Below are 72,089 nucleotides of genomic sequence, written 5' to 3' on the forward strand. Positions count from 1 at the left end.
CTTTAGCAGGGACTCTGGCATTTGGGGCAGTAGCCGGCTCAGGGTAAGCACCTGATGTGTATTTCTTGGAAGGAAGGAGGGGGAGAAGGAAAGGAACAAAGGAAAGAAGGATGAAGGTAGGAAGGGAGGAGATGAGGGAGGAAAAGGAAGGAAGGCAGACAGAGAGGAAGAGGAATGCACTATGTCGTCACCACAGGGTTCTAGAGAGAAGCAGAAATGCATATGAGTTACTGAAGAGAAGGGGCAATGTTTTTTTGTTACCAGTACACTCCTTGTGTCCAGCACATAGCTAAACATTCAGAGATATTTACAAGAGAGCAGTAACTTAACAAATGCGTCACTTACAGTCCAGTTGGGGTTAATCAAAAAAGTAATCTTGCGGTATTAACTCTACGGCGTGGTCCTGCTCTGAGTTCTTTGCAAATGTAGTGCTGTACTAATATTTGCAACAAGCCAACAAGAGGCGCTGTGACTGTTAGCCCCACTTAGAGTTGTGCAACTGAAAACACAACTCCCGGGGAAGTTATTTATCCCAGGGCATAAGCCAGTGACTGGCGGGGCTGGGGTCTGAGGACAGGCCACCCACCTCCCGCGTCCGCTCTCATGACCTCGTGCGATCTAGTCACCCAGGGGGTGGGAATCCCCCAGGGAGACAAGGAGGCTCATAGGGTGGGGGGTGGAGAACAGTCCAGACAGCAAGTGTGCGTGGCACAGCCACGAAGGGGGGGGCGTGAGACAGGTGGGGGTGAAGAGTTCTCAGACCATGCTCCCGCTTTCTAGGGAGGAGCCTCTCCTGACTTTCTGCTTCTCTGCGTGCCCAAAATGCAGGGCTCATCCAAAGAATGTCTCTTGTCCTGATTAGTAGGGTGACTGGGGGACCACCACGGAAAGTAGGGAGATGAGGCAAAACGGGTGTGGGGCCCTGGTTCCTGAGGGGCAAGGATTTGGGAGATATAGGAGGAAGAATAGTTATTAGAAATTTTAGGTAAGTTACCCAGATGGTACGTAGGATGGATTGAAAAGAGAAGAATTTTAAGGCAAACTAGGAAATCAAGGAAATCAGTGTCGAGCAATGGCGTGATAATAAAATAGTAATTGATGAGATTAATCAACTATTCGAAATTGGCAGATGGATGGGTGAAACAATACGGCATTTTCATACAATAGAAAAGTATTCAGCCTTTAAAGGGAAGGAGGTTCGGACACAGGCTACAACATGGACGAACTTGGAAGACGTGACACTGAGTGAAATACACCAGACCAAAGACAAATGCGGTACAAACCGGCTTACGTGAGGTGCCCAGAGTAGTCCAATTCACAAAACGGAAAGCCGAATAGAGGTTACCAGCGGCTGGAGGGAGAGGGGAGGGGTGGGGAGTCACTGTTTAGCAGGCACAGAGTTTCTGTTTGGGATGATGAAAAAGTTCTAGACCCGGACGGCGCACAATAATGCGAATTTACTTAATGCCGCGGATCTGGTTGCTTAAAAATGGCTAACGTGGTGACTTTTATGTTGTGTATATCTTGCCTCGATAAAAATAAATTCATAAATAAATGCACTACTAGGTAGGGGACAGAGGAAGGTGGGAGATAGAAGATAGTTCTGCATTTTGGACTCGAAGAAACAGCACGGCAGAAAAGAGCGGTCAGGAGGGTAGCTGAGAGGCAGGGTTTGTTGGGACGCGGGGACTTGAAGGTGCCCATGAACATTCCGGTTGAATCCCTGGCAGGCGCTTCCTTGCCATTGCCTGCCCCTTGGGTGGGCGAGGAGCACTCCTGAGGGGGAGCAATTCAGAGAGGTCAGGCTGGGCCGACGGGGCAACAGACTCACGCCACGGGCACAGCGAAGGGCTCAGTTCATTTCTTCGCCGCCTGCATATTTCTAGGGGAAATAATAGGCTATTAAAATGCTGTCCGGGTTGTAACCTTTCGGGATGTATCTTTAAGGCTGCTTTGAAGGAGTTCATACACGAAGGATTTATTGGTTCTTTCTAAGTGCTGGGCACTGCCCTGGGCTTTTCCTTCTGTGGAGACTCTCCTTCCTGAGGTTGAGTTCTCTCATCCTGCAGCACATGGCCGGAGCGTGGCCCCAACCGGCCTTCACCGTGGCACCACAGGACCCCGCACGACCATGCCCTTGGCACCTCCCAGAGCAGCCGTGATAAAATGGGTGGCTGCCTCATTACTTCTTTGGGCTCCCAGAGAGATTTCCAGATGCCTTATCTAAGCCCTGACTCACCCCCACATTTGCCAACAGATCCTGAAGGCCCACAATGTGAGGAAATAAGCAATACACAATTGGGGAGGTCTTTTGTGTGGCAACCGAGCTTCACTCTTCCTGGCTCTAAATAGCACCTATGCTATGGCAACATGACGTGCAGGGTCACTTCTATTTTCAGGTCTTCAATGCTAACCTTCTACAGTTTTCTGTTAACCTGAATGTCAAGGGGTGTTGCTTTTAATTAACGTTATGGCTTCATCTATAGAGCGATTGGAAACACCCGTTCCGCTCAAGGATTTTCCAAAACTACCTTCCACTTCCGCGTCTTGACGCATTGCCATACAGAAACGTTCACCTTAAATCAAAATAGTTGCAGAGAATGTGAGTTCCAGTGTCTCGGGAATGCCTAACTTCGGCGATAAAACAGCTCACCATCAAATGCATTCAGTGCCGTAGTCATTTGTTAACTACCACTATCTGTTTAAAATTCTAGAACAAGATCCTGAGAAAGTCGGAAGTGTGACATCAAAATCCATTTTCTCCTCAAAAGCTGTCCTTCTGCTCCACATTCCTTTCAGAATTTTGTCCTAATGTAACATATTTGTGCACTCGAGAATTTATTTTGCTGAACACCCCACATAGTGTCCCTAAAAATATTGTACATAAGTGAAAACCTAATACATTTACTGTTTCTTGTGACTCAATGGCTCTCAGTGCCAAAAAAAAAAAAAAAAAAAATTATCCTGGATGGAATACTCACGATATAATCGAGCAAGACAACGCATTTCCCAATTTTGATAAGTGATTGTCAAATATGGAGGCACAATTTTGTTAGACGTATCTCTTCATGAAATGCAAAGGTGAAGGTGTTAGCTTGGTTCAGGGAGACAGTATTTCAAATGTTCTTTTTTTCTTCCGTGCCTAGGAGATTACTGTACCTCAAGGTTATGTGCCACAGGGGAAGGCCCTTCCATTGTCAACTGAGGCGGGGATTCATGTGAAAGCAGAGGTGGGAAAGGACATCAAGCTCTTTTAGGTCAGAGCAAATATTCAAGTTGACCCCTTGGGACCATCCATGCCAAGCATCTCCTGGATACGCTTCGTATACCTGAAGGGAAACATGGACCCCAGTGTAAGGACCGCTCTTCTAGAAAATCAGGTCAGAGCACTGGGAAGAAATATGCAGAACTACATCGTGCATTCTCTTTACTTCCATGGTACGATAAGATATGGGGCAATGAAGGATGAGAGACACACGGGGTCTAAGATGATCCTCATAGCTCAGCTTGGGGCACCAAAAGGGAAGTCAGAAAAATAAGCCAGATCAGCCTCCAAGGAGAGACATGGCGGCCGTTTGGTCCCTGGTCTCTGGGACTGGGACAGCTGGGGGCATTTCAGACAGAGGCAATTGATTCTCTGCATCCGATGACTGACTGGAAGTTGCAACCAATCATAGTTCTTTTTTTTTTTTTTTTTTTAATTGAAATTGAAAGAAGACTCATTGAGCATGCATTTTATACCATGGATTGTGCAAGTTTCAAGGACTTCAAAGATGAAGAGAACTAATCCTTTGCCTCAAAATCTCACAGGCCAATGGACAAGGCAAATATGTAAGAGAATCGAAAAGAGATAAATAGATCCTCAGAGAACAGGTTTGGGTTTGGCTCTTATGCTGGCTTTGGCCTGAATCAACCAACATACTAGAATCATAGAGCTGATAAAGCAGTACAGTTTGTCTAGTTTGATCCTTTAACGTTACAGACAAACTTTGAGGTGTTTTCTCCCAGTGCTGATACACAGGCTCTGCTGATACCCAAGGCTTCTCTCCACATATACTCCTATTTCTCAGCCCCAAACTCCCCTAGAGCCACAGAGAAACACTGATGGTCCTTCAAGAGGCATGCGGCCCCAGAATGGAAGTTACCTCTCATGCAGAGAGGTTTCTGGGGACCCTTCTGCTCCCTACCCACCAATGCAGGTAGAACTTAGGATACTTTCTGGGCAAGTCTTTTAAAGTCACTAGAGTCAAGTCTTCTAAATATTCCCTCTAGCTCAGGGCACCTGGGTGGCTCAGTCAGTTAAGCATCAACTTCAGCTCAGGTCATGATCTCACAGTTTGTGGGTTCAAGCCCCACGTCAGGCTCTGTCCTGACAGCTCAGATCCTGGAGCCTGCTTTGGATTCTGTGTCTGCCTCTCTCCCTGCCCCTCCCATGCTCATGCTCTGTTTTTCTCTGTCTCTCAATAATAAATAAACATTAAAATTTTTTTTAATTAAAAAATAAATAAATAAATAAATGAATGAATGAATAAATAAATAAAATATTCCCTGAATCTCATTCCTTCCCTAAATAATCCCCTCATTCCCTGCAATGAGGGCTCTAATAAGAGAATATTCTTTATTCAAGTGTCTGCAATGTTTTTTCTAACAAGAGACATGGAAACTTTATCTTAAATCTTTACAAAGGATTTTTTAATGTTTATTTATTTGAGAGAGAGAGTGAGTGGGGAAGGGGCAGAGAGAGAGGGAGGCAGAGAATCTGAAGCAGGCTCAGATTGAGGCACAGAGCCTGACGTGGGGATTGAACTCACAGACTGCGAGATCATGATCTGAGCCGAAGTTGGACGCTTAACCAACTGTGTCCCCCCAGGTGCCCCCTGAACAAATCTATCTTTAAAAGAGGTGATGAACAAATGTCCTAATCAAAGACAAAAAGAAAACAAAGAGTCTCAAATGGTCAAGAATGTTCTAGCTGCATCTTTTCAGCCGGCCTGTTTTCTGGTGGTTCTCTTGCTCACCACCGCTAGGAGGTGGGTTATTTATTGTATTCTCCAATTCATGGCATTCCTCCCTTGAACACAAGGGCTCCATGGGACCCAGCAACTACTTCGCCATCAGCCACTCTTCCCTGATTCCCTGCAAAGACCTCATTGGTGCATCACAGCAGATGTGGGTGGGTTGCAGGGGCACAGACACAGGGTGCCTTCTAGAATGGTTTTGTTATGCAGGGAAGATCTGTCAAAGACTCAGCTCAAATAGAATATTTCCTTCTATTCTCCACACGGTTGTTCAGATCTCGAAGCCTAAGGCTGGCCACAGAGCCTGAACTTCCTCCTCTGACAAACAGGTCCCCTTGTAACACATTGTTTTGGATTCCCCAGGGGAATGTGTTAAATCTCTTCATTTTTTTGCATTTGTTTTTAATGATTTAATTTAAAACGAATGTAAACCTGAGTACATGCTTCTTTCATATATACTGAAATAAAATAGTTTTGTTTTGCTTTTTTCTGAGCTTTATATTGTCTTCCTAAGGACCCAGATTGCAGATCAAGAGTCCCATATTAGCAGACCGATCTCCTCCAGTAAATGCAGTCCTCAAAAAGAGAGTGAAGGTAAGGAAGTAGCTTCCAGGAGGTTTGGCAAGACGTATGGATTCTGAGCTTCCAATACTGAGCCACTTCAATGGTGTACTAACCAACCAACAATTGATAACTCTTTTTATGTTCGTTTCATCAGAAATTTTCACAGGATTTGTCCAGTCACGACATGCTAGAAGCTAAAAACCCAAATGTGAAACCATGTTTCCTCGATCACATATTTTCTGTTGATGTGTATCTTACATTAAGATTACTGATGGCAAAAATGTAAAATGGGCCGTCACGATGGAAAATATTATGTGGGTGGTGGTTCTTCAGAAGTTAAACCTAAAATTATCGTACGATCCAGCACTCCCACTTCTGAGTATATCGACCAAAAAACTGAAACCAGAGTCTCGAAGAGGTGTTTGTACACCAGTGATCACTGCAGCATTATTTGCAAGAGCCAAAGGGTAGACGGAACCCACGTGTCCTTAGATGGATCAATAGGTAAACAAAACGCAGTATGTACATACAACAGAATACCATCCAGCCATAGACAGACGTGAAATCTTGACACGGGCTACAGGGATAAACCTTGAAGACATTATGCTGAGTGAAAGGAGACAGTCATGAACAGGACAGACACTGTATGATCCCACTTAGACAAGGTACCTGGAGTAGAGTAGTCCAATTCATAAAGAGCAAAAGTAGAACGCCGGTTGTCAGGGGCTGGGGATGGAGAATTCGTTTTCAAGGGGTTTAGAGTCTCAGTTTGGCAAGAGGAAACAGTTCTGGAGATGGGCTGCACCGTAGTGTGGATGTAGCTGACACTCCTGAATGGTACACTATAAAATGGCTTACATGGTGAGTTTTACGTTACGTGTGTTTTACCGCAACGTTTAAAAATCCGTCATTAGTTCTATGGACATATGAAAAACCATTGGATCGTGCACTTTAAATAGGTCCATTACATGATGCGAATTTATTCTTACAATTTCTGTGGATTAGAAGCTAAGAGAGGGTGGTTGTGACTTGGAGTTTCTCGTGTAGTAGTGGTCAAGAGGTCAGCCAGGCTGAGGCTGGCAGACCCACTAAGGTGTTTCGTTACATGGCAAGTACGTTCCTTCTGGTCATTGGCAGAAGGCCTCAGTTTCTCCCCACATGGGCCTCTCCCCACGGGCTGCTTGAATATCTTTACAACATGATGGCTGCCTTCCCCCCTAAACAAGAGACTCAAAAGAGAGAAACTTCAGGGTGTCTGGGTGGCTCAGTCAGTTAAGCATCCAACCTCGGCTCAGGTTCATGGGTTCGAGCCCTGCATCGGGCTCTGTGCTGACAGCTCAGAGCCTGGAGTCTGCTTTGGATTCTGTGTCTCCCTCTCCGCCCCTCCCTCGCTCATGCTCTGTCTCTCTTTCTCTCAAAAATAAATAAACAAAAAAAAAATTTTTTTAAGAGAAACTTCACTAGTTTGTATTAAATGTACGACAGAAATTTACAAGACTACATAGAGGTGAGTCTGGTATACTCTAAACCTTTTGGCTATACTTTTCAAGTGCTCATGGCTTCCAAAAGACTGATAACTACCTGACAGAGCAAGAAGTCAGAATTGTAGAGAATCCCTAAGAGGTCTGATCTGTCCCTAGAGTATTCACAAAGGCTTTAGAAACCCGATGCTCCCAGGAACACTTGGAATATTGGGTTCAGCTTTCACAACAGCCAAAAAGAAAGCCCATCTCCCAGTTTCAACTCATACAACCAATGGAACTAACATGGTATCCGTACTATTTCAGCCTCAAGGTGCGGCCAAACTTCGTGTCAAATGGCCAGTAAATTACTTACACTACTGTATGTATGCAAACTAGAAGTATAATGGTCTTTCTCCTAGAAATTCTAGAAGCAAACTTTAACCAAGAAGTACATCCCTCGGGGCACCTGGGTGGCTCCGTTGGGGTTGAGTGACCAACTCTTGATTTCCGCTCAGGTCATGAGCAAGGTCAGGTCATGAGGGAGCCCCACATTGGTATTCTCCCTCTCTCTTTCCCTCTGCCCTCCCTCCCTCAAAATGAATAAATAAACTTAAAAAAAAAAAAAAAGTATGTCTCATTTTTCTAACTAGCAAGCTAGTACTGAGATTTAGCGCAACTGACTCTAATTTTCGGTGTTGCCCAGAAGTGAATTTAGCTGAAGTTAATGAAATCAGTTTTAGAATCTCTGCTGATAGGGGTCCCTTCCAAGGCCCCAGGGATGGTCTTATTGTGTTGAATAGGCCTTGTTTTTTGTTTGTTTGTTTGTTTGTTTTTTAATTTGAAAAAATGAGACGTTTCACGGCAATCAGTTAAGATCTCTGTCACTTTCCACGCTGCCTCCCCTCCATCATGTTTCATCAGATGGTGTTGGAGTACATCTGGCTATGGAGCAGCTTACACAAGATACTGGTGTCAATGGAGATGATTTAAAATTCCTAAGGGGCACTTGGATGGCTCAGTGCATTGAGTGCCTGACTCTTGGTTTCAGCTCAGGTCATGATCTCACAGTTTGCGAGCCCCATGGTGGGCTCTGAGCTGACGACTCAGAGCCCCAGCATGCATTCTTTCTTCTCTCAAAAATAAATAAATAAACATTTTATAATGAAAAAATAAAGTAAAATTCCTAAGACCACACCCTGCATGAAGAACATTGGTGACAAAATGCGTGTTTTCGATTCTGAAAACATTTAAAAGCAGTTACTTTCCAAGAAAACTTGAAATGTCCTAAAATCTTACACTCATATGTGAAAGAAATTTGATAAAGGTTTTCCCAAATTTGACAATAATTGTAAATATTTACGTCATATTGTCACTAACAAGTCGTGAAACATAAAGAAATTTGTTCATACTATCAGAACTTAAAAGCAATCTGTCAATCACGCTAAAGGAAAATGGATTTATCTTCATACTCTGTAGAAAATTCTCTTACAGGGGCGCCTGGGTGGCGCAGTCGGTTAAGCGTCCGACTTCAGCCAGGTCACGATCTCGCGGTCCGTGAGTTCGAGCCCCGCGTCGGGCTCTGGGCTGATGGCTCAGAGCCTGGAGCCTGTTTCCCATGCTGTGTCTCCCTCTCTCTCTGCCCCTCCCCCGTTCATGCTCTGTCTCTCTCTGTCCCAAAAATAAATAAACGTTGAAAAAAAAAAAAAAAAGAAAATTCTCTTACAAAACCAATGTTATATAGGGAGGCACTTAAAGAGTTTGTCACCAAAAAATGTAGAGAAAAGTGTTATAGAGTTATGTCAACCAATTAACATAAATAATAAACAATGTTAATACTATATAATAATGTATAATTATTATATCATTATATAATAATATGAAATATATATAATAATATATAACTTAATAGACACAGTTAATAAACTGTGTGGAGATTTTTTGGATTTGGTGATCATTTTGTGATGCTTTGTTAATCTTTTTAAATTTGTAATTTGTAATTTGTGGTGGTTCTTTTCTCATTCAAAATAAACATTTATACACAACACAAAGTACTAAAATACTAAAAGTACAGATGAAATAATATTAGCTATTGATTGGAATACTCAGTAATACTTTACTGTAATTATTTTTCATTTTTAAAATTCTGAGAGATTAAATACAGAAATATTTCATTTTTCTATACTTTGGCTATTCTGTTAATAGATTTGATTTTATAGTTTACAGTTAGATAGCATTTGTCCCCTCTTTTCTTTAGTAAACCATCTTTCTCATTAAAATATAGAAGCATACATTTTTTATTAATGGCTATTTGCTTATCTAATCTAGACACAATATCTAAAATGCCTAACAAAAATTTATGTTCATCAAAACAAAAATATTTCTGTTCATTCTTTTTTTTTAATTTTTTTAAAATATTTATTTATTTTTGAGACAGAGAGAGACAGAGCATGAGTGGAGGAGGGGCAGAGAGAGAGGGAGACACAGAATCCGAAGCAGGCTCCAGGCTCTGAGCTGTCAGCACAGAGCCCCACACGGGGCTCGAACTCACAGACTGTGAGATCATGACCTGAGCCGAAGTCGGATGTTTAACCGACTGAGCCACCCAGGCGCCCCAGAAAATATTTCTGTTCATTCTGAGTATCACAGCATCATAATAGGCTCTTATAATTTCCATAATTTAAGTTTTGGGATTCTCTTTGTACATATAAGTTTTACTGATGGAAAAAGGTGGTTTCGTTTTAAACACACAAATTAAGATGTCAGCCCCAGAGGAATACTGTGGCCTCAAACTATCTCAGAAAGATAACAGACTAATTTTGTCTAAATATCATTGATTAGTCAGGACCTTTCAGTTGTGAGTGAAAGAAAAATCCAACCGAAACTGATTGAAGCAAAAACGAATCTTCATGGTCACGGGTGGGGAAGTGCCAGGAGGGCCACTTGGCAGGGGACCCAAACCTGGACTCCACATCATGTCCCTGCGCACTGCCCTCTGTGATGACTCTGTTCTCAAAAAGGCACTCGCCTCGTGGTGGGAGGGTCATGTGACACAATTCCAAGATTAAGACCCACCACTCCAAACCCGGCTGAAAAAGTGAGTGTGCCTCTCAACAGTCCCAGGAGAAGCTGTCTCCTTAGTTTTGATGAACCTTCCCCCACATCCAGCATCGGGGCCAGAAAGAGGCACTATGTCAATGGGCCAGCACCGAGATGGGATCCTGTTTTATTGAAGACAGGGAAATAGACCATGAGCAGAAAAACCAATTGTTCGGTAGGATTATGAGACATAAGAGTCCATCTGGTGTAAAACTTAGGAGAGTGGTCCTGAAGGTGTTGCCTCTGAGACATTGTCGGGGAGCGGGGACAGGGCGGGGGGGGGGGCCGGCGGAGGGACGCAGGGGATGTGTAGGTGTGTGTGAGGGGACAGTGTGTGTGTGGTATGTGTGTGGTGCATGTGAGTGCGGTGCCTACATGGAAACCAAAATGTCCACAGTAAAACATCCACGGTGCCCGGTGGAATAGAGAGCCCTTCTAGGGTTGTCAGTAAGGAAACTCAAGTGAGGTCACGGTGAAATGTTGAAGCATTACAAATTAGGTTAGAAAAAGCCACCTGCCAAGGCAAACAGTATGGGTGGGAGTAGAGGGAGAGAAATATGGTCCCAAGTGGGCGTGCTGACATTTCATGCGGTTCACTAACTCTATGCTTTGCGGCCTTCATAAATTTCACTCAGAATTACTGTCAATGAAATTAATGAAATCACAGGCTGTCCAACAAAAGAAGTATCAATCTGTAATTTTCCATTGGGTCAGTGAGACCTCAACTTATTATCGTAGGCATGCTTCTTGTCCTCAAGGCTGGGTGTTGACTTTGCTTCAAGTTCCTTTCAGGAATTCCATGAAAATTTTATGCCTTGATGTTTCTCAACAAATTTGGGTAACTTGTGGAGCTGAGAACTCTGCCTTAAGGACCAAAAACCGAACATAAATACGAACGAACAAAATCAAAACACAAAAAAATGAATTTTGAGTGCTGTCAGTTTCGGTCTCTGCCTTTCCAGAATAAGATCTTCCTCCAGCTTTCTTAAAAGATGTTTGTAAATAACATTTATAATTTTAATGTTCCAAGTAGGAAGGGAAAATGGAGAAAACAATGTTTCTCTGAAACACATCACTTCCAAATTTCAAGATGCAAAATAGACATTGTAGGGATGTTGTTCTATGTGTTTCTTTCCTGAGAGTGTATTTGATTGCATCAATAACATGCTTATCTTGAAGAAGTTTTAAGAAAGTTTCTATCGGTACACCATAGCCATTTTCCACAATATTACCTAAGTTAGAAAATAGAGGTTTGTTTTACTTACATAAAGGTATTCATATGTATTATACAAAATATAATGATAGTTGAGTTCTACATTAAAGAAAAACACTACACGCTTGTTCCAGATCAAAGGACAATAGCAAATATGAGAACAAATTTACCCTGGAAACTGAAATTCTCATTTCTTTTGCCAGATCTCCAATTTCCTACTTAGAGGTATAATTCAGATTATTTTATTTCTATTTCTCCATGTGGAGATGTCTGTTCTCTATTAATTATTTTAAGGAATAGAGAACTAGCAATGATCCTAAGAAAGGAAGAATCAACCTTCTGTTCTATTAAAGAATTTTGAGTTTTTTCTCCCCTGGAGTTTATCATAAGGTGTCTTTTCCTGGATCAATTGCCTTGTGCCTCCATGAACTTTTTTCCCCTTCCAAATCCAGGTTCTTCTCCAGATCATCGTAAGTTTTTGTCTTGGCTTCCAAATCATTGTTGTTGAGCAATATTCCACCCATCAAGCTTCCCTAAAGTGTGTTTAGACTATCTGTCTTTAGACTATCTTTTTTTTTAAATTTTTAAAATGTTTATTTATTTGGGGGGGGGGGGGAGAGAGGGAGAATGAGAGGGGGAGGGGCAGAGGGAGAGCAAGACACAGAATCCAAAGCAGGCTCCAGGCTCCGAGCTGTCAGCACAGAGCCCGACGTGGGGCTCGACCTCACGAACTGTGAGATCATGACCTAAACCAAAGTTGGACACTTAACCAACTGAGCCACCTGGGCACCCCTGTCCTTAGACCATCTTAACTTCTTTCGCCTGCAAAGGGATATATAGTGATAGCGGCCTACCTCAAGAAACGGAATAAAATGTTTTGTCTCAAAGCGAAGTGTGGCGTGTTTAGCTTCAGCCATCACCAAAGGCAAAGCCCCTCTCCTGCCACCACTATTCCTAAAATGATCTTAAAGTCCTATAGGTGGGAACACAGGAGCCACAGGCTGACTCAGCTGCCAGTAGAAACCTAAACAAAATTCCAGAGGCGATGACAGAATTTCTCTCTTCAGAGGATGAAAGACACAGGCCAGCATGGAGTATTTCCTGACAAGGACTTTGCTGAAGGAATGGTCCCGGGGCTGACTCTACCTGACACTAATTCTTTCGTGGTATCTTATTTTAAAAAAAATCTAGGGACTAAGGTGGGGGGTGGGGGAAGAGAAAATGGAGGAAAAGCTAATGTGGCTACCATTTGCCAAGAATCGTAAGAATATTTAGTATCTCTCTAAAGCTCCTTTGCCATTGCCAAGCTGTTAAGGAGAAGAACTCAGCAGTACAAGTCTTTGCTAGTGTCCTACAGCCAGTGTGAAATGCAGTATTGAAAATTGAGCATGGATTACGACTTTTTGACCAGTTTTGCGGCCACATGCAGCACCCACAATGTACTGCTTGTTTTGTTCATCCACTCCTTGGAGTACTTAAGCAGCGATACTTGATAGGTAAATTGAGGTCCAGGAAATGAAAGGATCCCAAGGCTCTAGCCAGCCTGTGCTGTTATTTGCCATAGAATCTTCTTCCAGGTCTTCCTCTGCTAGACCCCACCCTCCCGCTGGATTTTCCACTCAGCATCCATCTTCCCACCCCCTCTTCCCACCACTCAAAACAAGAAAAATAGTTTCTTTCAACGTAGCTTCTTTCCAGGACTTACTCTGGTCTTCTATCAACTTCTCATCTTCCAGATCAGATAAAAATTAAATCTTTGAAACGTCTGTATGTATGTGGATAGTTGTAGAATGAAGGAACGTTTCAACAATGGAAATAAATATCTACTAATTGAACTGGCCAAAGGTGTCATTCTTCAATAATCAACATCTTCTTAAGAAGAAAAAAACTCTTTCAAAAAAGGTGCATTTGTTAACTTTTCCATGGGCAGGACTGTGGTAAGTACTTCACAATGGTGACCTCATGTAGGCCCCGTAATGCCCCCATGAGCTAAGTATTGTGATCTTCGGTTTATACTTCAGTAGACAGACAACGACGAGCCAAGTCACATCACTTGTCTGAAGTCACACAGCTGGCAGATGCAAAGCTAGAATTCAAGGAGAGTGTGATTCAATGACAAAGCTCCATTTTGAACCACCATAACCTACTGATTACCATGTTAATCCTTTGATAATTACCACACACTTAGAAGTCAAAAGATTTGTCGCAGTGGTTGGGGAGGAGGTGGAGAAGTTGGAACTCCTGTGAGCTGCTGGTGGGAATGTAAAATGACGCAGTTGTTTGGGGGGAAAATTGGTAATTCCTGAAGAGGTTAAACACAGAATTATCATATAATCCACCAAGTCCACTCCTAGGCATATTCCCAAAGAATTGAAAGCAGGGTCTCAAAGAGACACTTGTACATCGGTGTTCATAGCAGCATGGTTCGCAATAGCCAAAGGGTAGAAGCAACTCAAGTGCCCATCGATGGATCAATGGATAAGTAGAATCTGTTAGGTCCATCAATGGAATGTTTTTCAGCCTTAGGAAGACATGAAATTCTGACACATGTTACAACATGGATGAGCCTTGAAGACATTATGCTAAGTGAAATGAGGTGGTCAAAAAAGGACACACACTGTATGATTCCACTACAGCAGAGAGAGAAAGTAGAACGGTGGTCGCCAGGGGCTCAGGGGAGAAGTGGGAGTTCCTTTTTTAAGGAGTATTAAGAAGTTCAGCTTGGGAAGAGGAAACACTTCTGGCGATGGATGGCGGTGATGGCTGCATGTCAATATGAATGTGCTCCATTGTGTAGGCTAACACTGCCCATAAACTAGGAACAGGAAAGGAGATTCAATTTCAACTGCAAAAATAATGAAGCCAAGTCCTCATTCTAATTATAAAAATCTAAAGCCCCAGACTCATGAACTGAGATTAGTTGCATTTTTTTTTCTTATTTGTAACATGAAATAAACACAGAGAAATATAAGGCAAACTCTTGCATCCATTACCTAGACTGGGCAGCTCTCTCATTGGCTTCAATTAGAAATGGGTATACAACTCTATCTACAGATACTTCATATATAACATGTAGACAGTCCCCTCTGATGAAACATGATGTTGCAGTTCAACGGCATCAGACCATGGGAGGGACAAACAAAAGAGGTGAATTTAGAGTCCCAAAAATAAGATAAAGGGAATTTGAAGAAAAGATCCTTCCACTCAGAAGAGTATGGAAGGAAAGGACAGAAGGGTGATCTATGGATTTTGAAAAGATGATCACTAAGGAAAGCAAGGTTAATTTACAAAGGTACACCCACCATTAGATATCTAATACTCTGTAGAAAACAGGACTTAATGTACATAAAATTTCTCTGTCACTTTGTTAGAGATACTGACTCATGTCACGACTAGAACTCTGTGAGTAGGATATGAAGAAGGAAGGAAGTAGGGAAACCTGGCTGGCTCACTTGGAAAAGCTCATAACTCTTGATCTCGGGGTCATGAATTTGAACCCCATGTTGGGTATAGAGATTACTTAAAAATAAATAAACTTAAAAAAAAGAAGGAAATAAGTGCCGTGTCTGTCGAACGAGATTTTCCTGCTACAAAGCTACTAGTTCATGAGAATGGTCGTAGGGTATGTGCTGATTAGTGACACTTTGGGGCTCTAATAACTTAGAATTTGTCATGACTCACTGAATTTTTTTAATTTTTATTTATTTTTTTAAGTTTTAATTTTAATTCCAGTTAGTTAACATACAGTGTAATATTGGTTTCAGGTGTACAATGTAGTGACTCAACAATTCTATGTTACTCAATGCTCATGATGATAAGTGTCCTCTTAATTCCTGTCACCTATTTCCCCATCCCCCCACCCCTTCTCCTCTAGTAACCATCAGTTTGTTCTCTGAAATTAAGAGTCTGTTTCTTTTTTTTTTTTAAGTTTATTTATTTATTTTGAGAGAATGTGAGCAAGGGAGGGGCAGAGAGAGGAAGACAGAGAATCCCAAGCAGGCTCCACACTGTCAGCACAGAGCCCGAGGTGGAACTTGAACTCATAAACCATGAGATCATGACCTGAGCTGAGATCAAGAGTTGGATGCTTAACCAACCGAGCCACCCAGGCACCACGAGAGTCCGTTTGTTGATTTGTCTCTCTCTCTTTTCCCTTTGCTTGTTGGTTTTGTTTCTTAATTTCCACAAGTTGAGTGAAATCATATGGTACTTGTCTTGCTCTGACTTATTTTGCTCAGCATCGTACCTTCTAGTTCTGTCCATATTGTTGCAAATAGCAAGATTTGATTCTTTTTTATGGCTGAATACTACTCCATATTGTGTGTGTGTGTGTGTGTGTGTGTGTGTGTGTATCACATCTTCTTTTTAATTTATTTTTTTTTATTTTAAATACAATCTATGCCCCAATGTGGGGCTCAAACTCATGACTCCAAAATCAAGAGTCACATGCTCTACCAACTGAACCAGCCAGGTGCCCCATGTCTTCCTTATCCATTTATAAATCACTGGATATGTGGGCTGCTTCCATACCATGGCTATTGTGAGTAATGCTGCAATAAACATAGGGTGTGTGTATCGCTTTGAATTAGTGTTTATGTATTCTTTGGGGAAAAACCCAATAGAGCAATTGCTGGATCTTAGTGTAGTTCTATTTTTAACTTTTTGAGAAAACTCCATACTGTTTTCCACAGAGGATGCACCAGTTTGCATTCCCACCAACAGCACGAGAGCGTTCTCTTTTCTCCACATCCTTGCCAACACCTGTTGTTTCTCGTGTTGTTGCTTTTAGCCATTCTGACAGGTGCGAGGTGATAATCTCATTGTAGTTTTGATTTGCATTTCCCTGATGTGAGTGACGATGAACATTTTTTCATGTGTCTGTTGGCCATCTGTATGTCTTCTTTGTAATATCTGTTCATGTCTTCTGTCCATTTTTTAATTGGATTATTTGTTTTTCAGGTGTTGAGTTGTATCAGTTCTTTATATATTTTGGATACTAAGTCTTTATCGCATCTGTCATTTGCAAATATCTTCTCCCATTCCATAGGTTGCCTTTTAGTTTTGTTGACTGTTTCCTTCAGTGTGCAAAAGCTTTCTATTTTGATGTAATCCCACCAGTTTATTTTTGCTTTTGTTTCCTTTATCTCAGGAGACATATCTAGAAAGATGTTTCTACTTTGGATGTCAAAGAAGTTACTGCCTATGTTCTCTTCTAGAGTTTTTATGGTTTCAGGTCTCACATTCAGGTCTTTAATCCATTTTGAATGTATCTTTGTGTCTGGTGTAAGAAAGTGGTCCAGTTTCATTCTTTTGCATGTTGTTGTCCAGTTTTCCCAACTCCGTTTGTTGAAGAGACTGTTGTTTTTTTTTTTTTTTTCCACTAGATATTCTTTCCTGCTTTGTTGAAGATTAATTGACCCTATAGTTGTGGGTTCACTTCTGGGTTTTCTTTTTTTTTTTTAATTTTTTTTTTAACGTTTATTTATTTTTGAGACAGAGAGAGACAGAGCATGAACGGGGGAGGGTCAGAGAGAGAGGGAGACACAGAATCTGAAACAGGCTCCAGGCTCTGAGCAGTCAGCACAGAGCCCGACGCGGGGCTCAAACTCACGGACTGTGAGATCATGACCTGAGCCGAAGTCGGATGCTCAACCGACTGAGCCACCCAGGCACCCCTTGGGTTTTCTATTCTATTTCCTTGATCTCTGTGTCTATTTTTGTGCAAGTTCCATACCGTTTTGATGATTATAGATATGTAATATAACTTGAAGTCTGAAGTTGTGATGTCTCCAGCTTTGCCTTTCTTTTTCAAGATTGCTTTGGCTATTCAAGGTCTTTTGTGGTTCCACACAAATTTTAGGATTGTTTGTTCTAGCTCTGTGAAAAATGCTGTTGGTATTTTGGTAGAGACTGCATTAAATGTGTAGATTGCTTTGGGTAGTATAGACATTTTAACAATATTTGTTCTTTCAATCCATGAGCATGGAATATCGTTCCATTTATTTGTGTTCTCTTCATTTTCCTTCAGAAGTGTTCTATAATTTTCAGAAAACACCTCTTTGGTTAGATTTATTCTTAGGTATCTTATTATTCGGGATGCAATTGCAACTGGGATTGTTTGTTTAATTTCTCTTTTTGCTGCTTCATTATTGGTGTGTAGAAATGCAACCGATTTTTGTAGATTGATTTTGTATCCTGCAACTTTACAGAATTTGTTTCAGTTTTCGCAGTTTTTTGTGATTCGCTGAAATTGAAATTTGAGTGTCCTGTGAGAATATTTGCTAGAAAATTTTTTTGAAGTAAAGGAAAGAGATAGCTTGTTTAAATTTTTTTTTTTTCAACGTTTATTTATTTTTGGGACAGAGAGAGACAGAGCATGAACGGGGGAGGGGCAGAGAGAGAGGGAGACACAGAATCGGAAACAGGCTCCAGGCTCCGAGCCATCAGCCCAGAGCCCGACGCGGGGCTCGAACTCACGGACCGCGAGATCGTGACCTGGCTGAAGTCGGACGCTTAACCGACTGCGCCACCCAGGCGCCCCAAGAGATAGCTTGTTTAAAAGTAGAATTAATAAGCAAGGAGAGCTCCTAAAAAAAATCATCATATACAAATAGTGCTGTTAAACCATCAATGTGATAATCACTAGTGGTTTTCTATCTTCTTATTATGGGTAATACTAACAAATAATATTACTATAAATCTCTGTCTACCTCTATATCTACATCTTTATATTTGTTAAGCAAAATAATTAAATGTATTCCTACTTGTCCTTTTCTATTAGCAGATACCCTATGAACATAAAAGCAATAAAATTAGATTTCTTTAAAATATTCGGTATGTCAATTTTTTACCTTCCTTCCAACTAAGGAAAATTTTAGTGTAGTCAATAAAATCTATACACTTTTTCACTATATTATTGCAAATATATTTATCCACACAAGTATTTCTCTAATAACTTTTTTTAAGGTTTTATTTTTAAGGAATCCCTACACCCAACACACCGCTCAAACTTATGACCCCGAGATCAAGAATCTCATGCTTCACCAAATGACCAGCCAGGCACCCCAAACATCTCTCTAGTGACTTTTTAAAAATATCTATGTTGGGGCATCTGGATGGCTCAGTTGGTTGGGCATCCGACTTCGGCTCAGGTCATGATCTCACTCACAGTTCATGAGTTCAAGCCCCATGTCGGGCTTTGTGCTGACAGCTCAGAGCTTGGAGCTCATTTCAGATTCTGTGTCTCCCTCTCTCTCTCATTAAAAAAAAAAAAAATTAAAAAAAAAATCTATGTATCTATCAATAACTATACAGTGTTTACTTTGCCAAATCTTTTCATAATGGTCCACGCAAGGAATTTAGTCCCTGTGGGTGGTCAATATATGATACAACAATATAATGATACGGGCGCCTGGGTGGCTCAGTCGGTTGAGCGTCCGGTTTCGGCTCAGGTCATGATCTCGCGGTCCGTGAGTTCGAGCCCCGCGTCAGGCTCTGTGCTGATAGCTCAGAGCCTGGAGCCTGCTTCAGATTCTGTGTCCCCCTCTCTCTCTGCCCCTCCCCCACTCATGTTCTGTCTCTCTCTGTCTCAGAAATAAATAAACATTAAAAAATAATAATAAAAAAATAATATAACGATATTTATGAACTGACTGCCTCAATCACTAGTTGACTGAAATTGTTTCAGTTTATTTATTAGACAGACAGAATCTTAGTGTTTGAAAAAGGAGACAGTGAGTGGAATAACGAAAATGTTCTAGAACTGGATGGTGATGATTGTTGCACAACCTTGTGAATTTACAAAGTGCTATTTTGAAGTAATTGAAATGATGAATTTTTATATTGTGTATGTTACCACAATAAAAAAGAGTGTATTTTATTTTATTTTACTTTATTTTATTTTATAGAGGACACTCTGTTCAGCCTCACAGTCCCTTTTTTTTTTCTTTTTTTCTGGTAATGGTATCTGGTATCTGGTCTGAAGTGAATAACACCTAATGTAAAGCTTAATTATAGAACATTGTTTAGAATATCATCCCAAGAGGGATGGGAAACATGGTAATTGACCAGAACACTGGAAGTAATTTGGCATCTCTCTGTGGAAATTTGGCAAAATATAAATATGAATATATATATTTTTTGAGTATATATATTCACTTTTTTAATAACATTGAGCTCCCACCAGGCCAGCAAATCAAAGAAGGAGACAAGATACGCTCTAGCTTGTACTCCAGGCACACGTCCCCAGGCAAGTTGGCCCGCCCTCTGGGCAGCGGTTGGCTTTCTAGACGACACATAAACAAGTGTCTTTGACAGAAAGACCAAGTGGCTCCAGGTCCTGACGATAGTGCACAGTAACAAAGCAGGGAAGTCAAGACCCCGGTCTATTTACAAAGCCTACGTGCTAGAAAGGACAGAGATAAAGTCGTTCCCAGGAGGAGCGACATCAGCACAGGCCCCGATGCTCTCCTTTCTCCAGCTTCCAAGAGCCTATCCAGGCTGCACAGACTCAGTGCAGAGAAGCCATCAGAAAAGGCCACTGCTTGGCCTTGACCACAGGGCAGGAGAGCTTCCAGCCCACCCAATCCCAAACATTCTTATGTATGCACCTGTTAAAATACAGGAAGCTTAGACTCTGTCAAGCAGGCAAAGAGGAGAACGTTGCTGTGTCCAGGCTGACAATGGAGAGCTATCCAGTAGCCTGATGCTCCTTCCACCATTCTCGAAATGGATATCTGCACAGTTTTATTAAAAAGAACTTGGGAAACTAGCCTGTGGAAGACCAGAGGCCCCATAGTTTACCCTTCCCAACCTGTGCCCAATGCTATGACAAATTCCCCCGAGGCTGGGTCTCCTGTATACACATGTCTGAAGAATAACCCCAGTTCTACCCAGCCCTAGAGTCTCCTCTGGGACACAGAGTAGCAGTAGACTGATCTCCACCGACATCCCTAGCGTGTGTGTGTGTGCGCGCGCGCGCACGCACACACATACACACACTCACATGCTCTTTCCTTTCGGTTACTCACTAGCTGCTTTGTGGCCGCTCTTGTGTCAGGTGCTGGAAAAAAACCATGAATAGAACAAGGTTCCTGCTCTTAAAGTTCAAGGTTTCATATGGGAGAGAGACAAGCAAGGGGGTATATAAATGATCATGTGACTTGAGATGCTAGGATCTCGAAGTGCACAGAGGCCAAATGAGCCTGGGAGCGCTGCCCCAGCCACCTCAAAGCTCGGCATGCCCGGCAGAGGTATGATGTGAGAAGGCACCTTGGCATCTCTCTGCGTGGGTCTACACAAGTCCTCACAGCCGCTCGGGCATGGCTTCTCAAGCAGTAAAAACCGATGACCAAAAACTAGTAAGGAGATTTAGCAACTAGAAACATTCATATCCATTGAGACAAAGGACCAGTTTTGATTTTTTTAAGAGTGATTTGAAATATTAAAACTGAAATGTCTATTTGTTCAGTAAGCTAAATTCTGGACCCACAAATAGAAGTCCAGAAGTGATCAATTTGTCTCTTTTTATTTACAAGAAAACAAGCATCTAGCTTCCCTGAACTGCCAATCTAGCTATGAAAAACCAGAGGAAGAGAAAGGGGAGGGCAGGGAGAAGGACCCAGCCGCCCCCCCCCCCCCAGGATCTGCCTCCATTAGTCAAAATTCTTCTCCGCAAAGGGAACTAACGTGTAGTTACCCCAACCTTTGGGTCATGGCTAGATTACTCACATCAATGATCAGTTGAATTCCCAATTCTGTGAGAGTAGATTTGATCCCAATTTTATAGATAAGGAAATAGAGGATCAGAAAGGGAATGATTTACCCAAGTTGACACAGCTAATAAGTGACAGAAGCAATGTGCTGTGGCTGGTTGGTGAGATGTAATGTTCTAGACAACAAGCTAAACTGGATGATTTTAAGGCGGAATTGCAGTTCTTGGGCAATGATTCCCGAGCCTGTACTAAGCTTCAATTCCCTGAAATGTGTCATCGCTATCTGGCCAGTGCCCCAAAGCTGTAACCACTGGTGTCAGCCCTCAGTTCCTTCCTCTCTTGACCCCATAGCCTGTGACGATATCCTAACCACCGTGCCTCCAATCTGAGTGTGTATCTCCAACCCCCCACCCTGCGTGCACTCTGGGCCCTTGTCTCCTGGGAAATTTCCAAGCCTTTTCCGCCTCTGTATGCCAGCAGCCCATCTCCACACTGCCACCGGGGGGGCTGCATGGCCAGGCTTTCAGACCTCTACTAGGACCTACTGCCTGCAGGAAATACATGTGCGCTTGAACAGGCAGTGCTGGATCACTTTCGGAGCAAGCAGGGTTCGAGTGAGAATTTAACCTAGGAGGTTAATCTAGGAGGTCATTAACAATCTGGCTAGAAGCTGCCTTCAGACCTCATTCCCCACCTGACTTACTCCCCACCTGTCCAGCCTCCCATTTGCCCACTCAGACCCTACCAGATTCACAGCTCACTTTGGGGCCAGCTGTGTTTGCCCACGCAGCTCTCTGCCTGGAATTTTCCTCTCCTTCCCTTGTCTAGTACATGCCCGCTCATCCCTGTGAGTCAGACAAGAACACCCTCTTCTGTTGAAACCTCAGCTCGTGCCCCCAGGCAGAATGGGATGCTCCAGCCCTGGACCCAGCCATGCGGACAAGGGCACATCCCCAAAAGAACGTCTACTGCACTGTAGTTTCAATATAAGCTTCACGTCTGTTTTCCCCATCAAACTGTGAATTTCTGCATCATGCCCAGTTAACTTTGAGCCCCACGTGCCTATACTTAGCACGTAGTACATGCTGGGTAAGTTTGTTGAATGCAGATAACCAGGAATATCTGAGACTCAGAATCCTGCTTCTCCAGAAGTAGAATAGATGCTTCCTATGAGACATACCCGTGCTTTGGGTATAATCTTGCCAGCCTTTTACTTCAAGATAATATTTTCAAAGAGGCCCAGGATTTCAATTTCTAGTACTAGGGAGTCGATTGCTACTCTGTGGGGGCGGGGGTTAATTTTGGACCCTGGTGATGCCTTCTCTAAGAAAAACAAAACCCCTGACTCAGTTGGAGAGAAGCCACCTTTCTTATCCCTTTCCTCACCAGAGCCGCCCCTCCCACTCCCTGTGGACAGTCCGCCCCCTCCCCCACCACTCCTTTGCCCCCCTCCTGTTACAAACCACGTGGATTTGAGTTTCACCTACAGTTCCTTCCCTCTGTTCTCTCTTTTCTACCACTTACTTTTCCTATTCTTTTCCACCTTTGCTGCTAGTCTCACATGTCCATTTGGCCAACACACCCTTTCTTCCCCTTCTCTCAACCCTATCTAGACTGGCAAAACCACTTGGAACTGCACCAGAACTCAGAGACACAGGACTTCCACCCCAGCTCAACTCCTCACCACCCTGGAGAAAGTGCTTAAACTTCTCAGAGTCTTTGAACCATCATCTGCTAAGAGGATGTTGCATCCTTGTTTTGTTCCTCTTTGTATTCTGGGCTTTTCTTTTTCTTGGGACGTCTTTATTTTTCCTGTAATTTTAGGTTATGAATTTATGTAAGCCTCTCAGATACTTTTTTGATGAGATAACAAAAAATATACAAATTAAGTCTCTAAGAGTTAGTTACAAAGATTTAACCAGATAAATCTATAATGAATTTAGCGCAGTACCTGGAAAATGTTAGCTCATTTTCAGTAATCGTTCTCTTCCAAAAGGAACCCCTGTGCACTATTGGTGGGGATATAAATTGGTGCAGCCACTCTGGAAAACAGTATGGAAGTTCCTCAAAAAATTAAAGAGAGAACTACCCTATGATCCAGAAATCACAATTCTAGGTATTTATCCAAAGGAAATGAAATCGGGTTCTCAAGGAGATACATGCACCCCACGTTCATTGGAGCATTACTGACAATAATCAAAATAGGAAAACAACCTAAGTGTTGTCAATTGCTGAATGGTAAAGAAAATGTGGTAAATAGATACAACGGAATATCATTCAATCATTAAAAAGAAGGTAATCCTACCATTTGCAAGAAGATGGATGAACTTGGAGGGCATTATACTAGCGAAATAAGCCAAAAGACAAATACTATATGATCTAAAAATGTTGAGTTCATAGAAACAAAGATTAGAACAGTGGTTACCAGGGGGTGGGGGTTCTAGGCTCAGGGTATGTGAAGAGGTTGGTCAAAGGGTACGAAATTTCAGTTATAAGGAAAATAAGTTCTAGAAAGCTATGTACATGGTGACTATAGTTAATAACACAGTATTGTATCCCTGAAGTTTGTTAAAAGAGTAGATCTTAAGTGTTTTCACCACACACAGAAAAGAAATGGCAACTAGGTGAGGTGATGAGAGTGTTAATTAACCTGATTGTGGTAATCATTCCATAATGTATACATGTATTAAACCATCACATTGTACATGCTAAAAAAACTCACATTGCACCATCTAAATACACACAATATTTACCTGTCAATCATACCTCGGTAAAGCTGGAAAAAATTACTTCTCTTCCAGCTATCATGAAATATTAGCTGGTTAGTTATTTCACAAGGTTATTGTGAGAATTTTTTTTAATGTTTATCTTTGAGAGAGAGAGACAGAGTGCAAGTGAGGGAGTGTGGAGAGAGAGGGAGACACAGAATCCGAAGCGGGCTCCAGGCTCTGAGCCATTAGCACAGAGCCCGATGCGGGGCTCGAACTCACTGACCATGAGATCATGACCTGAGCTGAAGTCAGAAGCTCCCCTGACTAAGCCACCCAAGTGTCCCATGAAAAGTTTTTTAAAAAATACCATCTAGTTACAAATACTGTTGTAAGTACTTTACAGATATTAACTCATTTGACCCTGCAAAGGAACCTCCTAAGAATCATCTGAAGTCCTCCCAATCTCATCCCCATTTCCGTAGGTCCGTCATCACTGAACCACACACTTAGTAACCAGCCCAAAGTCTCAGAGTTCTTGAGCATGCTGGCAGAGCAATTCCTTAGCCTGGGATTTTTATCCCAACACTAAAATTCCCCTACTTGGCAATTTAGGGAGGAAAGAATTACCTCCGTCGATACCAAACACTCCTACTCTAATTAAAATTAGGCATTTTGGTTTGCCCAGTCCCAAGGTACAGTCAGAAATCTCCCATAGCTCTGCCCTGAGGAAGTGTGGCTACATGTTTTGATTGAACTTTTTTCCTCCTTATCTCCAAGAGCGTTAGTCAGAATCCATGGACTAAAGCTGTGATGATTGTGGAGGAACTCATTTCCTGGGGATTGAGGCTGACGACTGGAGGAGCAGCCAAGGAACTCCAACATGGCGAGTTGGAAGGCAATTGGTCATCCATCCAGAGGAAACCTTCCAGACTGGGTCCGTACTGGTACATACGAGAAATGGACAGGTGCTGCTATGCCTCTTTCTTTTTCTTTCTTTCTTTCTTTCTTTCTTTCTTTCTTTCTTTCTGCACATTTTCTTTCTTCCTTCTCTTTTATGAACAAGCCCCAGCCTCATAGTGGGAAGGATCATCCATTTCAGATAGACAGCCACTAGGAATGTTGGCTAACACCATCTCATTGTCCAGACCTCCAGCCCCAGAACTAACCCTCCTCACAGCTTGGCTGCGAGTTCCCTCTCACGGGCTCTCCCTCCAGAGTCTTGGCCAGAGGACTAACTCACAGAAGCGTAAACAATGGGCTCCTTTTAGCACGTAGAATTGTAATAAATCGACATTCAAAGGGAAGGGAAAGTCTACATGCACCTTGTGTTACTGTCAGGGTAATTTGAAATCTGGGGGTCTAGCCTGTCTAACCTGAAGAATTTTTCTTAATGTGGTTTTGAACTTTAAGATTCCCATGGGTTCTAAGGTCTGCTTGCAGACAAGCCTACTTGTGACTTTAAAGGCAAGATAGAAATGATTTGTAATTAGCATCCTCAGGCTTCATAAGAATGTGTCTGGGCAAAAGGAGTTGACTTGCCTAAGAGGGATAAACATTGTTATCCTATGATGCTGTTAAACTTTGGCAAACCCTCTTTCCTTACACTGGTAGGTTGTACATAGATAGAATTGCTTAGCCCCCCACAAATTATCATGGACTCCGGAAGAACCAGATCTTGATTTTAAAATATGTGTTACACTCCAAGGGGGCGCCTGGGTGGCTCAGTCAGTTAAAATGTCCAACTCTGGATTTCAGGTCATGATCTCACAGTTCAATGGGATCGAGTCCTGCATTGGGCTCCACGCTGACAGAGAAGAGCCTGCTTGGGATTCTCTCTCCTGCTCTCTCTGCCCCTCCCCTGCTAGCACTTTCTCTCTCTCTCTCAAAATAAATAAAATAAACTTGAAAAAAAAATATGTATTACATTTCTAAGGGTCTGTTCCTGGCCACGGTAATGATAAAGACCGAGTCAGGATTTGGGGCATAGTTTAGTGTTTTGCAGCAAAATCTAAGGGCAGTGCCTGAAAACTTTGAATTCCCACTGCAGAGTATTGAGAGTAGATGCTAAATAAATATTTGTTGTCAGGAAACGGATGTAGATAAAGAAGAGAAGGAAGGGGAAAAGGAGAAAAAAAAAAACAGGAGAAAAGAGGAGGAAGAGGAGAGTGATCATTATTTTTTCCAAAACATAAATTGAAAATACTAAAATCATTCACCAGACTCATTAGATGCGATGAAGTCTTTTGAGCAAGCCAGTTGTTTAAACGCCTCTTAAATACCATAGACCCTTCAGGGTTGAAAAGAATCCTAAAAGTATCTTTAAATTCAGGCTATCTAAAAATGAATGTTAAATATGAATTTTGTGATTAAAACATACCACATAATCATATGGTTACACAAATTCAGCACAAGATCATCAGACCAAGGTCTCATAAGTATTAAACAGAAATAGAACATGCTTTTATAATTCTAAAATGCTAAAAATCTGTAAAATAATGATTTTGATGATGTTCACCCAAAGTGATGACCTTACAAATCTAAGATGATGAGGAAGTAAGTTCCAGGCAGAGCGTTATTTAATTTTCACGTTGCCAACCTTTTTTTCATGAATATAAATGTTTCTTTCCAAAAGACTTAGAGAAGGGACAAGAGCCTTAACAAGTCTTGTAAAACCAGAATAAACTTCTGCTGGCTATCTTATTTTTACTATTTTTTTAGAGGCATGTGGCTACAGATATCTGGGTGATTACATACCCACTAATGTATTTCCCCTTCGTGTTTATTTTGGAAAGATGGCAGGTTATTTTGAAAGAAAGGAAGAAAAAACAGACTACAGAGGAAGCACAGTTGGCTTGTATCTCGGAGGGCAGCGGATTACTAAAATTACCAGGCTTCCACGGAAGAGAACACAAATTCATCTCTTTGGCACATTCTCTTAAGTTTCAAAGTAGTTATAACAAGATGATATGCCTCTAGTAATGAGCAGAAGAACCCAAGGCCGAAAAATAATTGGAAAACACTAATTCTGGAATTTTCTCTGGAGTGCACCACCAATAATGGGGAAGGGGGTGACACTGCTCCTGAGCGTTAGCTATCAGGCAAAACTTTCTTGCCATACTTCCCAGACTGAGTCCTATGGGTATTTGTAGCCCTCATCAATCGGAGAGATTAGGTATCAGTACAAAAAATATACAGCGTGAGCATGACAAGTCAGAGTTCACATTTTTGTTAACAGTTCTGCCTAGTAACTGGGTTTATTTGCAGCGTTCAGTCTTGCTAGGCACTTACTGAGTGCCCGCAATTTGATGAAATAATTATTTTTGGCAACAATTATGTCATCAAACTGCCCCCTTTACCAGCGCTGCAAAGTGAACGCCGTAGAACCCCGCCCCACAGCACACCGTGCCTGCCCGCGCGGCCTTGGACGTGACGCAGAAAGTCAAGATAAACAGCATTCAGGAATTGATGCACTTGATAAAGCAGCAACTCCTCTACAATTCAGTGAGAGAATTTCTAGAACAATTAGCTTTTATCTTCTAGAAAAGGAGATCGATTTTGCATTGATCGACCTCTGAAAAAGAGTATCCTTCCTCCAACAATGAAAAATGTCTACTGTACAACATTATTTTAATTGTGTCTCTGCAGGAAGGAACCAGTCCAGAATGATCAAGACGTTGGTTGTAATCAATGACCCCTTCCAAGATACCCCGAACTTTCTTTTGTTGACAGGACCTTCTCAAAGTGCGCGGGGAGTCAAACTCTCCTGGCTGACACCCATTTTAAACATCACTTAATCGCATGATGCGACAATTCGTTATCAGATGACCCTGTGTTCATACACAAACACAGCCACTATCAGGCACAGACAGGCCATAATCTGGCAAAATCTTGATGAAACAGAAATAAACACAATGTGCAGTGCATATTAATAAACTCGGGCATTCTGGCACACACTGACATTACAAACACCCTTGAAAGGAAAAGCTATGAGGCTGGGTTTCCTTATATGAACCTTACCATCAATATAAACAAGGATCCAGAAAAGGGAAAGAGGTGAATCTTTTGAAACACTGTATCTCTTCTTCAATCTTGGAAACAACAACTCATCTCTTAAGAGCCAGCAGTTTCCCTAAGGTATCATTTTCTCAAAGGGCGAGACTAAGGTAGGCAAGGCTCTTGCCCTCCGGCCCCTGGAGGGGGGGGGGGGGTTTACTCATTAAAAGGTAGTTGGATATAGTGCATTAGGATGGAGATTCTCCAAAGCCCATTTGCAGCCTACTGCCAGGCTCGGTTTTTACTGATCCAGGACAAACTGAAAAAACAAGGACACTGGAATAAATCTTTCACAAAGCTAGTTTTTAAAATTGTATTTATTTAGCTTTGAATGCACATGATGAAAACTTCAAAGAGGGTGAAAGTATGTTCAGGGAAAAGGAGGCTCTTTCTCTCCTGGTCCTCTGGGTCAGACTGGTTTCTCATGTATTATTACTGGTTTCTTATGTATCATGAATAATGTATGAGCACACTTTTTACATACATATTTTACATATTTTTTTTTTCAACGTTTATTTATTTTTGGGACAGAGAGAGACAGAGCATGAACGGGGGAGGGGCAGAGAGAGAGAGGGAGACACAGAATCGGAAACAGGCTCCGAGCCATCAGCCCAGAGCCTGACGCGGGGCTCGAACTCACGGAGTGCGAGATCGTGACCTGGCTGAAGTCGGACGCTTAACCGACTGCGCCACCCAGGCGCCCCCATATTTTACATATTGTACTGTTCCTTGCCTTTCTTAAAAATTTTTTTCATTTACTTTAGACACATTATTTTTTGAGAGTTTCAAAGTGATTTTTCTTTTCATTTAAATCCAAGGTAGTTAACATATAGTATAATAATGGTTTCAGGAGTAGAATTTAGTGATTCATCACTTACATATGAAACCCAGTGCTCATCCCAAGTGCCCTCCTTAATGCCCATCACCAGTTTACTCCATCCTTTTTTTTTTTTTTAACTTAATTTCTTCTGGAGGTCTTTATCAGGAGATACAATGCTGCCTTATTTCATAAGGCTAAACATACTCCCATGATTTTGTATCATAAGGACTTTTCTTTGTTGATAATAAATGAGCTTTGTGGGGGGGGATGCTCTCACTTGGCAAATTAAAGTCAGCCACGCTGTTTCTACTGGTACGCAATACATCCCCTTACTCAAACCCACTCCACTACTCAGCATGCTATTTCTTTTTAATTTTACTAGTTTATGAAATCTACAAATCTGAAAACCAGTGAGTTAGAGTATTTGGGTTTTCTGGGACAAAAGTCGGACTTAGGAGTCCAAGAACCAGTAAATAAAGGTTAAAGATAAAATAATTTTCAGAGCATTATATTAATTTTAACTTTTAATATATACTATATATATGCATATATATGTATATACATATGTGTATGTATATATATATGTGTGTATATATATATATATATATATAATTATCAAGTAGTAATTTGCTCCTCCAAAAGTTTAGTTTTCTATCAAAGAGAAAACTGATACTGATAGAATTTAACTCCATATCATCCCGGGTAGTTTCATTGGGCATCTCCATAAATTCCATAAGAAGCTATTAAAAAAATCAACTATTAGTACGCAGAAAAGCTAACACTCACCAGATACAGCAAATTAAGAGGCACTACAAATTCAGCAAATAAATTTAAGATTTTATTTTAAAGTAAAAACAAATACATTTTAAAGCAAAAAAAAAAAAATACAAAAGCCTCAAAAAGTTAGTTGAAAACAATTGAAAAGCACTTTAGTTCAGGTGTGTGAAGTCAAGTTAAAACGTAGGAGGAAAACTAACCAAACATTTTACTAGTTTTGAAGGCTTTTTGGTGTAAGCAGGATTTCGTACATGTCTGCAATTTGTAAAAATTCCATATTTAGATAATCTGCTTAAGAGAGTACCTAGGGGCACATGGGCGGCTCAGTCGGTTGAGCATCTGACTCTTGATTTTGGCTCAGGTCATGGTGTCACGGTTTGTGAGCTTAAGCCTCAATTCAGGCTCCGTGCTGACAGTGCAGAGCCTGCTTAGGATTCTCTCTCTCTCTCTCTCTCTCTCTCTCTCTCTCTCTCCCCCCTCTCTGCCCCTCCCCTGCTCATGCTCTCTCTCACTCTCAAAACCCATAAATAAATAATAAATAAATAAATAAATAAATACTGAAAAAACAGTATCTAAATTTGAGGCAATTGTCAAAAAAAACTATGACTTTATCAAATTTAATTTGCTGGTAAAGACTAAACAAAAGGCTATTCTAAAGGTTCTCTTCACCACTCCAACCCATCAACGCAATGTCCTGTTTCTCTTGAACTTGAGGATAAAACTCTCCGTCAGTCTCTGAAGCAGGTACTTCAAGAGCCACCAAGTGCACGGCCTGCCCTCCATCCCTAACCTCCCGGTATCTCCCGTGCTGGCATCTCTTGGACATGGGAACACTGGGCCCTTTTCTGGTTGGATAGTTCTACCTTCTAGAGACTTCTGTTTGCTACTGTCACTACTGCTCTTTCTTCTCCAGCTCCACAATTGTGTCAGTCTCAAACTGCCACTCCCAGCCTTCTCTGAATGCCCGCCCACACTCTGCTACCCCTGGGAGACCCTGGCCATGGACACCACCGCTGATGCCTTTCAATCTGAGGACCTCCACAAGCCGTGTCCCCTGGGTGACTTCAGACTCGCCATTTGCTTTGCAGACCAGTGCCTCCTTGCTCCAGCCCCTGGCCCTCAAACGGAACACTGATCTTTCCCTTCCGGCCACCCCACGCTCCATCACCCAAACCAGGACAACTCCTTTCTCATGGTCTTCTGCTCTTTAATCCAAAAATTCAGGCACTCAGCTGGAACCCAGAGAAGAGAGTCAGAAAAGGTCAAGCTGCTCCCAGTTTAGCAAAAGAACACTTATGCTTTTCTTCGAGAAAAAGTCTCTCTGCCATGTGGAGTGACTCCTGTGGGAGCAGAGGGGAGCCTTGTGGTTGTGATAGAAGAAAAGCAAACCCGGTTGAAAAGCTGAGACGAGCAGAGGCACCTGGGTGGCTCAGTTGGTTAAGTGTCTGACCTCAGCTCAGGTCATGATCTGGGCCCCGTGATGTTCGAGTCCTGTGTTGGGCTCTGTGCTGTCAGCTTGGAGCCTGGAGCCTGCTTCGGATTCTGTGTCTCCCTCTCTCTCTGCCCCACTTGCTCTCTATCTCTCAAAAGTGAATAAATGTTAAAAAAATTTTTTTTAATTAAAAAGAAAAGGCTGAGAAGAGCCAAAAAAAAAAAAAAAAAAAAAAAAGCAACCACGGGAGTGGTGGTAAGAAACAAACTGAACTTGTCATTTGTTTCCCTCTGTAACTTCTGTCCAAGAGGGTTACTGATGGTTGAGGAGTTACTTTAGGAAGTGAACTCAGTAGCAAGAGGGACATCCCTGATTTCTCAAAGATTCCATGGGACGTTTGATGGCCTGTGTTCAGTAATGTTTTTCTGTATCCTTTCAGCTGGGACAAAAGCGTCTTCCATAGCGTAAGAGGGAAAGAAAACAGAAAAACAAAAGTACAGATACCTACCATTAGTAATAGCTGCCATTTATTGTTAGCCTAAAACGAATTCCGTTGTAACTAAGCAATTTACATGCTCACAACATGCCATGAGATAGTATCATCCCATTTTACAAATGAAGAAAGGTGCAGAGAGGTTAAACAATTTCCCGAGGGCCACACAGCTAACTATTCAGAAGCAGAACTAGGATTCAAACCAAATCCAGTGCTCTTTTGCCCTATACTTCTCCAGCCCCCAGAAGGAGGATTCCAGAAAACATGCTATCTGTTCTTGCTAAAGAATTCTAGGCCTTTAAAACTATGAAGTTATTAGCTGATGCTATAGAAGTCATTGATTTTATGGGTAATATATGTAGAAAGACATTTAGAGAGTTTTCCTAATTTGTTCTCAACATTATGTATTTAATCCTGTAAAGTATCAATGGATAAAAACTCACTAAATTGTGATGGGGCACCTGGCTCAGTCAGTAGACTGAGGGTTGTGAGTTCAAGCCCCACACTGGGTGTACAGGTTACTTAAAAATAAAAAATTTTTTTAGGTTACTAAATTGTCAAGAAAGCTGGACATTTAGGAACAAACTACCATTTTATTCCCTAACTATAAATGAGGTCCCCATCCACTCCCAGGCCCCACAAACTAAATTACTAAGCTCACGTTTCTGAGGGTGTTCAGCCTTTCTCCGGAAGTAAAGGGTATGCTCAACAGTCACTGTAATAATAATTTAAAATTACTCTTTACTCAACTAAGTCCCTTACATGCACTGTCTAATCTAACCCTCCACAGTGCCCCTCATATCCAGGCATCATGCTTTTCCTGTATAGATGACGAAGCTGAAGGTAAACGAGGTTTTATAACCAGCCTAAGGATACACCACTAGTAAATGGATTCAAACTCATTTCTGTCTAGTTTGAGAACCTCTGTTCTTAACCTTTATGCTTATCCCTCCTGGTCTATCATGATTTGCGTGTTAGTATGTTTTCTTCTGCACGAATATCTCCATGTTCAGCACATGATAAATTACTAGAGACTTGTGTTCTTGGGTAGCGTGGTTAAAACACCAATCTTGGGGCGCCTGGGTGGCGCAGTCGGTTAAGCGTCTGACTTCAGCCAGGTCACGATCTCGCGGTCCGTGAGTTCGAGCCCCGCGTCGGGCTCTGGGCTGATGGCTCAGAGCCTGGAGCCTGTTTCAGATCCTGTGTCTCCCTCTCTCTCTGCCCCTCCCCCATTCATGCTCTGTCTCTCTCTGTCCCAAAAATAAAAATAAACGCTGAAAAAAAAAAATTAAAAAAAAAAAAAAAACAAAAAAAACACCAATCTTGAGGGGCACCTGGCTGGCCCAGTTGGAAAAGCATGTGACTCTTGGTCTCAGGGTCGTGAGTTCCAGCCCCACGTTGGGTGTAGAGATTACTAAAAAAAAATGAATAAACTTGAAAAAACAAACAAACGAAGAAAACCCTAAGCTTGACTCCAAAGTCTTTGGGAGGAGGTTAAATATTTTCTTTGCTTTGTAGCAATAGAAAACTAGATTTATTACACTATGTTAATATGATCTCTAAGAGAGATTCTGTGTTCAACTTTTTTTATCACATTTCATATATGTTATTTTATTTATTCTCAAAAGCTCTTCAAGATTTGCATTCTAAGTTTCACACTTATTCCTGGATGTAGCGTCTCCCTCCTAATACCAGAGATTTTCCAAAGTGGGTAAATGTAGTCATTGGTGGAAATTTCTGGAGACTGATCTGCTCTGACTAGAAGGCAGTGACACCGAGTGGGTAAGACCAGGCTTTGTCATCAGACAATCCTGGGTCTGCATCTTGACTCTGCCACTTGCATTCTGTGCTGTGTGACTTTAAGTTACTTACTTAACCTTTCTGAATTGGTTCCCCGCACCCCCCCCCCATCTCTACCAATCCAATTTTCTGTCTCTAGATGTTTCCATTGAATATTTTATGGGCAGTTGCTTTCTAACCCTGGTGCTCTTCCCCCCCCCCCCAACGCACCCAGTCTTCCTCATCTATGAAAACAGCACACTACCCACCCACTTCTTTATTCCAGAAACCTCCCACCGTTGCTGATTTTGTTCTCTCTCTCTCTTTCTCTCAGCCACCCATACATCCAATCTATTTTCAAGACCAAAAAAATATTACTTATGAGTAGGTCTTGACTCTGTGTATCTCTCTTCTTCAAAAGTGCTCCCCTCGTCCATACTGCCATCACCTTTTCCTGGACACCAAAACACTCTCATAATGAGTGCCCAGTTGTCCTCTCTGCTGCTACAATCAGTTCCCCATCAAGTGGTCAGAGCGATCATTGTAAAAAGAAAAAGGGAGCCGCGGTAGAGCATGCGATGCTTGATCTCAGGGTCCTGAGCTCGAGCCCCACATTGGGCATAGAGATTACTGAAGGAAGTCAAAACAAAAACATAAAAAATAAAAAGAAAGAGCGCTGTGTTACTCCCTTGTTGAAACCATCCAATAACTGCTAACTTAAGAATCCCAAGTTCTTCTTCATACCCATTCAAATGACCATTACTAAAAACAGAACAGGGGCGCCTTTGTGGCTCAGTCGGTTAAGCACCTGACTCCTGATTTCATGATCTCAACAGTTCGTGAGTTCAAGCCCTGTGTTCTTGGGATCCTCTCTCCCTCTCTCTCTGCCGCCTCTCTCTGCCGCTCCTCTGCTCTCTCTCTCAAAATAAACCTTAAGAACAAACAAAAAATCACAACGCATGCTGGTGGGGACATAAAATGTTACAGCTGCTGTGGAAAACAGAATTGTAATTTCTCGAAAACTTAAAAACAGAAAACCACATGGTCCAGCAATTTCACTTCTGGGGACATACCCAAAAGAATTGAAAGATGGGACTCAAACAGATATTTTTATCCGATTGTACACTCATGACACTGTTTTACCTCATGACACTGTAATGTTATTCAAGGCAGCGTCACTCAAGAAAGCCAAATGTTCAGGGGCACCTGGGTGGCTCCGTGGTTAAGCATCCGACTTCGGCTCAGGTCATGATCTCACAGTTCATGGGTTCGGGCCCCGCACCAGGCTGTGTGCCGACAGCTCGGAGCCTGGATCCTGCTTCGGATTCTGTGTCTCCCCCTCTGTCTGCTCGTCCCCCACTGGCGCTCTGTCTCTCCCTCTCTCAAAAATAAGTAAACATTAAAAAAAATTTTTTTTTTTTAAAGAAAGCCAAATGTCCGTCGACAGATGGCTGGATGAACAAAATGCATTACATACATACCATGGGATATATTCATCAGCTCTAAAAAGGAAGGACACAGGTCACCACATGGATGAACCTTGGGAACTTAGGCTGAGTGAAATCAGCCAGTCACCAAAGGAAGCCTCCCCTCACACTCCACCCCTAAGTCAACCCCATTCTTCTCTGTGACGTCCTACTCCTTCGTGACATACCACAGGGGACTTGGTATGCATACCGAGTGGCTTACTTAAAGCTGCCTTATTCCTTAGGAAGCAGTGAAAGCCCTAGGCCCCCATCAGGCGTCACCCATCACCCACAGGGTCCGCCAGGCTTGCTCAGGTGGCATTCTCATTTCGCTTGGGAATAACTCAAGATGACTGAGTGCCTTCACCAAGTCTTTCCGAGGGCTCTCCTCTTGTCTCATTTACTGCTCCTGGAGAAGACCCTTCAAACTACCTTCCCTGGCTCCTACTTGAGTCGTTTCCAAAGTGGGGGAAACTCTTCAACTTTCAAAATAAAAAAATAAATTTCAAAAGGCTTTCTCCCTCCCCTGCCATCCAACGGGGAGCTGCTCCTGGAGGGGAATTCCTCTGAAATGAAATCGGGAAGGGCTCCAAGAGAGCTCATGTTTCCAATGTTAAAGCTCTGACTTCTGAGGATGCAGCCCTGCCCATTCTTTAATCACAGCCGAGGAAATTCCCCCAGCCTGGGTAAAAGATCATAATGTCTTAAGAAGGCCAATGAGCTCATGAAGAGCGGTTGAACTCAGAATGCCAAGACGCTCCCAGACATCTCCTTCAGTTCCTTTCCTCCTGCACAAGCCCCTTGAATTTTCCAGATCGGCACCACAGCAAATGGTTAAGGGTTTTCAAAATGGCTCCGATTTAATGTGGTAGGAAGCAGAGTGCTGTCCCTGCTCTATTTCCCTGATACTTTCTGCTGTAGTATCTTCATCGTCAATATTAAATAGCTCAGAAAAGTAAGCTTTAAAAATATTTATGGGGCGCCTGGGTGGCTCAGTCGGTTGAGCGTCCAACTTCAGCTCAGGTCACGATCTCGCGGTCCCTGAGTTCGACCCCCGCGTCGGGCTCTGGGCCGATGGCTCAGGGCCTGGAGCCTGTTTCCGATTCTGTGTCTCCCTCTCTCTCTGCCCCTCCCCCGCTCACGCTCTGTCTCTCTCTGTGTCAAAAATAAATAAAAACATTAAAAAATTTTTTTAAAATATTTTGAGGCCCATTCATCTTTGAGGAACATGGCATTCTCAATTTTAATCTTCTGTGGGAGGACTGGCTCATATCCACCTTGAAATTGTATGGGAGAAAGAAGGCAGTACATGGGAAGATCTCGCATGATGAGAAACCGAAAAGCCTTCGTAACGATCAAAACGCCTAAAATTTGCCAGCGAAGCCAAAAATGTCAGTTTTGGCAGTTTATTTGTTCATATAACGATGTTCACAAGCGAACTACCCACCCTCCTTCTTTAAGCTGGAGACATCATGAAATGAAGGAAATTGAATAAAGTAGAGTTCACCACAGGTGGGAAGCCGTTTTCCAAAGCGCCCCGTAAACACCGTAGATTCCTGCCGCGACTCTGTCGCGAACGTGTACAGGTCTGCCCTACTCATTCTTTATTTCCTCGGCTCATAGAACAGAAGATTAAAATGTCAGCTGACGACGAGGGATGGAGAGAAGTGACTGTTTTTTTCCCTTGTCTTTTGGAGGTGCATTAGTCCTAGCCTACCTGAGCAAAGAAAGTGTGAGTCTGGAAATACAGTAAGCGTTTTGTAGATGACAGTTGTTTGCAAGTGTAGAAAGCGAGAGATTTCCATGTATGGACCTGAAGTGCATTCCAGTCCAGTGTCAAGTTTTGTGTGCGATAAGGCCAGAGCAGGAAGCCGCTCGAGGTCAGGAAGGAAGCGCTATCAAGCCTGGGAGCCGGCAGGGTCGTGCAGGGAGCTGGGCAGGCTCAGGGCTTCAGCTCTGTAACCACTGCCCTATTTTTAAAAGATAAACAGCGCGAATAGCACAGAACCCTCACGGGGGCTGCTTCAGATTCAGCCAAACAGCAGAAGGAGCTCCCTCTCGGCCCCCACCGGGCTTTGCAAGCGTCCCCAAAATGTAAAGTCACTGTTTCTCCTGGGACACGGGGCAGAGATTGCTCAGAGGGTCGGATTGTGGCCTTTTATCCAATATCCACAGCTGGCTTTGAGGGCCTCTGGGTATCCTAGCAGATTTCCAAGTATCCCTTGTTTCTCCCCCCCCCCCCCACCCGCAATGTACCACCAGCCCCTCTGTGCTGGGACAGAAATCCTACTGTGAGTCAGTGTTAGGAAGGGAAAGTTCTCACCTTAACCATGACATGGCTAAAATGCAGTCAGCCAACAGAACCCATTGGACTGATGACCTTGACAATGCTTTCCAGAGTTAATTTCCAGGTCAGTAAACATTGACCGGGTGTCCGCCGTAGCTAAGTATTGTGCTGGGCACAGGGCTCCCGAGGTTTAGTTAGCTGCCCTGAATGTCATAGAGTACACGTACGGAGTGCTAATACATTCACCCTTTTTTTAAGATTCTAGTACTTGTATGCATTGTGGTGAGGGCAGCGATAAAAGGTATAGAGGGGCACGTGGGTGGTTCAGTTGCTTCAGTGTCCAACTTTGGCTCAGGTCATGATCACAACTCATGATCTCATGAGTCCGAGCCCCCCGTGGGCTCACTATTGTCGGTGTGGAGCCCGCTTCCAACTGCAGATCCTCTGTCTCCCTCTCTCTCTGCCCCTTCCCCGCTGCTCTCTCTTAAAAATAAATTTAAAAAAAAAAATCTAAAGGCATAGAAGGCGCACAAAAGGAAGACTGTTGAGGGGGAGCTAATCCAAGCTCAAGTTGGGGACGGACACTAAGGGAGACTCTAGGGTAGGTGGGCATATTCCAAAACTAGGAAGAGAAACAACAGAGCACAAGGGAGGGATATTTCCAGGCCAAGGACAGCCTCCGCTATGGCTTAGAGGCCAGAGATAGCATGTAGTGTGTGACAGCTTCACACAACAGCTCGGGAAGCAAGAATGCGCCATTGGGCATTTTCCCTGGAAAAATGAAGAAGAATCGGGACATAAGCTCAGGGGTCCAGGCCCATCCCCGGAAGCCCGTGGTCTGACATCTAAAGCATGGACCACCCACTGGGCAGAGCTGAAACACCTCACGTTAGAATCACAAAAAGGAAACCAAGTCAAAGAACAAAACTCAACCATTAGTACAACTTCCTGCAGAAAATACGATCGATCTAATTTTAATTTTGCTCATCAAAGGATACCAGTAAGAGAGTGAAATGCTCCTAATGAATCCATAAGAAACTAAGAGAATATGGTGGGAAAATGGGCAAACTCCTTGTCAGGTATTTCACGAAAGGAGAAATTCAAATAGCCAAGGAACTGTAGGAAAAAAATACCCGTATCATCCATAATCAGGGAAATGTAAATCCAAACCAGTAGAAGGGCACAGCCTGTTAGGTCTAACCTTGGCCTTCCTGGAGAGGCAGAACGTCCACCCCAGTCACCATGCATACAGCAGCACCCCGCTCTGTCCCTCGGCGCCCTTGCCATGTGTGTTTCATTGTTTTAACCACTTGAAATATCACATTTATTTATTATTTGTCACCATCCACTGGGATGTAAACACAGTGAGGTCAGGGACTTTGTTTTGTTCAGCGTCCTTTTCCCTCCAGACCTAAATCACACAGTAGGTGATGGAGGAATATTGATTAACTTAGTGAGAGTGTAAGTCGATAAAACCTCTTTGGACAAAAGTTTGGCATTACCCTGTACCACAGGAAGATATACATACAGGGTGACCCGTCAGTGACATTCTTGCAGATACGGCTCGGAGAAACCTGCAAACGGGTGCAGGGCCACGTCTAAGTGTCCGTCACAGTCTTGTTCCTAATGATCAAAAACAGAATTGGGGGGAAAGTTTTGAAAAGTTTTTGAAAAAGTGGAAACAAACCAAATAGTACCAGCTCTAGAGCGATGGACAAATTATGCCGCGTTGCACAGTAGAATAGAATAGAGCAATAAAAATGAACAGCCATAACCACTTACCACATGGATGAAGCCTCCTAACATAGGAGCAAAAGAAGCAAAGACATAAATAAACGCATACACAATAACTCCATTTATTTAAATTGCACAAAGGCCAGATGAAACTGCAATCTTTAGGGCTACAACTGTAAGTAGTAAAAATCACAAAAGCAAAGCAAGGACCATACGGTGCAGCCCTTACCTCTCTGAGGGGAAGAGGAAATGTGTGAGGGTTTCGGGGAACTGACGACATCCTGTATCTCAGCCTGGGTGATATTTTTATGGGTGTTGTATAACTACTTGTCAACCTGCGTGTGGTTGTTTTATGCACCTTAACTATTTATGTTCTAGGGGCGCCTGGGTGGCTCAGTCAGTTGAGGTCATGATCTCACAATTTCGGCTCAGGTCATGATCTCACAATTCGTCGGTTCGAGCCCCACGTCAGGCTCGATGCTGACAGCTCAGAGCCTGGAGCCTGCTTCGGATTCTGTGTCTCCCTCTCTCTCTGCTCCTCCCCTGCTCATGCTCTGTCTCTCTCTGTCTCTCAAAAATAAATAAATGTTTAAATATTTATGTTCTATCGTACAATTGAAATGTTTTTGAAAAGAGAATGGCACTTGGTTTTTAAGGATTATGGGATTCAAAATGAAAAGCAATCACTCTAGAGGCCAAAACCAAAAAAGATGTCACTGGAATCTGTCCAGGCACGTGTGGGTCATCTGTCCCCGAAGAAACGAGAGACCCGGGCAGGTAGATCCTATCATCTCCTCTTTTAGAGTTGCTTATCTTCTGTTATCATTTGAGGTCAAAATTTCTACATTCAGAAGCATCCCATTAATAGGAAAACTGTGCAGAAGATGCAAAATGCTGCCAGAATGTTCCCAGTTCTTTTTTTTTCTGTGTATTTTTTTTTCAATATATGAAATTTATCGTCAAATTGGTTTCCATACAACACCCAGTGCTCATCCCAAAATGTTCCCATTTCTTTTGCACATGCTTTCCTTGCAACTTTACAGCAGAAGCATCTGTGGGGAGACGAAGGACAGCAGAGGAGCCGGTGAAGGCAGGGAAACACCTCCATCCACCAGGCCTGGAAGGAGGAAAGCAAAAGACTGCGGGATTTGAGCATTACCAGAAATCTTTTGCTCACTAGTACGGACTCTGTGTTCCGGCACCATCGAGAGATCACCAGAAACCTCAGCCTGCGCACTCTTGCTCTGACGCTCTGATGCTCTGACAGAAGCAGCCTACTCCCAAGGCTCTGCATCCTCGACCCCAGGCCACAGCATCCCACCCTCACTTTTCTTCTTACACCACATCCTCCCCTCCGGGGATACTCTCTGTGCATACACGGTGGTGGGGAGGGGGGATTGCCCTGCCTCCATTGCCCCTACCCCAGTACTTTCCCAGCTCCTAAAACACATTGGTTTTTCTCATCTCTGGGGCCCCACATGTGCGGTTCCCTCTGCCTGGATTTCTCCGTCTTCATCGGGCAGGCCCTTCTCATTCCGATCTCAGGCTGACACCGCTTCCCTCGGAAGCCTCCTGTCACACCCACCAATCTACTTAGATATTGTAGCTGCTTACTTAGCCTCCCTTCAGAACCACATTTTATTTGGCGGGCTGATTACCTATTCATTGCATTTGTTGCCACTAGACTGCAAGTTCTCCAAGGATATTTATCAAATCTGTCTTGTCCGCCACTGATTCCTCTGCCCTTACTGCCGTGATCAGTATCTGTTGAATGACAGCTAAACGAACATGTCTGTTTCACCTCTGATCTTTGAAGGAACCCCTTGGGAACGCACGGACATAGATGCCGTCCACCCCTTGGGTTGTGACATTCACTGGTCAGTCTCATGGACCCAAGGGGCTGGAGAGGGAACAGTGACAGGAACAGCAGAGCCCCTGAGAGTCTAACTGCCACAGAGGAAGAAAGGCTGGGCAGATGCACGACCAGGAGACACGTGGTGTTCCTGGCAATTTGCTGAAGACACCCTCCTTCCCGAGACCACGCAGGGCATCAGGGAAGTGGTGTGCACCGAGCAGAAGCTCCAGGTACCACTCCAAAGGCCCGTGCAGGCTGAGGCATGACTTCTCCGGCACTCGGCCCAGCTCAACCTCAACCCAGGCAAGCGGGGCAGCCAAGGACAACAGGCAGAGCCGACCACAGAAATCCAGTCTGCTGTTCCGCTTATACACGAAACAAGGTTCCCAGGGACCCTAGAGAAAAACAGGGTGGTGATCTTTTCATGTGACAGAAGAGAATGTGAGACTAGGATGTTATTGATTTAGTGGCAAACTTCAGGGATATTTGGGATTTAGGTACAATATTTCCTTTAATACTTTAATACTCTCAACGATCTTACAAGGTATTAATCCCATTTGGCAGAGGAGGAAACTCAGACCGAAAAGGTTGAGGCCTCAAAGCCATGTACCTAGTAGGAACAGAAACAACAACAGAGCCAATATTCAAACCCAGGCTGCCTTCCAAGCCCGTGTTCCCGAGAATCTATCCTGCGTGGGCCCCTGTATCTATAATCAGCAAATGCTTCAGGGTACATGGATGCCATACTTTTGTCCAAAAATTGACTTTTATTTTATTATTTTATTATCACTTATGAGAATATATAAATAAGAAAATATCTGACTTGGGAGGAAATTGATTAATCTACTGAAAAAAGGGAAAGATAAATGCGTTCTAAATTCAAATCAGAGGTATGCTCTACCGAAGCATAAGAGGGAAAAGCAGGAGAAAAAAGACTTCTGATGATCAAATGCAGGCACATGCCCCCTGTTTCCACAGGGGTTCCATTCCTGGGTATCAGGTCTGCAGATTAGAAATGCAAGGGGTTTGGGGCACCGGGGTGGCTCAGTCGGTTGAGCATCCGACTTGGGCTCAGGTCATGCTCTCACAGTTTGTGAGTTCAAGTCCTGCGTTGGGCTCTGTGCTGACAGCTCGGAGCCTGGAACCTGCTTCAGATTCTGTGTCTCTCTCTCTGTCTCTCTCTGCCCCTCCCCTGCTCATGCTCTTTCTCTCTCTCTCTCTCTTTCTCTCTCTCAAAAATTAGTAAACATTCATTTTTTTTTAGCAGGTTCTTTTCTTTTTTTTAATGTTTATTTATTTTTGAGACAAAGAGAGAGAGAGCATGAACGGGGAAGGGTCAGAGAGAGAGGGAGACACAGAATCCGAAGCAGGCTCCAGGCTCTGAGCTGTCAGCACAGAGCCCGACGCGGGGCTCAAACTCACGGACTGTGAGATCATGACCTGAGCCGAAGTCAGACGCTTAACCGACTGAGCCACCCAGGCGCCCTAATTTTTTTTTTTTTTAATGCAAGAGATTTTCAAGAATTTGTGTTTGAAAAAAACCCTCTGCCAAATGAGGTTCACAATCTGGGGACCTTCTTTCTCTACAGGCTTCCATGGTCTTACCGCCCATGTTTTAAAAGCCTGATTCTGGCAAGATTTCCATTTGTGGACATTTTGGCTCAAAAAATCAAAGCAGATCTCAGGTTTCAAAGGCCCAAAGGAAAAAAGGTCACTACTGAACATGCCACTATTTATTGTTGGACCAACAGCATTTAAACTGTCAAATTAGGCTTTGATTTTAATATTCCTCAGTGAGGAAAGTACACATTTTTAGTAGCATTCTTTCGTTCAGTATGCTTGCAATGCTTTACCCAAGCAACTAAATCACAGTCCAACAGCACACATTTTTAAAGCAAAGGTGGTAAAATATTTGGAGTCAATAGTCTGTCTTCATTTCCCAGCATAAATTGTTAATCACGTATTGCAAGTTTGCTTTGGATTTACAGCATGCTTATAGTGAGGTATGTTATATTTATATTTTTTATATTTACATTATAAAGTTTTCATTTAAAAATTGAAGGTACTTTGGAGCGCCTGGGTGGCGCAGTCAGTTTAAGTATCTGACTCTTGATTTCGGCTCAGGTCATGATCTCACATGAGTTCAAGTCCCATGTCGGGCTCTGTGCTGACAGCATGGAGCCTGCTTGGGATCCTCTCTCCCTCTCTCTCTGCCCCTTCCCCACTTGGCGTGTCTCTCTCTCAAATAAATAAACAAAAACTTAAAAATAAAACTGAAGGTACTTCCAAGATTTTATATTGTGCTCTTGAAACTATTTTGAAAACAACATAAAAATAAGGCACAAAGGAGCCAAAACATTAAATTAGGTGGCAGGTCAGAAGCTGCACTGAATGCTATGCCATTTACTACAAAAAATAGTCATTTCCCATGTATCTTTCCAAATGTAAATATCACCAGCTCACTTTTCCTCCCAAGATTTATTGAGTTGTAACTTACATACAACAAAATGCCCCCTTTTTAGTGTAAAGTATGATGGATTTTGGCAATTCTATACAGTTATGTCACCACCAACATACACTGCTCTGCCTTGTATCACTCAAGGGTTGTTTTTTTTTTTTTGCCATTTCTAGGATTTCATATCAATTAAATGCATTGTGTTTTCCAAAGTAACTATACGATTTTACGTTCCCACAAGCGCTGCCCGAGAGTGCCAGCTCCTTCTCATCGTATCCAATATGTGGTGTTGTCCATCCTTTTAATAACAGCCACTCTGGAGGACCGGGAGGGTATCTCTGTAGCTTTAATATTCATTTCCTTGGAGACTAGGGACCACGAGCTTCTTTTTATGTTTCTTAGTGGCCATTGCTATGTCTCCTTTCATAAAGTGCTTTTAAATCTTTTGACCGGGGTGCCTGGGTGGTTCGGCTGGTTAAGCACCTGACTCTTGATTTGTGCTCAGGTCATGATCTCACAGTTCATAGGTTCGAGCCCCATGTGGGATGGGCTGAGAGCACAGATCCTGCTTGGGATTCTCTCTCCCTCTTTCTCTGTTCCTCCCCCACTTGTTCTCTCTCTCTCTCTCTCTCAATAAGTAAATAAACACAAAAAAATTAAAAAGTGCCTTGACCAAATTGGCCTTGGTCAGTTCAGTTTCTTATAAAAGAAAAAAGAAAAAAATCTTTTGACCAACATTATGATTAAGTTGCATAAGTTGTATATAAAGTTGTATGTGTTGCAAATATTTTTTCTCAATTTGTGACATGCCGTATGGTCTTCCTAACTTTTATTCTTTCGGATATTTGTGATTTTCATAAAGCCCGTTTTATCAATGGTTTCATTTTATGCCAGTTAACGTTTAAGGACACCAAAAGTAAAACTCTGCTTGAAACGAAATGGTATTCTCAACCTCATCCCTCCCTCCCAGGTGTCTTTTAATTCTTTTTGGCATCCTGATTGCTGAACTAAAATTTGTAAATGCCATTTGAGCACCATGGAAAAGTTTAAGGATGCGATAGCAAACGGTACCACAGAAGGATAAGAAAAGGAAACACACACAATATAAGCTCTTCCTTAAGCAAACTCACTTTCAAAACCAAAAACAAAAGAACCAAAGGTCTAAAGATTTGAAACTGAAGAAAAAGAGAGCATGATGACAGTGGTGGGGCAGGGGGGTGGCGGTGGGGGGTTGTAGCTTTGAGTAATTGCTAGAAGAACGTGTAAGGGTAGGTGTTAAGAATCCAGCTTCCAGCCAAGATGGGGTATCCAGGACCAGATCTATTCTCCAACCAGAAACAACTGAAAAACTGGACAAAATATAGGAAACAATGCTTCTCAAGACATTGGCCATCAGGCAGTGGAAGATAATCCTCCCGGAGAGACTCCTCCAAAGAAGATAAGCATCTGAAGATGTTCAATATTGTCAGTCTTTAAGGACATGCTAATTAAAACCACAAAAGAGGGGCGCCTGGTGGCTCAGTCGGTTAAGCATCTTACTTCGGCTCAGGTCATGATCTCGTGGTTCATGGATTCGAGCCCCATATCGGGCTCTGTGCTGGCAGCTCAGAGCCTGGAGCTGCTTCAGATTCTGTGTCTCCCTCCCTCTCTGTCCCCCCCCCACACACACACACTCTGTCTCTCTCTCAAAAATAAAAACATTAAAAAAAAAACCCACAAAGATACCACTTCACTCCTATTAGAATGTGTAAAGTGTAGGGACACCTGAGTGGCTCTAGTCTATTGAGCCAGCGGCAGACTTGATCTCAGCTCAGGTCATGACCTGAGCTCCGGTCATGATCTCACACTGCTAGTGGGAACTTCCAACCACTCTGAAAACCATTTAACAGATTGCCTAAAAAGTTAAACATCGCCCATATGACCTAGCCATTCCACTCCTATATTTGTCCAAAAGAAATTAAAGCATATGTTCAATACAAAGTCTTTGACTAGAATGGTCATAGCAGCATTTGTTACCCAAATGGTTCTTAACTGGAAGTGATTTTGTTTCCCCAGAGATATTTGGTGAATCTGGAGATATTTTGGTTGTCACAACTGGTGGTCTGTTGGCATGTAATGAGTAGAGACCAGAAATTATGCTGAACGTCCTACAGTGCACAGGACAGTCCCTCACCACCAACAGTTACCCAGCCCACATGTCAATAGTGGCAAGTTGAGAAACTATGTCTATAGCTCCAAAAGGGAGCAACCCAAATGTCCACTATTAGGTAAAGGGACAAACAAACTGTGGTATATCCATACCACGGAATACAGCTGACCCTTGAACATGGGTTTGAACTGCATGGGTCCACGTATATGTGGATTTTTTTCAATAAATACAGTATAGTGCTATCCATGTATTTTCTCTTCCTTGTGGTTTTCTTAATAGCATTTTCTTTTCTGTAGCTTACTTTATTGTAGAAATACAGTATATATTACATGAAATGTATAAAATATGTGTTAATCAACTGCTTATGTTATCTGTAAGGCTTCCAGTCAACAGTAGGCTATTAATAGTTAATTTTTGAGGGAGTCAAAAATTATAATTGGATTTTTGACTGGGCAGGGGGTCAGTGCCCCTAATGCGCTTGCTGTTCAAGGGTCAACTGAGTTGTAAATGGCAATTTATTTGTAAAATGTGAGAGTTGGGTTTAGGGCTTTCACTCCTTATACTTTTAAGGATCTCTCTCTTTTTCTTTTATAGACTGTATTTATAGTTTTGGGTGCTTTTTAGACTCTACTGTTGTAACACTGAATTCACATAATGGCAGCCAACCACCAAGAAAATGTGTGATTGCATAGGCTCTTCTTGCCAAGGCCACCTGCCCATTGTTCTGTGGCTGATGGGCTTCCTTTTCTCAGCATGCCTACTGAAGCCAAGGGCATTTAACAATAACCAAACTTAGATAAGCTGTTCTAAATTCTCTGATACTACCTGTAGGTCTAAGAGACAAATGCCCTGGTAAAAGCAAGGTGATCCTAGCTAAGACGAGGTAAGATGGATTCTCACCTAGAAAAATGACTCTGGGAATTGACTGAAAACAGTTGACGAGTCTGAGTAGAGAAATTGGGGGCACAGCAAATACCTGAAAGAAACCTGGAATTCATTGTTCCAGTCTAAAGGCCCTGGATTGGTCAATGCACTGGGAGGGGAGAGGAAGAAGAAGGGTTTGGAAAGGAGAAGAGAGAATCAAGAAAAGAGAGCTAAGATGTACTTCTGGAGAAATACTGTAGGAGCACCAGATATGGAAGAAGAAGAAGAGGAAAGGAAAAATAATAAACAATTTACAGTTTCCCCCATGAACAAAGACTATGGGTCACTGATCTAGTCCTAGAAACCATGAATTAATGGACTCCATGTATCATCATATCTAGGCTACAGACTCTGTCTTCTCTGGGTCTCAGGTATGAGAAGTAAGAAGGAAGTTGGGGGAAACCAGTCCTTGGCTGAAATTGCTTCAAGCATTCGACTTTATGTTAAATGATAGAAAAAGCCAAACCCTTGCAAGAGAATGACCATTTTAACTTCACTTTCTCATCTGATAATTACAAATTTTGGTCTTAAATGGTCCATTTGAGCACGTTGGTCCATTGCTAAATTATGAAAAGCAAGAATTGAAACTTGGCAGAAGTACAGATCAGATGCAGATTACAAACAGAACCATCTGTCACTTTCAGGGAACATATAAACCAGCGCAAATGACATTAAGTAGCAATTTTCACGGCAGGAAGAGATCAAAGAACCTTGGTCTTTGCTACTTGAGGAAAAGGGGGAAGTTACTCAACCAGGAAGAGTCTTATGTAAAAATTAGCATGGATATGTTCATTCTTATTTCAAATACAGTTTTGTTTGTACTGAAAAAGAGGCAGAAAGCAGCCAAGCAGTGGGTGTCATTGCTCCATTATGTTGGGCAAGAGTTCCACTTGGGTTCGAAGAGTTAGTTCTCTAGGTTAACTCCTTCTACAACCAGCTGTCAGCTTGTTTTAGTTGGTCTCTTTACATGGTCATTCAAAGACTTCCATTTGTATTGTCTTTATTCATTTTTGTTTTTTACCTTCTCAGTTAGATTTCTTTTCCTTAAGATAGTGTGTATTATGCCACACGCACACGCACAACAGTTCTCACTCCTCACAACGTTGTGTTCTGTAAAGTCCCTGCAAACAGAGAATTAGCCAATGTTGTAATTTCTCCAAGGGAAATGCAGGATTATCTTCTTTCCAGTGTCTGGTCACACTTTCATCAACTGACGGATACATAGCCTTGTCTTGTGTGTGCTTTATGTGTGTTTCTGTTTTAAGACTCCTATTTAATATATATTGTTGATTCATGAAGTTGAACTCAGATAGAAGCTCTGTAACACATAGTTTCTCCTTCAGGCACATCACAGCTTTTGTGCACTTAAAAATTCCGGACAGCTCTTCGGCACCTATGCTTGGAAGCCATTTTAAAGTGGAATCACCAACAAAAATGTGAAAAATGTGGCACTAAATAGACAGAGAAAAAGATACTTGTTTACGACCAGGCAGAACACTGCTTCGTTCCAGCTCAGCTGGGGACAGGCCTGTCCAGCAACTTAGATTTTTCCTACTCTGTGCATGTCCTTGAATGACTAGCAAAGTGCAGTAAGTATTGATCTTGAGGTTGCAAATAAGTTTTAACATGGATGCAAAGTCCTGGGCCACCTGGGTGATCCAGTCAGTTAAGCATCTGACTCTTGATCTCAAGGTTGTGAGTTCAAGCTCCGGGCTGGGTGGGGAGCCTACTTAAAAAAAAAAAAAGAAGTATGCAAATTTGCAAATACAGAATCTGTGAATAATGAGAACCAACCATATATGTGTATTTCTTCACAACAACTCCTAATAAAGTATATTACAGATTTCGTTTCCTTGAAGATTGTGGCTATCTAATAGATTCCTAATACTCTTCACAGAAAACTCCTAGCTTAGGATATTTCTTGTATTAAATTCTCTTATATTCAATTCAACCCTTTAAGGTCTTTGCTGAGCAAGAAAAGTAAAGAGCAAAGACGCGGATGTCTATATAGTAACTCCAAAGCCTACACTGAGGTACAGGAAAATGTCAGCATGTACAGGGCTCAATAAATGCTACATACTTTTCTTTGTTTCCTGACTCATGTTCCTTCTTATTTTTCTTATTTGCTTTCATTTTACTAGCTTAAATTATCCACTACATGAATAAATGCACAGACAGGAACTCCAATTTCAACATAGGACGCAGATATAAAATCACTAAAGATCCATCACTCTGAATTTAGGTGGCATCTTCTTTATTTTCCTCAGGGTTCTCAAAAGGTTTCTAAGCTTTGGGTGGAAATAAAGGAAAGCATAAGCCTCACATAAATTGAGTGACTTTTCTAGATGCCAAAATGGAAATAGTAGTTCCAAGTGTGAAAGAAGACAACATTATTTACAAATTTCAGTTTGAATCCTAAAAGAGCATTAACAATCAAATTACAATAATAGTGTAATAGATTAAGACTATAAAGTGAGGGGCGCCTGGGTGGCGCAGTCGATTAAGCGTCCGACTTCAGCCAGGTCACGATCTCGCGGTCCGGAAGTTCGAGCCCCGCATCAGGCTCTGGGCTGATGGCTCAGAGCCTGGAGCCTGTTTCCGATTCTGTGTCTCCCTCTCTCTCTGCCCCTCCCCCGTTCATGCTCTGTCTCTCTCTGTCCCCAAAAAAATAAATAAACGTTGAAAAAAAAAATTAAAAAAAAAAAGACTATAAAGTGAGCTCATCTTTTATAACGTTGTAAATGCTATTTTTGTTAGCGCCTCAATGCCACTCTCAGAAGTAGGGTATTGTTGAAAATACCAGTCACCAAATACGGCAGACCTTTAGCTTTCCAGGATTTATGCTGTATTATTCCACCAGGTCAATGCTTGCCTGAAAATGTCTTTGGTGTGGAGTTATTTTGTTACAAGGGCTTTTGACCCTGTTGACAGCAAGAACCGTCCTTGGGACTGTAAGTGTGGCGGGAAGTATAGCGGTTAAGCGTGCCATTGGAATGGAAATACGTTCAATTTCCACAAGACCACGACCTGTCACTTTGTTAGCTCTGCTCTAAATCATTTAATCTCTCTCTTCCCTGGTCTCTGTGCCATTAAAATGAAGAAATCAGAATAATCTCAGTCAGATGAGTGCTTGAAATCTACAATTCAAAAATAGTTTACCTAGGGCCACCTGGGTGGCTCAGTCGGTTGAGCATCCGACTTTGGCTCAGGTCATGGTCTCATGGCCCCGCGGGTTTGAGCCCCGCGTCAGGCCCTGTGCTGACAGCTCTGAGCCTGGAGCCTGCTTCGGATTCTGTGTCTCCCTCTCTGTCCCTAACCCACTCACGTTCTGTTTCTGTCTCTCTCAAAAATAAATAAACGTTAAAAAAAAATTCAAAGATAGTTTATCTAAAATCTGGGGCTTTGTTACAGGAAAGCCTAGTAGTGAAAGGGAAAGACAGAGGGAGAAGAAAATAGGGATAATAATTACCATAACAATAACAGCAGAGACTTTGGGTGGCCAAGATAGCCAGTGGTGTCTATGCATCTCCTTCTGATTCTATTGAAATCCCACTAAAAAACAGAAACCAGATTTTGTTAAGGCAGAAATCCACAAGAAAGGAGAAATCAGAGAGGAGGCAGCAGTAACTGTGGATACTAGGGAGCCAGCAGATGAGCCACAAAGGAATCAGCAGACTCAAGACAAGGGAATCCTATGAAGACAGTTAATGGAAATGACTGGGGTGCTTGGGTCGCTCAGTCGGTTGAGCATTGGACTCTTGACTTCAGCTCAGGTCTTGATCTCAGGGGCATGAGTTGAAGCCCCATGTTGGGCTCTGCGCTGGGTGCAAAGCCTACTGAAAAAAATGCTGGGGGCGCCAGGGTGACTCAGTCGATCAGGCGTCCAACTCTTGATTTCAGCTCAGGCCGTGATATCACAATTTGTGAGTTTATGCCCCGCATCCAGCTCTGTGCTGACAGCACGGAGCCTGCTTGGGATGCTCTCTCTCCCTCTCTCTCTACCTTTCCCCTGCTCATTCACTCACTCTCTCTCAAAATAAATAAACGTTAAAAGAAAAGAATCAAACTGATTGATTGATATGCATCTCTCAAGGCCTCCAGAAGGGCCCCATTAGGAATCTCTGAGAGTTAGGGGTAAAAGGATACCGTAAAGAAAGACGATTGATTGAAAGTCTACATCGGCAACTATCAGATCACCAACTGCCTCGTCTACTTAGGTAGGTTCGCTCTTCAAAAAGAGCTGAGACCAAGTTTCCAGACTAGGCTATACCAGGCAGGAAGGTGGGTTTACAACCCTTTGAGGTGGGATCTGGTTGCTGAGGGCCATTCCTCTCCCCCACTCAGGTTCCTAGGTTCTGGCAAGCGGGCTCTCCTTCCAGGCAGAAGACAAGAATCGCTGTCTTCTCCAGAAAATATGACCTACTCAGGAGGAAACACCTGAAAATATTAATATTAGAGATTGTGCAACTCAGCAGCCCAGACCCAGCTCCCCAACAGCAAGGACTTTATGCATCAAAGCCTCCAAGCCATGGTGTTTCCCAATCCACTTTTTAGTCTCCCCCTGTATGAGCATACAACCAGGATCACTAAATATCTGAGGAAAGGATTTATCGTCAAAGAGAAGGGGGGTGGGGGGGGGGGTAGAGAGAGAATAAGATTGAGAGAGAAAGGGACCAAAACAGTAACTTGGAAGAAATAAGAGACTCTGCAGGGAGAAGATATTTCCCTCAAAAACCCAATAGTAACTAAGATAATATATTGCAACCATGGAACATGAACAGATTGTATAAAAAAAGAGTATGTGGGGAAAAAACTGGAGACAAAGAAAAGATCCTGTAGACTTTCAGAAAGAATAAACACAAATGAACAGACCTTTAAAAGATCATGATGAGAATGGCCTCTGACGTCACAACAGCAGTGCTGGAATTGAAAGGAAAATTCTGTATACAGCTAACCTATCAACCAAATGTGAGGCTAGAATACAGACATGTTTAAACATGCAAAATTCTATTTGTCCTGTATTTTTTCTCAGAAATCTATTTTAAAAGCTGATGAATTAGTGAGCCAAGGGAAGAGAGAAACAGAGGTTTTAGGAACCAGAAATGTAGCACAGAACAGCGGGGAGGAAAATTCTCAGGTGTGAAGGACAGGCAGTTGAGATTGGCATTGGATCCCCAGGAATGGTAAATCCGTAGATTATCTGATGTGTCTCAACATCTTGAGGTGAGATTTGTGTAGTCAGCAAAGCATCTGGGGTTGAAATACTAAATACTTATAAAACTAAGCAAAATGCACACACACACACACACACACACACACACAGAGGTGTTAACAATAAGGCAAACTGGTAAGAGGTATACACGAACACTTGGTATTTTTGCAACTTTTCTGTAAATCTAAATGATCCAAAAATACAAAAATTTATTTAAAAAAATAATGTTAGACACTGAAAAAAAGTTAACACTACAACTTGACATGCACGTATGTATATGAGAGGGTAGGAGGGATGACCAAGCAGAGGAGAGAGTCTGGAGAGTGAAAGTTTTCCCACTGAAGGGCCTCGAAGTGAGGTGCCAAGCTCAGGAAAAGCCATCTTGCCTCGGTTTACCCAGCTGGCACGGGGACATGTGCATAGGGCTTCCAACCAACGGGGAGCAGCGTAAGGAGACGGGGATTTTGTAGGAAGCACTGTCTGCCTCAGGTATGTTGGAATTCCCTTTACGATCTCAGCCAACGAAAACAGTTCCCAATCCTTTCCTGCTCTCCAGAGCCCGATTCCGCGTGACGCAACCGGCTGATTTCGAAGATTCAAGTATTGGAGTCTACAGAGAGCCCGACACCCCTCATTTTACCATGAGAGGAGGTGAGCCCAGACAGGCCTTGTCACTTGCCCAGAAGCATGCTGACAGCAACTTCCCAGGAGAGAGCTCTTCTGATGTCACCCTACAAGTGGAATCCAGACTGCACGCACACACAGCTACATTTAATCCAAATATTCTTTCTTCTTAGTAAATTAAAATTATGCAAAGCCTTTCCAAAGTATGTAAAGCCAACATCTCCTGTAATCCCACGCCAGTCCCCAGAAGTAGCTTCCTGAATTATCCCCGCTTCGTAGCCCGTTGCACAAATGAGGAAAGTGAGTCCCAGAAAGTTTGTGCAGCAGGAGGGCATTCAAGTGGCAAAGATCGCATCCGAGCAGAGGCTGCTCTACACTGGCTACAGACTACACTTTTAATCCAGAAACCATTCTGAAGGTAGAGCGGCCATCAGAACTGGTGACTTCCAGAAGTGCACGAACATTTTACACCTGATCTTGTTTTTTCGGAGGCAGAAACATAGAAGGCCCCACCACCAGACAGCATTTGGCTGAATTTAAATAGCACTGAGACGCAGACATCCTAGGATCGGATTATTATTTGCATTTTTCCCTCTGTTGACCTTATCGCCATCCAGAGTGCAGAAAGAAAACATTTTAATCATTGAAAACATTGTTCTGTCATTTATATGGACTCATCAACACTTCTTAATATTCTAAAGAGGTGGGCTTGCCTCCACTACCCATCAGATCCCCTTTTGTACCATGTAATCCTTCGCAAAGAGCAAGGAAACGGACTGCGACTAAGGCATTTACTCTGAAGGGAAAGGATTCAAATAAATTCAACTCTGTTGGCAAAGAAAAACTTCAAAGCCTTTAAAGGCACGTCCTTTCAACTCAGTTTGTTAGACTTGTTCCCCTATTTAAAAGGTAAAAAGATGAAAGAAAGTTAATCCTCCATAAATTCTTCCCCGCCCACCCATTATGCCCAGAGTTTCAATACAATACATTTTTGCTTTCGTGATTCTAAGAGTAAAAGGCAGGAGCCAATAATTAGTAGAGCTGCAAATTGCCATTGTTTTAAGCGGGTGTCCAAATCTCCCTTAACCTCAGGATTCCTAGCCAGCCTCACATAAACATGCCCCTCTCTGCCCCACCAGGTCTCACCCTTGGGTTATTTCTGACATTTCATGAAAACACCCCCAGGAGAACTTTAGCACAATCTTCAACACAAATCTCTCTTCTCTGAGAAATCCTTTTAAAACAAAAGCTACAGTTTTCTTTACAATCTTCTCAAAATTGCTACCACTTACGCATAAATTACACTTCATTTGCATTTAGGATTAAGAATTTCACCGGCAAAGACAAAGATCCCCCCCCCCATCTTATTTCTAGCTTAGGATAAGCTTTCAAAATCCTAATCGAGTTGGTCTTTGCTTATTTTAAATAATTAGAAGACAAATCCCTCAGACTGAGGAGTTTTCAGCCACGCAAAGGATGCTCTTGTGGGCCTAAAAAAACCCTAAAGGCTATTTATTCTATGGCATTGTGGGCCCGGATATTCTTTAGCATAAAGATATAATTATTCACTCGTGTTTCTAGCAGTTGGCATAACGCAGAATCAGAAGTTTGTGTCCATGAACATTTCCATTGCTGGGTTAAAATGCAGTGAAACCCAAAATTCCTTCCTAAAACATGCAACAACTTCTAGTCAAAGAAGAGGAAGGAATGGGAAGTTATCGCTTAAGAGGTACAGACTTTCTTTTAGGAATGATGAGAAAAAAAATTCTGGAAATGGGTAGTGGTAACGGTGGTGTAACATTATGAATGTACTTAATCCCCCTGATTTATCCGCTTAAAATGCTTAAAATGGTAAATTGTACGTTGTGCATACTTTGCCGCAATTTTTACATCCAATAAACAAATGAGAGCTTTGTGTTAAAAATGTTAAATAACGCAGGTCTGGAAAATACGCACAAAAATGAGGCAATGTGTCTAGTGGGAAAATTGTCATTAAGAGAGATCAAAAATCAATAACTTGAACTTTTATCTATTTATGCTAAGGACATACTTTTTTAAATTTTTATTATCTTTTTATTTTTTATTATTTTATTATTTTTAAATTTTTTATTTCATTTGTATTTTTCTATTTTTGTTTATCTTTTAATTTTTTAATCTAAGGATATAATTTAAAATTTACACAAAATCCATCTGTAGAAGAACATTTAAAACAGCATTATCTGTCATGGCACGCTGTTAAGAAAACATTAGGAGGACTTTAATGGCCGACAGTGTTAGTTCAGTAAGTTCTGGTTAATTTAGTAAATAAATTAGGTCTCTTCTGTTTACTCTTCTGCTTCCGACATTACATTAAATCTGGGCATTCTTCTGGTTCTTTCTAAGGCTTTGTTTCAATTACCACTGGTTCACTCAACAATTACTTATCGACACTTCCTCTGTCAGGACCACAGGAGGTGCTGGGGATAAAGCTTTCGGCAACTCGACCAAGTAAGTCCCTTTCCTCACGAAGTTTATAAACTCTGAGGGGGATACAAAGGGGGAAAAATCAGCCAGCCGTATCACATGACAAGTGCTAGGATACCGGGTGCTCTGGGAGTATGTCCGTCAGGCCCCTAAACCAGATCTGGGTGCCTCTGAGACGACTATCTGGAAGAAATCATGTCCCAGCATGAGCAGAAATGAAGTAGGGGCAGAACGGAAAGGGAAAGAAGAATGTTCCAGGCAGAAATAACAGCACATGTAAGGACTCAGGTGAAAGAAAGCAAAGTATGCGAAGCAACTGGAGGGGGGCCTGGCTGGCTCAGTGGGTAGAGTATGTGCCTCTCTTTTTTAAATTTTTTTTGATTTTTATTTATTTTTGAGAGAGGGAGAGAGAGAAAGAGAGAGAGCGCGAGCGGTGGAGGGGGAGAGAGAGAGGGAAGCACAGAATCCGAAGCAGGCTCCAGGCTCCCAGCTGTCAGCACAAACTCTGACAAGGGCTCAAACCCACGGACCGCGAGATCATGACCTGAGCCAAAGGCAGAGGCCCCACCGACTGAGCCACCAAGTGCCCCAGTAGAGTACGCGCCTCTGGATCTCAGGGCCGTGAGTTCGAGCCCCATGTTGGTCCCAGAGCTTCCTTTGAAAATAAAACAGAACTGGACGTATTTCAGAACAGCGCGAGCACAGACGTGCCAGGAAAAGATAGCAAGGACTGCATCAGACTCAACCTCGAATCCAAGACAAGGATGAGGTTGACCCGCCTACTGGGTGTCCCCACAGGCCTAGGTCACAAACACCCCACATTCACGTGCCTCCTAAGCTCACCATCTGCACCCCTCCCTCCAACCCCGGTTCTCCTCTGAATTCTGAACCCCAGTGACTAATGCCACCAGAAACCCACACGTGGCTCCTGAGTCTCCTTCCCTCCCTGTCGCTTTGGGGTGGGCTCCTGCAGGGAGGGGCGGGGGGGTGGGAAAGGTGGGCAGGTGGGGACAGCACGAGGCAGAGAGGGAAGTTGCAAATGCGGGAGCTGGAATGGTCTGTGAATGTTGTCCCAGGTGCTGCTGGTCTCTGTGGCTCCACCTGTCAGTCCCTGGATGCGGGCCACCGGGAAGGTAGGACCGTGGGCAGGTGGGCAAGAGTGGGGACAGCCCTGCCCCCCCCCCCTTCTTGAGAGGACCTGTGCTGTGTTTCCACGCCCATCACAAACACAACGAAAGTCCTTTCCTATCTAGTTCCTAAATATTTCTTGAATCAATCTTCTCTCTCTGTTTCCACTTTTTAAACTCTGCAGAGGTCACTTCCCTGGTGTCCTTGGCACACTCTGGTGCCCCACTCAGCCCCCCTCCACACTTCAGTCAGTCATCTTTCCAAAACCCAAACCTGACTGTCATTCTCCTGCTTCACGAATGGCTTCTCAATCTAGTCGGGATCAGGTCTGAACTCCCAATCATTTTCATGGGGCTTATCTCACATCAGACCTTGACTCTGCCCTGCGATTAGCCCCCCCACCCCCCATCCCCCACCCCCAACTCAATGCGCTGGCCCTGCCCAGACCCACCTCCACTTGATCCTTTGGTTTTTGTTTGTTCTTTGTTTTTAAGGTTTATTTATTTACTTTGAGAGAGAGAGAGAGACAGAGCAAGAGTGGGAAGGGGCAGAGGGAGAGAGAGAGAATGCCAACCAGGCTCCTTGCTGTCAGCACAGAGCCCGATGTGGGGCTCGAACTCACAAACGTGAATCACCACCCGAGCCGAAATCAAGAGTGGGACGCTTAACTGACTGGGCCACGCAGGTGTCCGTGGTTTTATTTCTTCACTTCAAGTTTCACAAGCTATTCCCCTGTGTCTTTTAAAGATGGCTTTCCACCTCTCTTGTGTTACTTAGTCCGTGCCTTTTTACGGCCAGAAAGTCCACTCACATCAAACTGTTCTCCTCCCCAGGATGGAATTCTTTTTTCTGTTTTTTCCTCTTAAAAAAAAAAAACAACTTTTTTTATTCTATTTTTTAAGTAATCTCTACACCCAACATGGGGCTCAAACTTAAAACCTTGAGATCAAGAGTCACATGCTCTACCAACTGAGCCAGCCAGGTGCCTCTCAGTACTGAATTCTTTTTTTTTTAATGTTTATTTATATTAGAGAGAGAGAGAGAGAGACAGAGCATGAGCAGGAGAGGGGCAGAGAGACAGAGACAGAATCTGAAGCAGGCTCCAGGCTCTGAGCTGTGAGCTGTCAGCACAGATCCCAAAGCAGGGCTCCAACTCACGAGCAGTGAGATCATGACATGAGCCAAAGTCTGAAGCTTAACTGACTGAGCCACCCAGGTGCCCCAGGACTGAATTCTTAATGCAAATTCATTCCCACGGAATTTTCAGGAGGATTTTCAGGCTCTATGCTGTCCCCTCCTTGCTTTGTAAGGGACAGTGCTAGGCTGGGTGTTATAAACGCACATCACGTTATAATCCCCATATAGACTTGGAATAGGTATTCTTTTATAGGCCTCATAGGTATGGAGCATGGTTTTTGGATTTAGCTTTTAATACATAGCAGCTATACTTGTTTGATGAATGTGGAATATCGAGTTTATTTTTTTTCCTTTTCAGTTTTACTGAGAAATAATTGATATACATCACTGTATATGTTTAAGGCAATACAGCACGATGGTTTGATTTACATATACTGTGAAATGATTACCACAATAGGTTCACCTAACATCCATCATCTCCTATAGACACAATAAAAAGAAAGAAGAAAAAAAGAAAAAAATGCATCGAGATGCATTATGCACTGATCATTTGGGGGGGGGAGGAAAATATTCTCAGGAAAAAAATTCTCAAAGGACAAATACCAACATGATCATTGAAATGGTCTCAGGTCCATCATCAACTACTTTCTTTCTTTCTTTTTTTTAAATTTTTTTAACACTTATCTATTTTTGAGAGACAGAGAGAGAGACAGAGCATGAGCAGGGAAGGGGCAGAGAGAGAGAGGGAGACACAGAATCTGAAGCAGGCTCTGGGCTCTGAGCTGTCAGCACAGAGCCCTATGCAGGGCTCGCACCCACGAACGGTGAGATCGTGAACTGAGCTGAAGTCAGACGCTTAACCAATTGAGCCACCCAGATGTCCCCACCATCAACTACTTTCTAAATGAGTGGGGTCTTCAGTTTTCTTTTTGGTTTTATCTGTGTTTTCTTTTTTAAGTTTATTTATTTTATTTATTTTGAGAAAGAGAGAGAGAGAGCGTTTGCATACGTGTACAAGTGGGAGGGGCAGAGAGAGAGAGAGAGAGAGAGAGACAGAGAGAGAGAATCCTGGGCAGGCTCTGCACTGTCAGCAAGGAGCTCAATGCGGGGCTCGAACTCATGAACCATGTTATTATGACCTGAGCTGAAGTCAGACTCTTATCCAACTGAGCCCCCCAGGTGCTCCTATCTGTGTTTTCTGAATTTGGGGAGGCCTGAGCATGTTTTTCAATAATAGTAATGAAAACCAAAGAAGCCTCATAGAAAAGTGATTTAGGAAATTCAAGATTTAAAGCTGCAAAAATCTATTATTTCCCAGTGTCTAAGCTTTGCCAAAAATAGACTTCTGAGTTAATTTGTTAAATCTACACAAATAATGGAGTTTACTCAACTCCTGACTCTCGCATTCAAGGACTGGAATTGACCATTACAGTCTGCTTCTATTAAAAAGGAAAATATTGCTGCTTCCCTAGAAACCGACTTTGTTTTACAACGATGGCGTTATCTTCACTAAATTTTTCCTCTTTTCATTAAATCTGTGTATTTTGGAAGAACACTTTAAGTACTATCAGAAAGCACTTCACCTTCAGGTTACTTTTCTTCCCCCAACTGACCGTGTCTCACAATATTCCCAACTAGAGCAAAGGCAAGATCAAGCACACCCCTGATCTTCCCACTCTGGTGAGACCCATTGTTAGGACCGGTCCATTGTTAATCAGGAGGAGACAATCGTATATTTAGTCTACATTCGTGCTCGTTCAATGCCAGTATCTTAATTTCAAGAACAGCATGATTTTATCAGCTGTGCATGAAAACCACCTTACAGCACAGAGATCTCTGCGCTTTCTCTGGAGCCTCTCAGAAATCTCAGCTTCCCGGTTTCTCGCCTTTCTCCACCCCCTGAGGGAAACACAGCAGGTTTTCACGCAGCAGCTACTTCGCTGGTGGGGACAGGGTCCCTGCGGCCGCTGAACCGCAGATCCATTGACAAGGTTAACCAAACACCCCCGGCCCCACGAACACATTAACTCTCTGGGCAGTTTATTCTGGCACCGAGGTGAGAAGGGCGTTTGCAAAACTGGAACAGAAACCCAGCTAAGGTTTGGAAGGGGGGGGGGGAGGGGGAGGGGGGGGCGCCAGTCAGCTCATGGAAAAGGTCCTGAGGACGACTGGCCTCCTGCGAGTGGCAAGATGCAAAGCTTGGAAGGAGAAGAGCAGAGCCAGGTGCAAAGTATTTCCCGCAATTTCCCCAGGCAATTTCCCCAGGCTTTGGAGAGAGAAGTTGCTTCCAATCCCAGGGCTTGGGAATGGCTCTGTGGGCCCCGTTGTGTCCTCGGGTTGGAGAGGAGAGACAGGGACCGGCCACTGAGGTAAGCAGCATTCATGCAGTCGTTACATCACTAATTGCGACAGCCCTAGGAAGTGGGTATTACTGTCCTCATCTTATCAATGGGAGCAGCGACTCAGAGATGTTCATCGATGTGCCCGGGGCCCTGAAGCTCCATCCGGGCCCTTACTCTTCTCTTATATCCTGGAGCTCTCGGACCTCAGGCCTCATCTTTTCTGCCACTCTCCTGGTTCCCTCCAAGGCTGCACCCTGTCCCAGGCTCTACACGCCATCCGGATGCAAACCTCTAAACGCAGGCTGCGATCTCTCAGTGCCCACCCACACTCCTGAGATGCTCCTATGCCAACATCACATGCCCCAAATCCAACCGTCCCCGGGCCTTCCCTTTCTCTGGAAACAGTAGCTCCCTTCTCCTGGAGAACTGGTCGTGAATCTTGCAATCTTCTCCGGGTCCTCTCCGTATCTCAATTCCCACCTCTGACCCAAGCTAGAGATACTGTTAGTTCTGCCTTCCGAATCGTCCGGTCTGACCAGCTGTCCCCACCCTTAACCCAGCCTGCTGTCACCCCGGCCACCCTGCTGCCTCTACCCCTGCCCCTTGGTGTCTTCTCTGCACACCGCATCCAGCCACCCCCCACCTGGGGGAAAGCCAAACCCATCCGGTGGCTCTAGAAGCTGCCCACACCCGCCGTGCCACCTCACTTCTAACCCCCCTCCTGTGCTCTGGTCTCACCCGCCTCCCTGCCTTCCTCACACCCTAGGGACTTTCTACTCAGATATCCTCTCACTTCCCTTAGTCTTTGCTAGAAGGTCCTCAGTGAAGTCTTCCCGCTGCTTTCTTTCCAGTTGCATCACCCCTAACACACCCTCTCCCTACCCCCTTCCTGGCTCCCTCTCCCCAGACTGGATGGCACAGGATGCCTGCTGCCTTACTCGATGGTTCGCCCTCCCCTCCCCCCCCCCCCCCATGGAGAATGGAATTGCTCAGGACACAGGAATTGTTAACTGGCCCACTCTCTCGTTCACTGCTTCCCTGGAAAGGTTCCTGAAGCAGGACAAGCATTTCATTAACTCTTGTTGATGAATATATTTACATAACACTGTGTATTCTTTTAGTCCTTTCACAGTGCTTACTCTCTGTTAGATTCTTGCCTTTTATTCATACTCTGTGGAGACATTTCTAACCTGTTGGCAGTCCGTTTCTATCAAGCCTCTTACAGTAGTATCGAGATGCAAAATTAAACACTGGATTCACGTTGCACTCACACAGCTCAGCCTATAACCAATGCCTGTTCACGAAATCAGCGTCCAAAGAAAAGTCAACAAAAGCATCAAAAGTCCCCTCGTGAGATAGCTCAAGTTCTTTATAGGACGAGAAATAGCGTCGGTGAATTAAATGTAAGAACATCGAGACGTTTTTTGAATGAACACCACTCGCGATGGACGTTGCTCTCTTGACAACACCCATGTCCTAACTCCTCCACGGTGACACCTTAATGGAGTTTGGGTTGCGTTGATTTCTGTTTTCTTGTTAACTTATTTATTTACTTTGAGAGAGACGGAGAGAGAGAGAGAGAGAGAGAGAGAGAGAGAGAGAGAGAGAGAATCCCAAGCAGGCTCCGCGCTGTCCGCTCAGAGCCTGACGCAGGGCTCGGACTCACAAACCATGAGATCGTGACCTGAGCCGAAATCAAAAGTCAGACTCTCAGTTCTGACTGAGCCACCCAGGTGTCCCGTGTTGCACTGATTTCAGAGCGAACCTTAACTGATAGGCCTAAGGTCGGACGAGATAGGGCGCGTTCGGGGCGGTATGGCCGTAAACTTAAGGTCAATACATGGCATTGTGTTGGCCACAAGACTTGGTTCTGGGATAATGTAGTCAGTGAAAAGCCCGGGAATTCTGTATAATCCCGGAGGGATACATGTACTCCCTTCTGCTCTCATCGCACACAGAAATAAATAGACTGACTTCATTGTGTTTGTTCATTTCTCTTCTATATATGTAAATGTCTGTATACATAAATACACAAATAACCGCAAGGGAGATGGATGGAGAGAGTGACAGGTAAAAGCACTCCACGATATTTTGTCATTAATAGGATAAGTATTTTACACTACACTCTTACAGTTTACAAACCACTTTCACACAAATATTATCTAATCTCCATAGCACACCTATGGGATATCAGTGTAATTATCATCCTATTTTATAAAAGCAGACGTTACGACTTCAGAGAAGTTTTGTGATTTGTCCTTTGCCACAAATAGTAGATCACTTAAATACCGCCCACCACAAGGTAGGATATGGGAACAGACATTAAATGAACAGAAAGCCCAGTATACAACAGTTCTGGGGGAAATCTTGAGAGTGTCGGAGGACCAACTTCACACTTTAGATGGGGACAGTAAAAATAACCAGAGATTAAGAGAGAGAAGAAATCTAGAGCTGAACCCAGATCTGACTCAAAATTCCTCCCTTTGCCCACTCAGGCACGGCCTCAGTTAACCCAAAATGAATATCCCCAGTACCAAGGAAATACAGATGAGACACCATCCCAAATTAAATCCACACGACCATCTGTGGGCTGCGTACTTAAATGGAGTTTGCCCTGATAAATCTTTCAGAAAGCGGAGCCATTTCTGTGGAATGTGCCTAAGTGCCTGGCACATTTTCACGTGCTGACATGTGAAGGACTTTGTGCTTCCTTCTTTATAACTTGGGAACCCAACCAGGTACGTGAGGATATATGTCCTGATTCTCTAATGCTCCGTAGCCTAATACAACCACAATGGGCGTCAGTGTGAGGAAACTATAGCAAATCGATGGCACTTTAGTTGCGGAAAGTGATTACATCCTGTAGCAGGTTTACTCAAGAATTAGAGTTATTATGGGGTGCCTGGGTGGCTCAATCGGTTTAGCGTCTGACTCTTTCTTGATTTCAGCTCAGGTCACTATCTCTCACGGTTTGCTTTCAGCATGGAGCCTGCTTCGGATTCTCTCTCTCCTATTTTTCTGCCCCTCTCCTGCTCGTGCTCTCTCTCCCTCTCTCTCAAAATAAATAAATAAACATTAAAAAAAAAAGAGACAGAACCAAATAAACTCAGTTCTGCTATTCCCATAGCTCCTGGCCTTTCTAAATCCCCTCCCTTTTGCCCGGTTTTCTCATCTCTAAAAGTAGGAGCTAAAAAGATTTTCAAAATTCCTTCAGGCCATGAAAGACTACAGTTTAGCTTTACATACTGTAAAGCTATGCCAAATATTGTAATGTAAAACTCATATGCACCAAAGAATTGAATTAAAATGAAGTCACCCTATTGTAAACACTTGACCGCTTCTCCCAAAATTCAGACGTCAGGCCTCCGTTGTAGGCAACTATAAAACTGTACTCAATCTATAAAGCCAATGTTTCCAAACACTGGACAACAGGAAACAGAGGGTGATAATCCTAGAGAAAAGGGAAATACTCGAAATGAGCCCCAATGCACCGTGGCTTTCAGCCCATGGACACACTCCAGACTGCATCAAGGGGAGGTAGAACCCAAGCAGAAAGCTCTCATCCCCATGACTCGCAAATGCAGATATTGAGGTTCCGAGCAGCTGAAGCATCTAGAATTTGTGGGGAAAGGTACTAGAGAGAGAGGGATGGCACAAGTCTGAGTGGGCGCTCCCCATGGTCCTGGGCTGAAGACTGGACCGCACAAGTACACAGCAAAATCTAAGAGGCCCTACAGAGGGTCAGGTTCACAGAAGTCCCCAGGTCACTCGTGGCTGGGAGAGGTTGAATTCCTGCACCGTCAGAGTGGAGAAACTTTACTGAGCATTGCAGGCATCAGTTCAGATCCCAGGAAGGCCATGCCATCTCAGTAAAGAACATACCCTAGAACAAGGGACACCTGGGATTAAGGACAAAACGGAAATAGACTCACGTGGTAGGATCAAGAGAACCCACGAATCATTTAACTGCTCACTGGAATAAAACTCAATACTCTTCAAAGGAAAATGATATAGGCTAACACTCCTGAACTTATCTTCCTTAATGCTCATCATACAATAAAAAAATGACTGGACATGCAAAGAATCAAGATAATCTGACCTAGACCTGGAAATTATATCCTCTCCACATACATATCCATTCCAGTAGAAAGACTGAAGAGACGTCTGAGGCAACAAAATAGCTAAGGTGTCCCCTGATCTAGAAATAATCTGTAATAACTTACTAAATACTAACCTATCTACAGTAAATGCTATGCCTTTTACCCATTAGTTATACCCATTATGAATATTTAATGAGATGCTAAAAGATCCTAACCCTTGAATCATTAACTTGAAACTAACCACATCTTACTTAGAGAAGTAACTTTAACATTAATGTATGTTTTTCATGTCCTACTTTTTTTTTTTTCTCCTTACGAACAAATCTTTTGCTAAGAATACTAAATAAAGGGCATGATCATAAAGCTTATCTTTCGGAACCTAACAAGTTTACATCATTTTGTGGCACACGGGTCCTGGTATCTGGATGGTTGTATGACTTGTAGAAGATATCTCAGGGTGGGGTGCCAGAAGCATGAAGCCAGGGAATTTGAAACTGGGAGGATTGATGAAGAAGGTTCTAGGATTGATGATGCCATCTGGGCAAACCCAATGACACCATTATCACACCCCTCCCCCCAGACATTATCATTCATTCTCTAAAATGAAGCAGAGAGGGGCGCCTGGGTGGCGCAGTCGGTTAAGCATCCGACTTCAGCCAGGTCACGATCTCGCGGTCCGTGAGTTCGAGCCCCGCGTCAGGCTCTGGGCTGATGGCTCAGAGCCTGGAGCCTGTTTCCGATTCTGTGTCTCCCTCTCTCTGACCCTCCCCCATTCATGCTCTGTCTCTCTCTGTCTCAAAAATAAATAAACGTTAAAAAAAATTTTTTTTTAAAAAAGGAAAAAATAGGGGCGCCTGGGTGGCGCAGTCGGTTAAGCGTCCGACTTCAACCAGGTCATGATCTCGAGGTCCGGGAGTTTGAGCCCCGCGTCCGGCTCTGGGCTGATGGCTCAGAGCCTGGAGCCTGTTTCCGATCCTGTGTCTCCCTCTCTCTCTGCCCCTCCCCCGTTCATGCTCTGTCTCTCTCTGTCCCAAAAAGAAATAAACGTTGAAAAAATAAAAAAATAAATAAAAAATAAATAAAATAAAATGAAGAGGAGAATGGCTAAGGTGACGGTCTGAAGGATGGTTTACCTCACTGTTACCACCGCAGACTAGTAAGATTCTCTGTTTCGCCATCAACTTTTACAGAAGAGAAGGTAACTAAAATCGAGAGAAGGATCATGGTTTTAGCCAGAAGTAAGAGGAAGTAAATAGATTGTTAATACACTAAATGAAAACTAATACATATAAAGAAAATCCGTCTCGTAAACGATCAATTAAGTTGCATGGCACTCCCAGACGTAGAAAGGGAAAATTATAGAAGAATGGGATCATCTGTCAAGATCAAAAACCAACAACAGTTTAAACTCGTTTTACAAAGTCAGTGTTACCCTGACACCAAAGCCAGACAGAGATACCACAAGAAAAGGAAACTACAGGCCAATATCGCTGGTGAACATGAATGTAAAACTCCTCCATAAAACCAAATTCAACTCACATTAAAAGAAGAATCACAGGGGCGCCTGGGTGGCTCAGTCGGTTGGGTGTCCGACTTCAGCTCAGGTCACGATCTCACGGTCCGCGAGTTCGAGCCCCGCATCGGGCTCTGGGCTGATGGCTCAGAGCTTGGAGCCTGCTTCCGATTCTGTGTCTCCCTCTCTCTCTGCCCCTCCACCGTTCATGCTGTTTCTGTCTCAAAAATAAAAATAAACATTAAAAATAAAAATTAAAAAAAAAAAAAGAAGGATCACATACTATAGTCAAGTAAGTTCTTCCCTGGGATGGCGCAACATATGCAAATCAATCAATGTGATAATGCCATGTTAAAAGAATAAAAAAAAAATATGATACCGTCAATAGACACAGAAAAGGCATTTGTCAAAATTCAACACTCATTCTTGATAAGAAAAACCTGCAACAAAACGGGTATAGAGGAATTGGCTGCACACAGTAGAAGTCATATATGAAACGCACATGGCTAACGTAGTAATCAACGGGGGGGAGACTGCAAGTTTTCCTTCTAAGACCCGGAAGGCAAGGATGCCCGCTCTCCACACTTCCATTCAACGTAGTACTAGAAGTCCGAGTCAGAGAAAAAGACAAGAAAAGGAAAAGGCATCCATATTGGAAAAGAAGAAGTAAAACTGTTTACAAACTACGTGATCATATATATGCAGAAAATCCTAAATACGCAACAAAATAACTGTTACCACGAATAAACAAATTCAGGGATTCTCCTGGGAGTGGAGAGGCAGGAACACAGTCTGTGAAGCCTGCAACCCACTGTGGAACATCAGCGCCGTCCCCTCCCGGTCCAGAGGGAACCAGGGTCTGATCCGCATGTATAAGGCCCAGTGCCTGGAGAAGTTCCCTGTGATCCAGCCCTTCGAGCTCGGGAGCCTGCTGCCCATCCATCCGGTCACCTCCCCTCGTGCTAGAGGCTGAGTAGCCGGAGCCCCCCAGGCCGAAGTTCCTGTGCCTACCCTCCCCTGCCCCAGCGCCTGCTGCCCACCCCTCACTCCTCCCTCTGTTCTTTCTGTTTGCTGAGAGGCTGTCTACTGGGGTGCGTGGTGAGCACGGGGTTGGGGGAGGCTCAGGTCATGGGGCTGAAGGACCCAAAGTGAAGGGAGAAGCAACCCAAGTGGGCCCCGTCTCCCTGTGGTGGGGAGGGTGTGCTTGGCCCCGATCCCTCGCTCGGCCTTCCTCTCCTCCTTCCTGTTCTGTCCAGTCCCGTTTGACAGCTGGGCTCTTCTGCACCGCTGGAAAGGGGAGGAGTTTGCGGTTTCCATTGCTTTCCTTTCCCAAGGCCTGTGGCCTTTCTAGGGGTTGGAGCACTTGCTCCCTGTGGGGTGGGTCGGTTTCTGAAGCCATGTGTGGGTGGCTGTCTGGGGGTTCTGAAGGCTGGAGGCGGAGGCAGGCGGCCAGCTGGGGTGGGGTCGGGGACCGAGAAGCATCCCATGGCTTTGCTGGGTTTCCTGGCCGGAGCCGGTCCCGTCCCCCTCTACAAGGGTAGCCCCTGGGTGCTCGGGAGGGCACTGGCGGGGCTTGCCCACTGGCTGATTGGGTGAGGCCTGCCTTTCCAAAGTTTCTCAGCCTGGGAGGGGGTGGCTGAGACGCAGGGAGGGGCTCGGGGACTGCTCTGGTTGTGGGGAGCCTGGCTTCTTCTCACATCTTCCGTTCTGCTCCCAACTTCCTTGCTGCTTGCTTCTCCAGGGCCCTTTGGCCCTGTTTGCCTGCCCTTCAGGGCGATGGGCCAGGGGCCACCGAAGCACTCAGCAACGCCCCCTCCTTGTCCTCCCCTCTCCCCGAACATACCCACTGGTTCTTCGGGGTGAGGCAGCGATGGACCCCCAAGCCCAGGCTTCAGCCCTGAGAATGGGCAGGGCCTGGCCGGGTGAGGGGATGCTGATACGACAGGTCCTGAGTTTTCTTCTAGGGCTGCTTCTCGGCCGGGCTCTTACAGGCTCTCCCCGGCCAAAGCCCAGGCCTGCCCTTCTCCAAACCCCTGCCCTTTATGTGGGTCCACATGCCCTGTGGGAAAGGGGAGCTCCCAAGAAGCACAATTCAGGGACTTGAACCTCACACCTTGGCCGATGGCCTGGGCAGAGGCCGGGGCAGGAACCACTAGAGTCACAGAAATAGTTTTCCTAGGAGAGGTCCAGTGCTGGCCTCCCTCCCAGGGTCCAGACCACCACCTTCCTGGCCCTTCTTGCCCCGTCCCCCTGGGGCTCCCCGAGCCCCGTGTGCTTTCGTTGCTGTCCGGATTAAAGTCTCTGTTTTGCACCTGTCAAACAAACAAACAAATTCAGTAAAGTCGCAGGATACAAAACCAGCATACAAAAATCAGTCACATCTTCATACACAATGAACTATCCAAAGAAGAAATTAAGAAAACAATCCCATTCACAATAGGAAGAAAAAGAATAAAATAATCAGGCATAAATTTAACCAAAACGGTGAAATCTGTACACTGAAAATTATAAAACACTGATGAAGGAAATTAAAGAAGATACAAATAAATGGAAAGATAACCTGTGTTCATGGACTAGAATAATTATTATTTAAATGTCCATACTTCCCAAGGTAATCTACAACTTCAATGCAATTCCCATCAAAATTCCAATGGCATACTTTACAGAAACCGAAAAATCAATCTTTAAATTCATATGGCACCACAAAATATTTTGAATAGCCAAAGAAATCTTGACAAAGGAGATCAAAACAGGAAGCATCGCATGTCCTGACTTCCAAATGTATTACAAAGTGACAGCACTCAAAACAGTGTGGTGCTGGCATAAAAACAGACATAAAGAGGGGCGCCTGGGTGGCGCAGTCGGTTAAACGTCCGACTTCAACCAGGTCACGATCTCGCGGTCCGTGAGTTGGAGTCCCGCGTCAGGCTCTGGGCTGATGGCTCGGAGCCTGGAGCCTGTTTCCGATTCTGTGTCTCCCTCTCTCTCTGCCCCTCGCCCGTTCATGCTCTGTCTCTCTCTGTCCCAAAAATAAAAAAAAAAAAAAAACGTTGAAAAAAAAACAGACATAGAGACCAGTGGAACCAAATAGCCCAGAATTAAATCCATGCATTCATGACCAGCCAATCTTCAACGAGAGTGCCAAGAACACACAACAAGGAAAGGACAGTCTCCTCAACAAATGCTGTTGTAAAAATTGGATTCCCACATGCAAAAACTGAAATTACACTCTTATTTTATACCATCTACAACAATCTACTCAAAAGGGATTAAACAAACAAAAGCCATAAAATTACCATAAGGAAATATAGGGAAAAAGCTTCTTGACATTGATCTGGCCAGTGATTTTTTTTTACTACGACACCAAAAAAAACACCTAACAAAAGCAAAAATAGATAAGTGGGATTGCGTCGAACTAATAACCTCTGCACAGCGTAGGAAACAAGTAATGGAATGAAAAGGCAATGTACAGAATGGAAGAAAATATTTGCAAACCGGGTATCTGACAAGCAGTTAGTATCCAAAATATATAATGAACATATGTAACTCAGTAGCAAAGAAATAAATAAATAACCTCATTTAAAAATGAACAAAAAGGGTGCTTGACTAACTCAGAAGAGTGTACGACTCTTGATCTTGAGGTCATGAGTTTGAGCCCCACACTGGGTGTACAGATTACTAAAAAAAATAAATAAATAAGTAAACTTAAAACAATGGACAGGGGTGCCTGGGTGGCTCACTTGGTTGAGTATCTGACTCTTGATTTTAGCTCAGGTCACGATCCCACGGTTATGGGATTGAGCCCTGCATCAGGCTCCATGCTGAGCTTGAAGCCTGCTTGGGATTCTCTGGATCTCTCTCTCTTTCACTCTCTGTCTCTCCCTCTATCCCTCTCCCCTGCTCACACTCTCAGTCTCTAAAAAAAAAAAAAAAAAAAAAAATGGAATAAACATTTCTCAAAAGAATAGCCAACAGATATACGAAAAGGTATTCAATATCACCAATCATCCAATCATTAGAGAAATATAAATCTAGACCACAATATTACTGCACATCTGTTAGAATGGCTATTACCAAAAAGACAAAAGATAACAAATGTTACTGAGGGAGTGGAGAAAAGGGACCCCTTGCACACTGTTGGTGGTAATGTAAATTGGGACACCCATTGTGGAAAACACTCTGAAATTTCCTCAAAAATATTAAAAATGGAACTACCATATGATCCAGCAATCCTACCTCTGGGGATATACCCAAAGGAAATGAAATCAGGGATATTTGTACTCTCACGTCATTGCGATGCATTCATTGCAAAAGCATTAGTCAAAATAACAAAAATATGTCCATCGGCAGATGAATGGATAAAGAAAATGCAAAATGAGGGGCGCCTGGGTAGCTCAGTCAGTTAAGCATCCAACTCTCAATCTTGGTTCAGGTCATGATCTCACGGTTTGTGGGTTCAAGCCCTGCGTCAGGCTCCGGGCTGAGTGTGTGGAGCCTGCTTGGGATACTCTCAATCTCTCTCTCTCTCTCTCTCTCTGCCTATCCCCCATCAAAATAAATAAATAAACTTAAAAACAATTTGTTTTAATTTAAAAAGAGGAAAACAAGAATTGAAAGCAGGGACTCAAAGAAATATTTGTGCGCCCATGTTCATAGCAGCATTATTCACAATAGCTGAAAGGTAGAAACAACAGTGTCCACCAATGGATGAACAGATAAATGAAACGTGGTGTGTGCATACATTGGAATATTTTTCAGCCTTCAAAAGGAAGGAAATTCTGACACAGGCTGCGACGTGGATGAACTTTTATGGGCATTACGGCAAGTAAAGTAGGCCAGTTAGAAAAGGACAAATACTTTATGATTCCACTTAAATTAGGTACCTAGAGTATGGAATTCACGGAGATGGAAAGTAGTTACCAGGAGCTGGGGGCAGAAGGAAGGGGGCTTGTTGTTTCGTGGGTGTAGAGTTTCATACGGGAAGATGAAAACGTTCTGCACATGGATGGTAGTAAAGGTTGCACGACGATGTGAATATACTTCATGCCACTGAACTGCACACTGAGAAATGGCTAAGATGATAAATTATGGGTATGTATATTTTACAATTACAAAGAGAAAAATAATAGCTGTTTTATTTGCTGCTGCTTTATATTGATTTTGCTTATGAGGAGCTCAAATCACTTTCGTATGCTTTTCTAACCTTTATTTTTGTTTTTAACGCGAATATGCTCGTCAAAAATCAAAATGGAATATTTACTAAGTTGATAGATCAAATTCATTTTTCACTTTTGCAGAAAAATCACACAGCAATATTATCGTCTACTTTGAGCGACCTTAAAGATACTAAATATCCCAAATAATTTGAACAGAGGAAACAATCATTAAAAACTCTCAAAATGGCCAACATTTACTATGATCAGTGGGGACCAATACTTTGAAAAATACCTTGTATCCTAATGTAAAATGACCAGGAAAAAGAAATGGAGCGTTAAAACACATGAAAGAGGGGCGCCTGGGTGGCTCGGTCGGTTAAGCGTCCGACTTCGGCTCAGGTCATGATCTCACGGTCCGTGAGTTCGAGCCCCGCGTCGGGCTCTGTGCTGACAGCTCAGAGCCTGGAGCCTGTTTCAGATTCTGTGTCTCCCTCTCTCTCTGCCCCTCCCCTGTTCATGCTCTGTCTCTCTCTGTCTCAAAGATAAATAAACATTTAAAAAAATTAAAAACACACACACACACACACACACGAAAGAGAGATCTAATTGGTATATCTAGAAAAACACAATTATAAAATTGTCAAGTATTCATTCTTCACAAGATCTTACTTATAAATCAAAACAGAATGAATGAATGAATGAATGAATAAAAAACTATTGCACATCATTCTCACTAAACATTTGAAGATAATTCAACAAAGATTGAACATCAGCTTATCTGGTGCTTTGATGATCTATTTTGCATAATAAAACATCCCAAAACTTAGTAGCTTAAAATAATAACCATTTATTTGCTCGTGGTTCTGCAACCTGGGCTGGGCCGGGTGGTTCTCCGCTGGTCTCGCCTGTGACTGTGCCACGGGGATACATCTGCCAAGCCGGTTATCTAGAGTCTGGCTCAACTGGGGCATGAAACAACTGACCTTCTCTTTCGATACAATTTGAGGAACACTCCCTTTCCGGATGGCCTCTCTACAGGTCTCCCCATTAGCCAGACTGGACTTCCATCAGAACCTCCAAGAACAGAAAGACTAAACTGCTAATCCTTTTTCATACCTGGGCTTGAAGTCCCAGAACATGACGTTCACGGCTGTCTACCAGTCAGAGCAGTCACAAGGCCAGCCCAGATTCAAGGTGACGAGAGACACCGTCTCTTGGGGGGGAGGGACAAGGTTATGGTGCACACTAGAGCCTTCCTGTTGGAAGACACTGTCACAGCTGTCTTTGGACACGTCATCTACCACTTCTGGCAGATGATTTGTGAAGGGCTGGATAAGCAAGTGAAATATTTTAAAAAAATTTTTTTAACGTTTATTTATTTTTGAGACAGAGAGAGACCGAGCATGAACAGGGGAGGGGCAGAGAGAGAGGGAGACACAGAATCTGAAACAGGCTCCAGGCTCTGAGCCATCAGCCCAGAGCCCGACGCGGGGCTCGAACCCACGGACCGTGAGATCGTGACCTAAGCTGAAGTCGGACGCTTAACCGACCGAGCCACCCAGGCGCCCCAAGCAAGTGAAATATTTTAAAGGCTGGCAGGGATCCTGTACAATCCATCTAAAAAGCAACTTCACCACAAAAACCCAAAAATATTACATGAAAGATGTATTTTATCTCAAGGAAATGGAAAACAAGGTTTCTGCCTTACTGTGTGCTTGGAAGATAAAATGAGCCAACAAGGAACAAATATAAAGACACTAGTTCATTCAGTGAACCTTCTTTGAATGTTTAATGTGATCATCTGTTTTTAAGTGAAATGTAGTTGACATGCAATATTACATTAGTTTCAGGTGTACAACATAGTGACTTGACGACTCTACACGTTATGCTGTGCTCACCCCAAGTGCAATGACATCTGTCACTATCTAACACTATTTCAATATCATTGACATATTCCTTATGCCGTACACTTTATCCCCAGGACTTATTCATTCCATAACTGGAAGCCTGTGTTTTTCATGCCCTTTCACTCGTTTTGCCCAACTCCTCACTCCCCTCTGGCAACCATTAGTTTGTTCTCTGTATTTATGGGTCTGTTTCTACTTTTTGTTTTTGTTTGTTTTGTTTTTTGGATTCCACATATAGGTAAAATCATGTGGTATGTATCTTTCTCCGTCTGACTTATTTCACTTAGCATAATAGCCTCTAGGTCCATCTGTGCTGCCACAAATGGCAAGATCTCATCCTTTTTATGGCTGAGTAATATCCCAGTGTGTGTGTGTGTGTGTGTGTGTGTGTGTGTGTACCTGGAATAACTGGATCATATGGTATTTCTATTTTTAATTCCTTAAGGAACCCTCATACTGTTTTCTATGGTGACTGCACCAATATATATTCCCACCAACAGTGTGC

The sequence above is a fragment of the Lynx canadensis genome, chromosome F2 (assembly GCF_007474595.2).
Source record: "Lynx canadensis isolate LIC74 chromosome F2, mLynCan4.pri.v2, whole genome shotgun sequence".
Lineage (NCBI taxonomy): Eukaryota > Metazoa > Chordata > Mammalia > Carnivora > Felidae > Lynx > Lynx canadensis.